The 71,611-nt window shown below is 44.3% G+C and overlaps 4 protein-coding genes across 5 annotated transcripts in view; 2 read left to right on the forward strand and 2 right to left on the reverse strand.

Annotated features, from left to right (window-relative positions):
- Window positions 1–6,789: 6,789 nt before the first annotated feature.
- mrps18a (mitochondrial ribosomal protein S18A) lies at window positions 6,790–13,055 on the forward strand. Its single transcript, XM_056294773.1, has 6 exons — window positions 6,790–6,946; window positions 7,565–7,596; window positions 8,437–8,541; window positions 8,672–8,795; window positions 10,987–11,059; window positions 12,421–13,055. Exons 1-6 carry the CDS (start codon window positions 6,796–6,798, stop codon window positions 12,563–12,565), a joined length of 630 nt encoding a protein of 209 aa, XP_056150748.1. The 5' UTR covers window positions 6,790–6,795; the 3' UTR covers window positions 12,566–13,055.
- Window positions 13,056–13,162: 107 nt separating this feature from the next.
- rsph9 (radial spoke head component 9) lies at window positions 13,163–17,765 on the reverse strand. Of its 2 annotated transcripts, none has more exons than XM_056294772.1 (5): window positions 17,539–17,765; window positions 17,156–17,318; window positions 15,946–16,075; window positions 15,501–15,647; window positions 13,163–13,382 (listed from the first exon to the last, which is right to left on the reverse strand). In XM_056294772.1, the coding sequence occupies exons 1-5, from the start codon at window positions 17,763–17,765 to the stop codon at window positions 13,222–13,224; spliced, it is 828 nt and encodes a 275-aa protein (XP_056150747.1). In that variant the 3' UTR covers window positions 13,163–13,221. The 2 variants fall into 2 exon arrangements, with proteins under 2 accessions (XP_056150747.1, XP_056150746.1); XM_056294771.1 differs by having other exon boundaries at window positions 17,144–17,318.
- A 7,724-nt stretch (window positions 17,766–25,489) lies between these two features.
- On the reverse strand, window positions 25,490–57,999 carry tmem63a (transmembrane protein 63A). Its single transcript, XM_056294289.1, has 23 exons — window positions 57,929–57,999; window positions 52,274–52,446; window positions 51,773–51,855; window positions 51,259–51,337; window positions 50,839–50,876; window positions 50,541–50,683; window positions 49,730–49,781; window positions 49,490–49,598; window positions 48,705–48,775; window positions 48,422–48,502; window positions 48,157–48,280; window positions 46,572–46,705; window positions 46,194–46,361; window positions 45,423–45,576; window positions 36,607–36,713; window positions 36,395–36,481; window positions 35,610–35,675; window positions 35,203–35,365; window positions 32,786–32,891; window positions 32,534–32,701; window positions 30,420–30,535; window positions 30,235–30,285; window positions 25,490–28,723 (listed from the first exon to the last, which is right to left on the reverse strand). Exons 2-23 carry the CDS (start codon window positions 52,442–52,444, stop codon window positions 28,583–28,585), a joined length of 2,412 nt encoding a protein of 803 aa, XP_056150264.1. The 5' UTR covers window positions 52,445–52,446; window positions 57,929–57,999; the 3' UTR covers window positions 25,490–28,582.
- Window positions 58,000–65,777: 7,778 nt separating this feature from the next.
- The window catches only part of LOC130124826 (G-protein coupled receptor family C group 6 member A-like), a 21,741-nt gene continuing 15,907 nt past the window's right edge, over window positions 65,778–71,611 (forward strand). The window contains exons 1-3 of the mRNA XM_056294175.1: window positions 65,778–65,933; window positions 66,064–66,123; window positions 71,551–71,611. The exon at window positions 71,551–71,611 is cut by the window's right edge and continues 81 nt beyond it. Coding sequence (XP_056150150.1) covers window positions 65,778–65,933; window positions 66,064–66,123; window positions 71,551–71,611 — 277 coding nt within the window. The remainder of the gene's footprint in view (window positions 65,934–66,063; window positions 66,124–71,550) is intronic.

The following is a 71,611-nucleotide window of genomic DNA, read 5'->3' on the forward strand; positions in this document are numbered from 1 at the left end:
GTGAATAGGAGATGGAGGGACTTCAGGTTTGCCTCTCTACAACTTCCAAACCTTTTGTTGCATCATGTGTCTTTGTGAGGCTGAATGTCTCCTAATTAAGGCTGATGCTTAAGACTGGAGAAACTCTTGACTGACTGTAGTCTACTGTTTCACTGTACTGCTTATCCTCACCACGGTAAGACGGGCTGGACATGCACGGACACACGCACACACATTTGTAAAATAAGGAGGTTTTACATCCTCATTCAGAGGAGACGACGCCTTGGACATGGTGTTAAAAGACAGGAGGGGGAAAAAAGGTAGGAAAAAAAAGTCAGGTAGAAAAAAAAGGTCTCAAGTTGTTGACGTGAATGACCCCCAAGTGAAGAAGGAACAGAACGGGGAACAAAGGTCACGTAGCCCGTCAGGGAGCCAACATAGTACGTCTCAGTGGAAAAATTGAGGGTTCTCAAGTCTGAAAACACGAAGCCCTCAGAGGCAAAAGGTTATTTATTGCCTCTGGCTCCAGAGGGCTAATACTGTTCATTCTGATAAGAGCAATTATACTCCATCAGCATGTTTATGAACTCGGAAAGGTTTAAAGGTTTGTATATGGAATAATAATAAAAAGGAAATACCTTGTCTACACAATGGCACGTTATGAGCATCTTATGACTAATTTTCAAAGGTATTTGAGTCTAATTGTCAAAGTGTATTTTCATGTCTGGGGATTGGCACTGATTCAGCGCAGCAGGTTAACGCAATATAAAAAATAGCAGTGCCAGTCAAGCGAAGCGACACCTGAGAATCACCACTGCCCCCTGCTGGGCTCACACATGTCTGCAAGCTGTCTGAGCCCATGCATTTAATGTCATCCGTCACATTCAGACGGTATAGAAGAGGACAGACGAGAAGCCAACGACCAAGTTGTAATCACCTCAGTGTGACAGTCTGAGCCATTCCTGTGGCGTTGTCTACACTTGCCTTGACGCATACACCTGTTTCTTTCCCTCTGCATGGGAGCGCTATCTACGCCAAACCAAAACAGTATTTAAAAGTTGCCTCCGATTAGCAAATTTACTGTAAATACTTTGAAGATATTTAATATTTTTCCCTAATCGGTAGGATCTACTGGTAAATTCAACATGTATTTGAACCATTAACAATACCAATTTAGATAAAATGTGTATTTTGACCGAGCAAAATCGAGCAGGTATTAGGTGAACCAGTTCATTTCAGTTTGCATTTTACGTAATCTTAATGAAATTTACCCATGGGCATAATGATTTAAAAAAGGTTTTGAGTCATGCTCTGCGCTGTATTTATGTTTGCCGATAAGCGAGGCGGCATTAAACTGACAGATTTTGCAACGGAGTTCAACGTGACATTCTCTATCATACAAAGACGGAAAGAGCAAAAGGCACGTATGAAGTCTAGATCTAGACAAACAGAAGTATGGTGAAACGAGTTAGAGGCTGCCCTGAGCAGAATCAGATGACGAGGAAATGTCAAAAGCTTATGAACTCATGTTCCATGGAGACGGCTCAAACAAGTTAAATCCAGTAAGAAGCCGCACCTGGTCAGACGTAGCTTGGGTTGCGGTTGAGCCAAAAGTCCTCGCTTTATACATGTGTCTGTATGATAGCTCCAAACAATTTCTTGCAAAGCACACCGGTAACACGTGACAAACAATGAGAATAGTTTTTAGAAGGTTGGAAGGCTCATACAGAATTTAGAGGTATCTTCTGGGCGGACAAGCTAAGATGACAATGAGGAAGTCCACTGTTGTCTTCAATGCCCCACTTACTACCGACAAAACCTGCATTAATACTTGTACTTCAGTGAGAAAACCTGTGCAGACTCACAATATAGATCAATGCCATATTCGTATCCACCTGGCTAAAAGGAAGTAATCTCAGCCATCCCAACAATGCTAATATGAAAATGCCTGCCCCCGTATTTCTAATAGAAATTGTCAGCTCAGGAGTCACATGACCACCTGTAGACAGACTTTCAGCGAAATTGGGATTTGTGGCGTGAGATTCCGCTCGCTGGAAACCATCTGGTCCGCGTGCCGCTCCAAGCGCCATGGCAACGTGGACATGGAGGAAGTGAGGTGTGTGTGGGGGGGGAGGGGGAAGGGGGCAGCCAGCCGTGGTGGGAAACTAATCTGGGCACTGTTTCTTCAATCTACACAGCATGAGAAAGCCTGACATCATGTTAAAACATCGCTCAGAGCGCTTAATTGAATCATCGGTTATGTGTCTTTGTTCCTAAAGGCCTCTTCTTGAAAGAGATGTAGTGACATGGTTTTGCCAAGTCAATGCGAAAGCAGTGTGCTGAACACTGGAATTCTGTTTTTATCACCAGGCTTTGTTCGTACTGAAAACTAATCAAGTCTCAGCAGTGCTGCATTCATCAAAACTGCAGACAGTCACTGCTAGTAGCACACACAAATACGGATTTTCTTTAATCGGTGGTTTTTTTTGCCTCTTCATCTCCTCGATTTATGTCTGTTCCTCTCTTTATGCTCAGTTTTTCTTCATTCCTCTATTTCTTTGCTGGGAGCTCCCAGGAATGACCCCCTAAAAGGTCAGACAAACACCACTCAACCAAAGCCGATTGGACCTCAGGAAGTACTACAGAGGTTGCAGTTCCAAAACAAAACAAAATCTAGCCAACAACTCCAAAGGAAAAGGTGCAAAGGTGAACAAGAGATGTTTTCAAAAATTTAAATGAAAACGTCCGGGAGGCAAGTATTCATTTGTATCACAGGTGATGATGCACCCTGCATAAAACTTACATTCATGGACTCATGAATGTAACCCGTCACACATTGAAGAGTGCACGGGAGAAGGACAGATGCAAGGAGTGTGTGTGTGTGTGTGTGTGTGTCTGAGAGAGAGAGAGAGAGAGAGTGACGGAGCAGTATGCAAGGATAGAAACTGGCACTCTCTGAGGGCCAAGCAGAGGAAAATTGAGGATAAGAGCCTCTTTAAAGAGCATTGATTTTTCAGAGGCGTTAGTGCCATTTAGCACGTACGCCCTGGGTCTCCCCATTCACCCGATAGGAGAGCGGGAGGGGCGGTTGGCTGGGAAGTGAGAAAGAGAGAAAGGAGACTGGGAAAGAGTGGTGGGGGGCCTTGTTAATAATTGGATGGGCAAAGTTTCACATCGCTGGTGCCCTGGTAGCCGAAAGTTTATGGTGCATGCCACATAACCGCAACGTCCCTGGTTCGATTCCAGCCAGTGACCTTTGTTACATGTCATACCCATCTCTCTCTCCCCTTGTTTCCTGTCTGCCACGTCACTATCCTCTGGCCAATAAAAAAAAAGCAAAAATGCCAAAAAATAATCTAAATAAAAAAGTTTCATGTTGCTTGTACTGCAAGGCAGCATCTGATCTTACATCAGAAGGAGAGTGATAAATGCACGTTGTGAATGAAGTGACTGTAATTATTCACATCTGCCTTCAGTCTGGATGTTGAGCTGACCCGACGGAGTCCAAAGGAGCTCTGCTGCCTGGTCTGTGAAACCTGTGTCATTGCATGCCAAGCTTGTTTCTTCTCACCTCATTTTACAAACAGTGGGCCCTTTTAGAAAACCCCTCCCCTTGAAATAGGCTAATTGCGTTCAGTTGACTTCCTTGGATGCAACGGCCCTTACAAGTTAATCATCCAGGAAAGCCTCTTAGTGACAGCTACGCCTTAATTGCATACCAGACTGCGTCCATCAATTCTGAGAGTTGCAAATCCCGGCATTCCATCTGCATGGGAATGAAATATTCCATCTAAAACTTTTGTCCTTATAGAATTCCTAGTCTAAAGAAAAATCACACCATTGTGAAGATAAAAAGAAGCTACGTGCCATTGCACAACGGCGAGATGGTGTGCGAGTATAAATGGAAAACTTATCACGAGGAGCAGAGCATCAACAATACCTAATTTGTTGATCTTGTGTGCTTAACCAGAGGTTCACTCCCAAGTTCAACTATCCATAGGGTTCCCACAGTTTTGCTATTCTAAAACCCTTGCCAGTTCTTTCTTGTTTATAAGTTCCCCATCAGGGACCCTTCGATGCTCACCAAAACATTAAAGGGAAAACAAACTATGCTGACAGGAGTGACAATAAAAGGCATGTGGGGTTTAAGGTGGGGGTGGATCCGCCTGTGTGTGGCGTGACCATACCCACTCATCCTTGTTTCAGTCCGTGCTCATCTAGTCATTCCATGCTGGGTTTAGTGGGAGAGCGGGGTGAAGAAGCTAACCTTTTCCTCACAGCCATAACTTCCCACCATGACATCAAACCAACATTGCCTTATAGTGTCCCTCAACACTCGCTGTGAAAATGTCAGACCAGTTCTTTTCATCTGAGGGAAATCCTATCTGATTTACTTCCCTGACCCCCCCTCCTCCCCCTCCTTCCTCAGCTGAGGCGCCTGTTTGTACAGCGCCATGTTTCATTTGAATATCAAAGCCTGTGAGAAGGTGGCCAGACACTTTAAATGCCATTTTTTTGGGCTTCTCTCAGGGAATGCGACTGCTTAAGTGTCCTCGAAAAAGGGACCTGGTCATTGAGACAATGCCATCTTTGTAGTCGCGGGGCGATGGTAATCTCCATCTTTCAACTCTTCATTCCATTGATGAGATGATTACATGAGGGGCATATTTGCATCTCACTGCACAGCTCTCTTAGGGTGGGCAGTTTGGATTACATTTGAGAAACTGTTCACATTTTTGACAATGGACCCAAGAAGCAACGATGGTTGACATGCCCCTTATAAGTCTCCTTCACCCCTTCCCCCGCCTGCCTCTACTCTGTCAAAGTCAAGCCCTGTGGAGAGAGACCCATTTAAAACATATCAGTACTGACAGATGTCTCTGTGCGTCAAGGCAGCTTAAACTATAAGGGCAGAAAAAAAATACAATTCACTTTTTCCCTTGCAAGTTTTGAGTAGGAATAAGTATTTCACACAATGACCATCTTGCATTGAATTGTAGAAAGCAATACGCTAGACCAGATAGACCCTAATTATCAGGGTGTCAATAAGCTAGGCTGCAGAATCTCCCCAGCAAAATGCATTTCCATAAATATTCATTGTTTTCATGTGGCGTTAACAAGTGGGACGACTTCCTTTCATCAATTTGTGTTTTGTTGTTATTTTGACCTCTCCAAAGGAGGAACCCATAAATTAGTTGAAACTGTAATTCAATAGAAAGAATCTTGTATGTTCAGTGGTGCTCAAGGCTACCGAAATGGTTTATCTTTCTCAACTATCTTTGTCTGAAAACATAAACCTGCCCCGAGGACAAAAATAAAGCTGCTTGTACCAAGGTAATAATTCTGAGATGCCACAACCCCAAATGAAGACCAGAAGATAATAATATTCACTACCGATTTATGTTCTTGTTCTTGTGAAGGATGACCTGTTAGCTAATGCTTCAATAGGCCTGTGAGACACAGCTCTTACTTGCAACATCACCCAAAACTTCTCAAATACCAAGAAATGTTATGTTCCACGATGACAACTACACTTAATTCTATCCTATGTAGTTTTTAACCGGGCAAGGCCACGCACAATAAGCCCACTGAGAAGCTCAGAAGAAAAGGCCCCTGTAAGCAGTTCCATTTTTCTTTACATACCTCTATCAGATTCTTTCGTATCAACTGTTGACTCCATAAACTTAGGATAAAAGATAGAAAACAACAACAATGGATTACACAATTGTATGGCTTTTGTCCTCTCCTAAATACATTCTCTCTTTGTCATACACATTGCGGTTGTCTGCTGATGTAGTCTTAAGTTGCAGACATATGCCATGGTCTTACCACCTGCATGTTCATCTTCTGATAACATTATCAAACATCGAACAGAGTCACTTTGTTGTGGTTGTCTGGGCATGAAGAATCTACCTGTATCCTCTGGCTTCTGTAACACAAGTTGGGCATGTTCCTACACTGTACGTCTTAGTAGCCTAGCTCATGTTTGACCCTGTCTTTACTATGGTTGCTGAACATATAAATTAGAGCAAAACGAGAATCAAAACCTCCCCGTGACCCAGAGATACATATTACATGTTGAACATATCATGATTTAATACCCCCACACACACACACTTGAACATCAGTCCATGTTTGAACGTACACTTGAACACAAATCATCGACATCTGGAAACAGAGAGCTTCCCTAACATGACAAAACATAAATTTCGAGCACTGCAAACTGCAGGAGAACTTCTGGTTTATGCTAGAATCACAATTTGGTGTCAGTAAGCAGAGGACTCTCATTGGCTTTATGGAAAAGGAACCATTGTTTCAGGAGAGGATACTTTGATTTCTTTGCAAGGCGTTTCGACTGCCTGTGGCTTGGTGGCATGATTTCCAACGAATATTTACGACATTTCAAATTTCAATGAAAAAAAAAGACATATTATGCGATAGGTCACAATTTTTTCTTACCCCCCTCCACTCCACACGTTAAGCCCGCACGTATAGTCAAGCCAATAGCCCAATATCACAAATGGTAAAGCAGGGTTACCTATAAAGTCAATAAATATCTCTAAACTTTTCAGCTAAATAATCTTTAATTATAAACGCATGCTATTGTAAAGAAAAATAGTACAAAGCAGATATGTTTCTTTGACTTGCTTACAAAGTCTGAAAGGAATAAATACCGAGAAACGGTTGCTGCAAAGGTGACACTATTTTAGTTGACTTCCGTTTTGTAGCCTCTTCTCTCGTCCACCGGCGTCGCTGTCGGAAACATGCGCACTCGTACGAGCTCAGACCGGAAAAGAAGAAGAACATTAATCCAAGATGGCTGCGCGCTATGCGTTGGGTTCCATCCGGAGCTGCTTGTCCTGTGTGAAATCCTTGACGACCGGCAGCAAAATAAATGCGTCGCAGGGAATACTTGTTCCCCAGCTCTCGATTTTTGGAACCTCTCAGTGCAGAGGGATCCGACAAGGTGGGTTGTCTTAGCAACGGTTGGACGGCGAAACTCGTCGGGTTAGCTCTCAAACATTTTGTTAGCTAGCATGTTACCCCTTACTGCTGCACAATCACTTTAGACTCACTGAAGTGATATGTACCTTGCATTTTGTGAATTATACACAGATTATTTTAGCTGCAGATGATTTCCAGATAAGACGCCTATTTTTGTTCCGATCATGAAACGATATAAAATCATAATGTTAGCCATGATTCGATTAAGCACAGTTTGAAACAATTCCGAAGGCACTTGCAAACTACAAGTAAATGTAAAAACATACTTTGGTGTTAATGTTACCTTTGCTAAAGTTTCATAAATGTTTTTGAAGAAACATTAAACCAAAAGAATAACAAAAAGAAGAACATAGAGAACATATATATGAAACAAACCTGTAAACTAAAATCACAATCCAAACTTTTGAGTTTCACAAGTGAAGAAAGTGGAGAGAAGTACGAAAAATGTCCTGAAATTGATTTGATGGGTCTTATTTGGTACTTATTTCGAAATTGATTATTTCCCATTCCTAAGATTTTGTACATATTGTGCTATTTAATATACCAATTAGTCAGTGATTACAGTTCGTTTATTTTGCAGTTGTGGAGAAGCAAGAGGGCAAAACAACAATCGTAAGTACCGTTCTAATTAACACAAAACGGCTATGATTGTGTTAATTTATGATAATTTCTGGTTTTTACTTTTTTTAAAAGGTCAAATTTCTGTGGCAGCTGCTCTTGACTGCTGTAGTGATCTAAGAATTTATCTGTATAATCACAGAAATTTGAATCCGTTCATCTGGTATCCCACCTTTATAAACCTGCAGTTAGTTGAGACCGAAGAAGTCACTTAGATGAGTGATGAAACGTTTCCCTCAATAAACATTGTGTTCAGATGAATGGATTCAAATTTCTGTGATTTTCTTACCTGTATTAAATAAGCATGCATGAAGACATATTCTCTGTATAGACACTGAAACGTTTCTTGAGAATAATTCAGAAGCTGTACTCAGATTGACTTCTCAGTGAATAAATGGTGTGTTAAAATATGGAACATGGCTGTCAGTGACCGTGTTGTGTGGTTGCAGACATTCCACCCCATTTCATGAAATGCTGCACTTGGTCTCTCCCACTGACAAGACATCATACTTTTAATTATTTGGAATCATTCTTATATAGCCGCTTTAAGAAATGTATGTTTGCATGTTTTTAAGAGGGTAAGAAAAGTAATAAGATATTAAATACATTTATGTAAGGGTCTCTGGAACTCCAGATTTTCAGTTGGGGAAAATCTGTTGGAAAGTGACCATGGAGAATAGAAACACAAAAATCTTTATTAAACGTTAGTTACCACACTATACCTCAGTTTGATTTCTTGCTACTCACAAATTCTTTTGTGCAAAGACAAACAAGATAAAGGACTAAGTCCCACAGCAAAGAAACCTAACCTTAGGCCTATTTATATCTTTCTAGATTGAGGGCAAAATATTGGACATCCCAGAGGGACCTCAACCTCCCAATCCCACAGCAAAGTGCCCTATCTATCAATGGAACTTGCAGCACAAATACAACTACACTGTAAGTACATTTACTGTTATGATGACCAAATTATCCATGAGAGATTATGTAAGGTGGATGAATAAGGCACATTATTACCCTTCTTCTCTCAAAATTTTGACTTTCTTGTTCTCTTTTTTTGCTCTCCAAGGATGTCCTACTACTCAGCCAGTTTATTAGGTCAGATGGAGGGATGTTGCCCAGGAGAATCACAGGCCTTTGTAACGAGGAGCATCGCAAGATCGCCATCTGTGTGCAGATGGCTCACAGAGCAGGTTGGTCTTACAGTCTCTTTCAAGTTTGTGTATTGGTGCTGCAGTTCTCCTCCACTTCAAATTCTGCTCTAAAAAAAAAAAAGAAAAGGAAAAAAAAAAAAGCAAAACTCTTGAGTCATGCCAATATAAAATAAAATGTAGGCTGTTTTTTTTACTTCCATATTTATATCATTGTGTAAGCTTTTTAATCACAATACTGCTACAAAACTATGAACAAAAAACTTTAATGAGAACCAGTTGAACATTCAGCCATTTCCGGAGCGCATGTTTCCCTAAGAATTTGTTGACATTTTCAAAACCTGTGGCTGCCAATTGAGACAGGAGGTTCTGTGGGAGAAGTCTGATATGAAATTTTTTTTTTTTGCCTGTTGTACCAGGTGTGCTAATCAGGGTGTCAGGTTTTCAGGTGGGAAATTAAATTTGTTGTGCAGAAATTCTCTGGTGATGGAATGAAATGTACATATTTGAAAGTACTGTAAATGTTTTGTCAGTTTCACCAATGCTTTTATGTTATTGAGCAGTAGACAAAGGTATATATAGATCAGGGAGTGATGAATCTAAACATTGACAAGATAGCAAGATACACTTACATCATCAGTGACCCAATACCGAGTGGTCTTTTCTTTGTTGTTCATCGTAGATTTATTCACATTGAGTATTACATACATGGCTACTATCTCTTAAAATGAACGACAACTTGGAAATACCAGTAAGTCACTTGTTGTATCTTACAAGTACATGTGGACAGTTTATGCATCTAAATTGTCATATGCAGAAGTGCCAACTATTACGTTTTACCCGTAGTAGCCAAAGAATTTGACCTTCTGCTACAGTGCTATGGAGGAGGTCATAAATCCTAAATTTTTATGGTTTACCAGATCCATTTCTTCTCCCTTCAGTTATCCACCAATCTAATGTATTTAAATTATGCATTAAGGGTGTAAAGTGTGACAGTTTTGCTTAGATTTGCTATTAAAATGACCCCATGAGAAGGTAAATTATTAAAACACTTGCACACATGGGATCCATTATCAGTGAAATTTGTAAGATGGACAAGAGAAAGTCATTACTTAAAAGGGATGGGTAATTGTACTGTTGGCCTATCCAATATCTGGTCTAATTTTAAACACAACTATGATTTATCAACATAGCGAAATAAACTTTAAGTGACAGTATTGATTTTGAAAAATATTCCCTTGTTGATCAGTGTCTGTTGGATGTAATGACATGCAGCCTATATCCTTAGCTTGTGAGTGAATTGAGTGGCCGCAAGCTGTTGACACCGGGATTAGGTTTCTTTTTTCTTTCTTTTTTTTTTAACATACTTTGTTTTTAGGTGAAGTGAAATGACTTTGAAGCCTAAGTAACCCTGTACGTTAAATATGCTAAATATAGTGCCACACACTAAAGGTTGCATAAATTAAATAAAGGCACTGGTTTATGTCTTTTTTTCCCCACTGTTTCTAATGTGATACATTTAAAAGGGCCCAAAATGAGTTTCTTGTCTTATTTTGTGGTGCGTATATGCAACTATTTTTTTGGGGGGGGGGGTTCCCCCTTTTCTTCCAATGGTACTTGGCCAGCCACCCCATTTTCCAAAGCGTCCCAGTCACTGCTCCACCCCCTCTACCGATCTGGGGAGGGCTTGCAGACTACCACATGCCTCCTCCGATACATGTGGTGTTGCCAGCCGTTTCTTTTCACCTGACAGTGAGGAGTTTTGCCAGGGGGACGTAATGTGTGGGAGGATCACGCTATTCCCCCCAGTCCCCCCAAACAGACGCCCTGACCGACCAGAGATGGTGCCAGTGAAGCGACCAGGACACACACCCACATCCGGCCTCCCACCCGCAGACACGGCCAACTGTGTCTGCAGGGACGCCTGGCCAAGCTGGAGACAACACGGGGATTCAAACCTGACGTCCCTGTGTTGGTAGGCAACGGAATAGACTGCCACGCCACCCGGATGCCCCTATGCAACTATTTTTATGCTCATTCTTGTTATTCACCCTCGGTGCTACTGTTTCCAACTTTGCAACGTTGGCACCTCTGCATATGGCACCAATGTAGACTGACAGAAAGGAATCCCTGTGTTTTACTTGGTTGTGAAAGTACTTTACCAATTGACAGCTTAACTTCTGAAATTTTGCATGAGACAGAACACATTTGAAGTTTTTTTTTTTTTTTTAAGGGCTACTCCCTGATCACAGGCCCAAACTCCCAGAGGGCCACGTCCCAAAGAGACCCAAGCCACAGCTCAACAGGTGATGTTTCTGCATATACACTACCGTTCAAAAGTTTGGGATCACCCAAACAATTTCGTGTTTTCCATGAAAAGTCACACTTATTCACCACCATATGTTGTGAAATGAATAGAAAATAGAGTCAAGACATTGACAAGGTTAGAAATAATGATTTTTATTTGAAATAAGATTTTTTTTACATCAAACTTTGCTTTCGTCAAAGAATCCTCCATTTGCAGCAATTACAGCATTGCAGACCTTTGGCATTCTAGCTGTTAATTTGTTGAGGTAATCTGGAGAAATTGCACCCCACGCTTCCAGAAGCAGCTCCCACAAGTTGGATTGGTTGGATGGGCACTTCTTTGAGCAGATTGAGTTTCTGGAGCATCACATTTGTGGGGTCAATTAAATGCTCAAAATGGCCAGAAAAAGAGAACTTTCATCTGAAACTCGACAGTCTATTCTTGTTCTTAGAAATGAAGGCTATTCCATGCGAGAAATTGCTAAGAAATTGAAGATTTCCTACACCGGTGTGTACTACTCCCTTCAGAGGACAGCACAAACAGGCTCTAACAGGTACTATTTAATGAAGATGCCAGTTGGGGACCTGTGAGGCGTCTGTTTCTCAAACTAGAGACTCTAATGTACTTATCTTCTTGCTCAGTTGTGCAACGCGGCCTCCCACTTCTTTTTCTACTCTGGTTAGAGCCTGTTTGTGCTGTCCTCTGAAGGGAGTAGTACACACCGGTGTAGGAAATCTTCAATTTCTTAGCAATTTCTCGCATGGAATAGCCTTCATTTCTAAGAACAAGAATAGACTGTCGAGTTTCAGATGAAAGTTCTCTTTTTCTGGCCATTTTGAGCGTTTAATTGACCCCACAAATGTGATGCTCCAGAAACTCAATCTGCTCAAAGAAGTGCCCATCCAACCAATCCAACTTGTGGGAGCTGCTTCTGGAAGCGTGGGGTGCAATTTCTCCAGATTACCTCAACAAATTAACAGCTAGAATGCCAAAGGTCTGCAATGCTGTAATTGCTGCAAATGGAGGATTCTTTGACGAAAGCAAAGTTTGATGTAAAAAAAATCTTATTTCAAATACAAATCATTATTTCTAACCTTGTCAATGTCTTGACTCTATTTTCTATTCATTTCACAACATATGGTGGTGAATAAGTGTGACTTTTCATGGAAAACACAAAATTGTTTGGGTGATCCCAAACTTTTGAACGGTAGTGTACATGCGTGTATATGCATGAGAAACTATTCTTGAGTATGTCCCACCATTGTAGCTTACCTGTGACCAATTCTCAGTGCAGATGTGAAGTCCTGTGCAGATTGATTTTACAGTTACATAACCAAACACTGCTGTTTGATATTACAGATACCTGACTCGCTGGTCCATTAATTCAGTGAAACCCATCTACAAAAGAGGTCTGAAGTGGTGTAAGAAGCGCATGCCTGTGGGCCACCCAGCATTAAAGAACAATGTGCACTATGGTCATGCACCCCTCAACTTGAATCACTGATGGACAGAAAGCTTGCCTGATCTGTTCAGCCCCTGAAAAGGAAGGGTAGCACCAATGTGCAGAGGCAAATTTTATTGGTTGTTCTTCAGGCACAAAACCCAAGTAAACCTCTTCTGAAACTCCATTCTGCCCTGAATTTTTACATTATAGTGATGGCAAAAGGCTGCAACAGAGAATTGCATCAGTATTTATTCTGAATTTCCTGTTTATTTAGCAGATGCCTTATTTGAATGAGTCATTCTGAGTACCAGCCATATTTTTGGTCTCATTTGGCTTTTGAAAAAGCCATTGAAATGAACGTTGAATTTACTGGCAAGTTTGATGTGAAAAGAAACTGGGTCAGTAAGACATTTTCGAAGTAGGTGGTATGTTGGCTTTGAATACTAAAGCCAACCCAGATGTACAAATAAAATGAGTCTGTTTATCCTGTGTCAACATGTTTAAGAGAATAGGAAATACCTTGCTTGAGAACTAAATTCAACAAGACACTTGTAGAAGTAAATCAGTGTGTAATTCTTTTATTTATTTGTATAAAAACAATGTATCACATAAATCTAGCTGCTGTCAGGGTTGGTTTGGGTGACATCACCTAGCACACAAGAAATTGAGTTTTTTTTTTAAGTTTGGATCAAGAACTAGATTTACTTGTTGCTTTACTATAGCATGAAAGGAAGGTCCACATTCTTGGAGCCATCACCCATGTAGATATATCCATGGCGTGGGGTCACTGGCACATGAAAGAAGGTCAGGCCAAGCCACCAAAGGCTGCGAATCACACACACATTGCTGCCACATTCAAACTGCAGACTCCAACACCCTGTACACAGAGACAAGATGAACTGTTTATCATATATAAATTACCTCTTGCAGCGCTGCTGCTGCTCCCAAGTTATGAGAATTGCAAAGTTCACACAAAGTTGAAGAACCCCTCTAAATCACCATGCTAAAGGACTTTATTGTTTTTATGTCCCTAATTCCAGTTTGTGAAATGCCAATATATTTTCCCTATTTACTACTGTGTTAACTATAAGTAAATAGAGGGCTGATAGTTCATTTTGCTATTGGCCAAGTCTCCCTGAGTGTACATCAGGGTGGCCCTGCTGCGCACAGCTGTATGCTACTGGCTTCCAGCCTGAGACAGAGAACAGAGTTAATGTTGATAGGAGCAGAATGCTGACTTGTCATGTTCACTGACTGCACTGAGCTGGATAGAATTAGAGGCTCTAGTGCTCCCTGTTTAAGGTATTCCCAGATGGAAATTGGTCCATCCAATGCTAGTGGCAGCTCAGGGCTATTCCAGTAAATCAGCCTTTTGGGATAGATGAGGTCTAACCTTTTTCGGTAATTGTAGGTGGGGCCATGAACCCATGACCAAGAGAACCGAGGATAAGACCAGGATCTGTAACTATGAAAACATCAAAGACATTTGATGTATTTCTTTAAACTGGAGGTGGTGATTCCAATAAGTCAGGCAGTTGTGCTTGTATTATAAATCAAAGTTGTTCAACAGCTCATTTTGCATTTGGAGTCATATTTGTTGAACTTCTGTCCTATGAGGCTAAATTAATTTGACCAAGGTTAAGCGCAAACCTTTTTATAAATGCTACACGCCAGATGCATATAGTCAATGTCCAGTTTATAACTGTAGGCCACTGTTACTGATGTAGTTTGGGGAGTGTGGCTCTTCCATACTTCCGTGGCATAGGGAGGAACGCTCAATCATAAATCAGGAGTTGGAAAAAGAAAATAATTTCTGCTAACTCCTTGGGCAAGCCTGCAAGATTTTCACAAGGAAGATGGGGAGCTCAACTTTGGGATCCCATCGGAAAGCACCTGTCTTTGGGTGGATACCGTATTCCACTTTTCCCCAAGGAACCTTCCCAGATGATTTGCAGTCATTCTCCTTTTCAACAAAGTTTTGAGGTGTGTGTGGCAGTGAGACAAGTGAGTGAAGTGGGCTGGATGGAGGAGGTTGCAGTAATTCATATAAACTCGAAGATATGCACACAAACACATGCGTACGTCTAAGCCATCCACAGTTAAAACTGCTGTTGCCCGTTTTAGTCACAGGCATTAAAGATGCACAAACATTTTGCTCTCTTTCATACACATGCATACAAGACCTCAACTCATTAACTACAACCTAGGCCCAGCTGAACAACTAACTCTCTTGTCCTCTCGCTCCCACGTGTCACCCGAGCTTAATATATGTCAAATTTCACAATTGTTTTTATTGTAAAACTCAATGCCAAACTAGGACCTGGAATTCTGGGATGCGTACCAAGCCTGCTTAATCCAATAGAACAAATTCCAAGTTATTAGTCCACTGTAATTCCCCAAAGCTCAATGGTGCAGAGCTGGTATGACACAATCATTGGGAAACTTTTCTGGCCTGTTCTTAGAATACATATTCCATCTGGTGTAGAGTGCACTCAGCAGAGCAAGGAGGCCATGTGGAGCTGACTTGGAGATTTTTAGCGATCTAGCCTTACTTATGTCCACACTTCAACTGCTTTGTATAATATGCGGTTATCTAAAACAGACCATCACACTGGGCACAGAGTAACAATGAGAGAATGTCTCAGCAATTTCCTTTTATAAGAATTCTCTTGTGACTCATCAGAAACTTGAAACATCATGATTTGCGTTAATAATGCAACTCATTTAGGTGTAATGCTACAAGCCTACTGGAATGTAACAAAGAAAAGTAACCTCATGTAATAACACTGCCATTATAAAGGCCTGATTGATACTTGATGTTTAAACATGTTTGAAATGCAACCAAAATGCAACTGCATACACAGTTGTCTCTTAAGATTTTTCCAGACAAGGCAAATAAAAAAAATAAGGTCGGGAAAATAGGCATTTTTGGATCTCTAGCTAAAGTGCAGTCATACGGTTGTTAATGTAATGCAAGCTAACCTGGTAAGTTTACCTTTAGGAATGTCATCACTCAGTGGGTTCAAGAAGTCAATAGATGGGTCCAAGTCAGCCATCTCATGTACAGATTTCTTCTTAAGATTTTTAGGCTCAGTAAAGTGAAAGAAATTGTCAAGCTTTTGTGCCTCAGTGTGAGAGAGACCTGTTGAAAAATATAATGCACACAGATATGATAATGACAGCTATGAAATCACAAACAGTAAATCAAAATGTGAAGAGTTTAGTATCAGGTGGTATATGGGATGCTCATACATGTGCAGTGGTATACTGCACATGTATGAGCAGTGTACCACTGCACATGAGTATGATGATGTCTGAGCTGTACTCAGGCATCATCATACTCATCATCCATACTCAGCTGTGAGTAACACATTAAACATCAGCACCATGATAACACACATCAGTGCACTGCACACCTATGCAAAATCATTTTTTTTTACCTTCAAAGCTACGGTTGGTCTGGACCAGGCCCTGAGGATTCTTAATGAACGCTCCACGTGGCACCACAGACACTTCCTCATCAATCTGATGAACTGTCACTGCAAGTCTAATTTCCTCAGTAACCTGCATCTGCAATCAAGAAAAAAAATGTTTATCATTTATACCTCTCAAATTCATGACTGTAGTTAGCATGAGCATCAGCCTACAGGAAATGAAACATGATTTTAAGGATCAAATCAGTAATTACCCTGAGCACTGATTGTTGTTGACAAAGAAACAGCATTTATGTAACAGAGCAATGTGGCATTGTGACATTGTCACTGAAGAGAGGTAGAATTTTACATAATTCTATGTAAAAGCAAATGCCGCTTAGTATTAGTTTTTAAAGATGATTTTATTGCATTCTTTGCCTTTATAGAACAAAGGATAGTGAAGTGGCAAACATGAAACAAGGGGGGGATGGATACAATATGCAACAAAGGTCACTGGCTGGAATCGAACCAGGGACACTGGTTATGTGGCACACGCTGTAACCATTCAGTTACTGGAGTGCTGGGAGTATTGGTGTTGATTTCACATCATTCCATGTTTTGGTCTCTGGATGCAGCACACGCACTAAAGTGTTTACTTTAGATACTTATAAATAGATCCCAAGGTAATATAATATTTGGAAGCTGTGATGAGGGCAGCACGGTGGATTAGTGGTTAGCACTGCCGTCTCACAGGGAGGTTCCTGAGTTTTATTTCAGCCCATCTGTGTGGAGTTTGCATGTTCTTTCCATATTTGTATGGATTTCTTCTGGGCACTTCAGTTTCCTCCCACAGTCCAAAGACATGCATGTTCAGTGAACTGGACTCTAAATTGTCCGTAGAGACTGTGCGTGTGGGCTGTATGTTGGACAAGAGACCCATCCAGTGTGTCTCCCTATTCAGCCCACTGTCTGCTGGGATGTGCTCCAGCTGTCCATAACTCTGAGTTGGATTAAGCCGGTATAAGTGATGGATGGATGGATGGAAGCGGTAATGACTTTCCTGCTGTGACGCCAGTTTGCTGCTGAATAAATAGACTGAAGAAAATACCACTTTGCTCTTACTGGTGCATACTTGATTGAGCCAAGGAGACTAGGGCTATACAAATAAAACTGACTTGACTTGACACACGTCTGCATGTACCCTTCCTGTACAACAGCACTGAACGGTATTACTTACCGGAACGTCTTCCTCCTTCGTAGCCCCGCCCCCCTCTCCCTGCCGGCGGCATTCATACACGTGGGACGGGTCCCCCATGAAGCGGCCCCTGGCAGCTTTAGACACCGCTTCAATCATCGCATCAGTGGCAGGGCCCAGCAGGTGCCACTCCACGCAGTTGAAGCTGCAAGATTCAGAGATACTGACCAACAAAAAGGTACATAACCAGCACAAAAACCCCAATAATGCAAACTATTCATCTACAAATAACGGCGCGTGCGCGGGTACGTTTTTAGATACTTAAGCTAGGAGGGGGAAAGGCAGCGTATTTAGGAGTGATTCGCATTGTTTGGCTACTCGCCTTTAATTAGAAATGAGACGAAAGCAGAATCCAACTATCTTACCTATAAAAAGTCTTTTTGTTCTTCATCTCATCCCCTTCATTGCCCTGGGCGATAAAATAATCCCCATTCAGTCCTAATAGTTTGCCCCAAAACAGCACACGGTTAAACTTGTAGTTTTTCTTCAGGATCGCAAATGAGGTCTGCAGGGCGGCCCTGTGCTCGACGCTTAAAGTATAACCGCTGCCAGCAACGAGGTCTAAAGAGCAGCACAGAGAATTCGAGTCCATAAGGTTGGAAAAGAAACCACTTTTATACTATAAAAACAAAGTGGCGTTCAATATGGGAAAAGCGCTGCCGTGAGGTGATGTTCTCACTTGCTTGCTAAAAGACCTGCTGGGCCCGTTGCTAAGGAAAACAAACGTAATTGCTCATGTTCCCATAGCAACGGTGCGGGAGGCGTTTTTTTTTAATTGAGCTTTATTCGTCCCATACTTCACGTACAAGTACAATGAGCAGTGAAGTGTTTTTTGGCAAACTCCAGAAACGCCCAACAAAAGAGAAGTGGAAACAATAAAATATGGATAAAATAAAATACAATAAATTAAGAAAAGAAAGTTAAATTTTGAAAAAGTTAAAAGTCCCGGTGGTATACAGAAGGTATTGTCCTGTTAGGCATCTTTTTTAAAATGTGCAAGTTACTATACAAATGCAAGTACGCAAATAGTCTGTATAAGTAAAGTGCCAGAGGCAAAGTGGCAGTAGCAAAACGCTGGATTTGAACTCTACCAGTTTTAATACGAAGGCATTGTTTTTAAGATTGTAGAAATGATTGCGATGACCTCTGCAACCCCCCTACCCAACTACTGTGTGTGTGTGTGTGTGTGTGAGAGAGAGAGAGAGAGAGAGAGAGAGAGAGAGAGAGAGAGAGAGAGAGAGAGAGAGAGAGAGAGAGAGAGAGAGAGAGAGAGAGAGAGAGAGAGAGAGAGAGAGAGAGAGAGAGAGAGAGAGAGAGAGAGAGAGAGAGAGAGAGAGAGAGAGAGAGAGTGTGTGTGTGTGTGTGTGTCTGTCTGGGTGACGTAGCAGTTTGTAGCATTTCCAGTTAGAACCTACCAAAGGATAGATAATCAGATTATCAATCAAAATCCAAACCAATTAATAAACATAAATCAAAACGTACTTCACTTACTAGGATGGAATCACAAGCTCACAATCATCTCACGTTGGCCTATATTTGTCCCCAAATATTGGCGGCCGACTACCTGACCACAGTAAGTCATATATATATATATATATATTTTTTTTTTTTTTTAAACCCAAATAAAAAAAACAGGAAAGATATTCACAGTATCTAAGGCTAAGTGAGCATGCCAGCCCACACAGAAGGGCAGATACAGGTAAACATAGCTGCCTTAAGAGCGCAGGGTTGTCCTCTCACTGTGGTGAGGGAGCAATGGAAATAGAAATTCACTTCCCTCAACATGGTGTACAAAATGTTAATGATGTCAGGGAAACATTCTTTCTAGTTTGAAAAATGTAAAAGAAAAGGGTCTGACAAACAAAAGGGCCATTATTTGGGAAGCTCGTGGAATGGGCAGTTTTGGCAGTTAGATGGCCAACGTAAGCTTTAGTCACAACAAAACTGGCAACCAGTTGGACGCCAAATAAAAACAAAGGGCATATTAACAGAAGCCACATCATAATTATTGTCAGGCATACAATAATATACACATGCAATAACTCAAACACATATTTCAAGAAGAGGGAGGAACACAGGGTGACGTACAAGAGTGGAGGAAAGTGCACACAGGTGGACTATATCTTATGTAGAAGGCACCATCTAAAAGGGATTGGAGACTGCAAGGTGGTGACAGGGGAGAGCGTAGCCAGGCAGCATCGGATGGTGGTCTGTAGGATGACTTTGGAGACCAAGAAGAGGAAGCGAGTGAAGACACAGCCGAAGATTAAATGGTGGAAGTTGAAGAAGGAAGACTGTTGTGTGGAGTTCAGGCAGGAGTTAAGACAGGCACTGGGTGGTAGTGAAGAGTTGCCAGATGGCTGGAAAACCACTGCAGAAATAGTGAGGGAGACAGCTAGGAAGGTACTTGGTATGTCATCAGGACAGAGGAAGGAAGACAAGGAGACTTGGTGGTGGAATGAGGAAGTACAGCAAATTATACAGAGGAAAAGGTTGGCAAAGAAGAAGTGGGATAGTCAGAGAGATGAAGAAAGTAGACAGGAGTACAAGGAGATGCAGCGTAAAGCAAAGAGAGAGGTGGCAAAGGCAAAGGAAAAGGCGTATGGTGAGTTGTATGACAGGTTAGACACTAAGGAAGGAGAAAAGGACTTGTACCGATTGGCTAGACAGAGGGACCAAGCTGCAAAGGATGTGCAGCAAGTTAGGGCGATCAAGGATAGAGATGGAAATGTGCTGACAAGCGAGGAGAGTGTGCTAAGAAGGTGGAAGGAGTACTTTGAGGGGCTGATGAATGAAGAAAATGAGAGAGAGAGAAGGTTGGATGATGTAGGGATAGTGAATCAGGAAGTTCAGCGGATTAGCAAGGAGGAAGTGAGGGCAGCTATGAAGAGGATGAAGAATGGAAAGGCAGTTGGTCCTGATGACATACCTGTGGAGGCATGGAGGTGTTTAGGAGAGATGGCAGTGGAGTTTTTAACTAGATTGTTTAACACAATCCTGGAAAGTGAGAGGATGCCTGAGGAGTGGAGAAGAAGCATACTGGTACCGATTTTCAAGAACAAGGGCGATGTGCAGAACTGTAACAACTACAGAGGTATAAAGTTGATCAGCCACAGCATGAAGATTTGGGAAAGAGTAATAGAAGCTAGGTTAAGAGGAGAGGTGACGATCAGCGAGCAGCAGTATGGTTTCATGCCACGAAAGAGCACCACAGATGCGATGTTTGCTTTGAGAATGTTGATTGAGAAGTATAGAGAAGGCCAGAAAGAGTTGCATTGTGTCTTTGTAGATTTAGAGAAAGCTTATGACAGAGTGCCGAGAGAGGAGGTGTGGTATTGTATGAGGAAGTCAGGAGTTGCAGAGAAGTATGTAGGAGTGGTGCAGGATACGTATGAGGGAAGTGTGACAATGGTGAGGTGTGCGGTTGGAATGACAGATGGGTTCAAGGTGGAGGTGGGATTACATCAAGGATCGGCTCTTAGCCCTTTCTTGTTTGCAATGGTGATGGACAGGTTGACGGACAAGATCAGGCAGGAGTCTCCATGGACGATGATGTTCGCGGATGACATTGTGATCTGTAGCGAGAGTAGGGTGCAGGTTGAGGAGAGCCTGGAGAGGTGGAGGTATGCACTAGAGAGAAGAGGAATGAAAGTCAGTAGGAGCAAGACGGAATACCTATGCGTGAATGAGAGAGAGGACAGTGGAATGGTCAGGATGCAAGGAGTGGAGGTGACAAAAGCATTTGAGTTTAAATACTTGGGGTCAACTGTCCAAAGTAACGGGGAGTGCAGTAGAGAGGTGAAAAAGAGAGTGCAGGCAGGTTGGAGTGGGTGGAGAAGTGTGTCAGGAGTGATTTGCGACAGAAGGGTACCAGCAAGAGTTAAAGGGAAAGTTTACAAGATGGTTGTGAGACCAGCTATGTTATATGGTTTGGAGACAGTGGCACTGACGAAAAGACAGGAGGCGGAGCTGGAGGTGGCAGAGTTGAAGATGCTAAGATTTTCACTGGGAGTAACGAAGAAGGACAGGATTAGGAACGATTATATTAGAGGGACCGCTCAGGTTGGACGGTTTGGAGACAAAGCAAGAGAGGCAAGATTGAGATGGCTTGGACATGTGTGGAGGAGAGATGCTGAGTATATTGGGAGAAGGATGCTGAATATGGAGCTGCCAGGGAAGAGGAGAAGAGGAAGGCCAAAGAGGAGGTTTATGGATGTGGTGAGGGAAGACATGCAGGTGGCTGATGTGACAGAGGAAGACGCAGAAGACAGGAAGAAATGGAAACGGATGATCCGCTGTGGCGACCCCTAACGGGAGCAGCCGAAAGTAGTAGAATAACTCAAACCTTTCTTCTGTCAATGCCAGTGCCTATTGTTTTTGCAATATTAATATGTGTAGTGATCATATTTTCCTACAGCACGTGTAAAATTCCTTCACGTTACCTTGATTTGTACACCTAGCTCACATATGCAGTGTGGATGGTAGTAGAGAGTGCAGAGGAAGTTGCGAGGAATTTCCTCGCTAGCAGACAGAAACTAAATTCTTTGCACTTCTGTAAGGTTCCCCCTGTTGTGGTCTGATTGATGGCTCTTTGTGCTTGCCTCATGTACTCTTGCTCCTTCACCCATGTGGCCCAAAACACAGAGAAGAACCAAAGACTCTTGCAGTTGAAGAGGGAGTCCACTGAGCCCTGTGACAGCTGACAGGATGCACGCTTAGACCTCAGTAACATGAAAGCATGACACAAGGAAATTGGAGGAAACGGCTAGGAATATAACTTATTCTGCATTACTTACCATGAAAAGTAAGTTGATGCATTTGTGTGTGTGTGTGTGTGTGTGTGTGTGTGTGTGTGTGTGTGTGTGTGTGTTTGTAGTTCTATTTTTGTGAGGACCAATTTGAGATTGTAATCATCAGATTGAGGACATTTTTGCAAAGTGAGGACATTTTGTCCAGTCCTCGCTTCTTTAAGGGTGTATTTTACTGTTAGAATTAGAATTGGGTTAAGGATAGGGTAAGGTTTAAGGTTAGGCATGTATTTCTGATGGTTAAGGTTAGGGTTAAGGGCTAGGGAATGGATATAGCCAATGAGGGGCCCTCACAAAGATAGAAATCCAAGAATGCGCGCGTGTGTGTCTGTGTGTGGTGAGAGTATGATAGCTTTGTAATGGCAGAGACATGGCTGGATTTAACACAGTGAATACATTCACGAGGAGGAGACAGCGGAAAAAGAGAGGGATGAGTGTTGAGGGAGGAGGAGGTTAGCACAGAGGAATCAACGTGACTATGAGAAATAAATATCTGATTCAGAAAAAAAACTGTTGTGAATTGTTTTAAAATGAATAGACTTACTGAATACACGTCTGGGGATGCAGCTGTGATCGAGTGCAACAGCAGCACCACCCTCAGGAACGACACAAGAACAGCTAAGCATACACAAAACCAGTGGAAATTTCCTCCTTGCCTCTTTATTTGCACGCAATCTAGCACAGTGGAAAACTACAGTAGGTCTCATTCTGGATGCAACAATTCAAATCTATCACTTGCATTCAACCTCTTAAGAAACCAAGCAACGCGCAAACATCTAAGTGAGCTGTCAACTGGTGTTTTCTACTCTGATCTGATGTTTAATGGCATTTTAGGTCCAAAGGTTTAATCAGTAATTCTAACTTTCCACAGTGTTCTTCAGTGTCACTTGGACTTATTCTAACATTCATGTGTTGGACGCTTTCCACCCTTGGAACACGTTCATAGAATTACTACTGCTACAAATATGCATCAATTCAAAGTCATGACTAAGTACCTTCAAAATATGAAAAAAACAAAAAAACAAAAAAACAAAACAAAAACATTCCCACACGTTTATCCTTCCTGGCCACTCTTTACTCACACTAGGCCTCTTTCTAAACCTGACCAACAATATGAACACAGCCTGGTCTGTCTCAGCCCAAACCATTAGGCCCCTGGCATTAGATCTGTCTCGAGAACAGCAGTAAGAGAATAATAGACCCTGATCTGCATTCAGTCCCATTCCGGTCTGTCTACTTCCATGCTACACAGTGTTTCTAGGTCTGTGTGTGTCGGCAGTAGTTGGTAGCTGTCCAAACAAAGGGGCCTTGGCCTGGAGTCACATGCTACAACGGCGGCTGTGATTTGAAATGTCTGGATCTCTGCCTGTATAGCTAATGTAGTCCGCCAACCAGAGGGAGGAAAAGCGGGGTGACTTTTCTTGCGGTGTGCCACAAACAGAGCAGTCATACATACTCGCACAAAGACACCCTCCCCGTCCCTCATTCAACCCAACTTGACCCCACACATACACAGACTTTTAGGGGTTTTGGCCATGATCACAATTAGTCAAAGTTGGCAGGTAAAGCGGATGTTTTGGGGTGTGAGGAGAGCGCTGTAATAGAGTGCTGCCCTCCCCATTGCCATGAGGATAGGACTTGGAGTGTTTGCAGTCGGAGCTCAGTTTCTGTCCTGGTCCCACCACTCTGGGAAACTCACCTCCCAGGCGACCAGCGTTGCCACGGCACTAATCCCGAGGCACAAAAGCTGGGAGTGCCACAGAGGACGATGGTGTCGCAACTCCTCATTGGCTGGCGTAAGCCCACGCGATGCTGTGATTGGCCGGACCCATGTTTATATACAAATTGGAGGGATCGGAGGTCATATCCATCGATCTTGGTTGGTGACATGAAGGAAAAGTAAGCCCCCACCCCCCAAAACACAGTCCCCGGAACTTTGCTTTGGGTTTCCCATTTGACACACACACACACACACTCTCTCTCTCTCTCTCTCTCTCTCTCTTTCTTAGCAAGGGTAAATTCAGTGCCATGAGGGTGAAGAATAGTCAGTACTGAGAGAGAGGAGGTGATATTAGTGTCTGTGCCAAGAATGTGTTAAGGGCTCTGACCTCAATGGCTTTCACACCTGCAAACATACATGCATATGCTCTTGCATGCACACACACACACGCATGCACGCACGCACGCACACACACACACACACACACACACACACACACACACACACACACACACACACACACACACACACACACACACACACACACACACAGAGCAGCAAAGTAGTCTGGTTTGGATCAACAGAAGATAAATGTTTTGATCCAGGGCAGGGTCTATGGCATAAACAAATAGTCCATAACTATACTTCCATAGGACCTGAGATGTCGCCTCAGTCCGCTGCACTGCACCCCATCAACTGGCAGATACACTACGTTTTATTTCTATAAACTGAAATGACAAAATGTATTATTTTCCCGCTTGTTTACCTGTGTTCTGGATTTAATTAGTTCTTTGTATTGCCTGAACATGTTCAACAGACGCGCTTCAAAACCATTGACGCATATCTGACCGAGGTTTCTCCCTCTGCAATTACATTCCAACCAGATTAGTTATTAAGGCACAAAGAACTGAAAGCAAATAGCGGCCTTTGTTGATATCGCAAGAGAATGGACTTCAACAGACCCCCCCCGCCATACACACACACACACACACACACACACACACACATCCATAATCTACAGTAAAAAAAAGAAAAAAAGACACAAAATAAAAGATGGAGAAGTGAGTGTTCAAGAGACACAAGCTGGACGTAGCACCTTCATGCAATTCTAAACATCGACAGTGGAGGTAAGTGTGAACGAGTCAGCTCTTTAAACTGGATGTATGTCATCAGATCAACCTTTAGACCAGACTTTCACAGACCTCTCCGTTAAAGATTAAGACCCGAGTGGATCTGAGCTGATCTGGAGAGTCTGCGGTCTGAACACCGTTTATGATGGGACCAGGGTTCAGTGTGGTTTTTGGACTGCTGTATATTGCTGTAATGCTGTGTGCATTGCTCTGGCCTCCACTGCAGTTGGCCGTGCCTGGATGAAGCCACTTCCCAGGCTCTTGCAAACCCTGAAATCCAACATAAACTTCTCCACTGAGCTAGCGACATGCAGTCCCCCCGAACAGCAAGCAAGCATTAAACACTCACTACATGCATACAGCTCATTGGCAGTATATAAGGTGTTATATATCAGTCTCTCTCATCTCTTTCCCAGCTCATCCTCAGAGCCCCTATGAGTGGGTCTGCAAGTTATTAGTGCCCCAGCATCCTGACCCTACACAGCTTTCTCATGTGATCCTGGTGAGGTATGTCTTTTCAAATCCCTCTCTTGGTCTCTTATGGGATTCATGTGGCGTGCGTTTATGCAATCGCTGGATTTCCATTACAAACTTGTCAAGATTGTTGGCCGTTACCTCAATTACTGCACAGTGGGATGTCAGTTAGTGTTATGGGAGAACCTTTAATTACCAGGTCACACATCCTCATGCAATTGAGATAACACTTGTGCATGAGCCATGTACAAATGGAGAAATCAAGATAAAAACCTGAAAGAGGCCGTTCTACAACACGACCTCCGATGATCACATCTCATGAAAATCAAAATCTTGCTGAAGACAATGTTAAATGCAAATTGATTCAACTCTCAGACACCACTTTGTAGACAAATGATGAGGTTTACAAGTTGCACCTAAACACCAGATGCATTTGTCAGCAGATATGTAGACATTGTGTATGATGGTCTTGAAAATGCATACAGGCTTGTGTGCATGTGCCCATAAATCAGGGCTGGGTATGTGTTCCAATATTTCTTTGCTGTATTTTTCCAATCGTTGTTTCAGCCTCTGCAGCTTGTTGTTTCATAACCATCAGGCAAAGCACACGGTGAACTGGACTTTAATGTTTTGTCTTTCTCTATGAATGAGACCGTGATTGCCAGGCTGCACTCTTAAGGTGTCCGCTGGGCTTAAGGGGTTTTGCCGATTACATCGTGTTAAATTAAGAGGCTTTCAGGGGTGCTGACGCCTGCGAGTGAATGTGTACACATGTATACATCACAACTAATTAGTGAGGCATAACGAAAAGAAAAGTGGCCAGTTGTTAAATAAAGGAACTGCTCATTTGTTGCTTAAGCCATTAAGAACCATTTCTGTAGCTACTGTTCCCGATTCTCACTATTCATTTCAAGAACTAATGTGAACCTCTATTAGGGAACACTGATCCTAATCCAACGAACAAAACCCCCTCTTATAGCCTAGATATGTATTTAGCTTAGCACTTCATTACCCATATTTAACAACTGTGCTAACTGCTCTAACCCCCTAAAAATACTTTAATGACACCAGTGCTATTTCTCAGCCGGGGTAGGTACCGTGGTGGGAAAGGGGAAAAGGGCAGAACAAAGAAAACAAGGAACAGGAACAGGAAGTTGGACAATAGTGAATGATCAGGTGAGGAGGTGGAGTTTCTGCAGCTGTCACACGAGTGTCAAAATGAGTTGGAAGTGTTCAATGCAACAGGGCACGTCTTTCCATTTTCCACATCTTTGTGACTATTTTTATTAGGCGCTTTAGGTAACGAAGCTCAACAGCACCTCCCGCTGATGAGGAACACACACAACCCATGAAGCTGTACTACCTATACAGGGGAAAATAGGTAGCATATGAAAAAAAAAGAAAAAAAAGCATTATCGAAAAGCATCTTCAACTTTGTGCCAATGATCCTTAACACGGAGTCATGCCGTCGTATGATAACACTGAGCTCATAACAGATGTGACATGGTTTTTGTTCGATTGTGTCCCCATCGACAGGTCCAAGAACTTCTGAAAGGCAAGGCATTTTCAAGGCATTTTCAATTTGCTTTAGTTTCTTAAGAAACAAATCATTTTAAAAACCAGTACATTAGATAAAACATTTTTGTGTGAATAAAATTTGACTTTTGATTCCTTCTGTACAGTTTCTTTCTAAATAGTGGTCCCCCTGATGCTGATTTGAGCAAAGCGGTTCTCTATCGGTTTTCTAGAGAGAAGATAAAAATAATGGACAGCTTGTTCATAAAAGTGTTCCTACACACTCCAACATAAATGCTTCCAAATGTTAAAAGAAAAAAGGCACTTGTCAATAAACACAAAACGGACCTCTGTAGATGGACGAGACCCCAAACAGATATATTAATATTTGCCAAGAGGTTGTTCCTTATCAGGAGCTGTCCACTGGCTTCAACAAGGCACAATAGAGGTCAAAGGTCACTAAGACCTAGATAAACAATATTACAGAACCAGAGGAAGGTCTGTTTCCCACCTCATCTCTGACTGGCTGACTGACATTTTTTGATCATATCATTTTTATAATAAGTGCACATGCAGCAAGTATTTTGGAGTCACTGGAAGAAGAAAGGTCTTTGGCATGACTCTCATACCTTGTTTGACAGGGAAACTTTTGGCTTAACATTCTTTGGTGGACTGACTGGTCATTGTTAGCAGTTTTTTTTTATAGGCAACTACAATATTCTAAATCTACAATCTTGTGAATACACGTACAAATAAAAGTCCTTTTTGTTACTTTGTATCACTGGCACGTTCAAGATGATAGCTAATCCATGAATATCCAAATCATGAATGCTTTTGTAATTGCTCATTTTTATGGCTGCTGCCAGGTGGGACTTCCCAAGAAAAAATGATATGGTACATTGCAGCTAGAGAAGCACTATATAAAATGCAACTTGATTGATTGAAATTTATCTCTTCACCACAGCATGCAAATATAAGTAAGAATAAGGCACGTAGCATCAAAGTTGAGGAGGCCAAATTGTTTTAGCTAACAAGCAAATACGGCAGAGCAAGGTTAGCCTATAAAGTAACTTTACCGACATCAATACCTAAAACTCTGATTGATCGTGTTTTTTGATCAGAATTGGAGCAGGTGCTTACACAAAAACACCAGTAACTTATTTCGAACAACTCTATGGGATATGGACTGACCAGACACCACTGCCATTACCAGTATCACTGCATTGTAATGTCAGTGAGGACAGTAAGTGGGTGTCAGAAACATCAATCTTCAGGACTGTAGCATTAACTGTGCTTAACGGGGGGAAATATTTATATAAGACTGTCAAGGCTTGTTATTTGGTGAAGCTGGCTGCTTATGGCTGTTCATCTGGTCCTACTAACTCCTTCCGTTTGTCATCTTCCCTGAAGAGTGGAGTATATCCTTGACCCAATGTCTTCAATGATTCTTTCGCCTCTCATACCTTTCCCAAAAGAGGTTTAGAGAAGGTTTGAGATGGTTAAGATGTCTATAATTGCCATGTTTTCTTTGTTGGTTAGTGCAGCTCCAGGCATTGAAACCTATGTAAATCCCCTCTGCAGCATCACCTGGGACTCCCTCCTAGGAGACAGTCAGTGTTGTCTGTTTACAGAGTTGGGTAGATTTTGCTTCAAGTGGGGATCTCACCTCAAGCACTGATATCATGGTCTACGTTAGAGGATTCCTATTCAGCACTCAAAGGTAATCACCAGAGCTGTGACTTGGCGCTCTAGTCTAGCAGGTTCAGGGTTCCAGGAGGTCATCGTTCACAGGGCTGGAGCAGTGGGTTGGGCTGGCTTCTGTAGAGCCATAGCACTGCGGAGAGCTTGGCATCCCTGGAGAGGTGGAGGGGGAGTCAGGACTGAGCACTCTTGGAAGGTAGACCTGTGGACATACAGTACAGAAGTACTAAAGCTATATGAAGTAGAAGTGAAGTGTGACATTATCATGGTCCAATATCCTGATTTGTTAAGCTTCAGCAATAGACTGAGCTCCATCCTTCATCACATTGGTTTTATGGCTGAAGTGAAAGTAGTGCATAACACTTTATGAGCAAAAGACAGGCCAACAGGACTTCCAGCTAAGCTTTAGGGCCCTAACTTACACCCGGTGCAAGCGCAACGCAAGTGTCATTGCTAGTTTTCGACTGATGCAATAGTAATTTTCCCACCCAGTACCCACATTGTTTAAATCGCAAATGTACTTGTGCCTATCTGATTGCCCATGGCCATGTTGGTCTTAAAATGTGGTGTGGTCAGTGGTGTGGTCAGGTGCATTTTTGGCACATTGCTATCTCAAGGCAGTGAAAAGCGATTGCGCCATTGACCAACAAAAACCTGGTCTAAAGTCCATGGCGCAGTATTTTCCTGCTACTTAAAGGGTGCATTATTCAGATAGTAAGATGTGCCTACATAGGTGGGTGCACAACATGCGTACATTCTGCTCACACACACAGGGATGTGCAGTAACGCACAAACATGCAGAGGGTTGCAACTAAAAACATTACAATGTGAAAGATTATTATTGTGTACATCACGACATTTGAAAAATAAATGTCACAATGGAATCCGAGCTTTGGTAGATTCCTGGTGCTCCCATAGATGGTCTGCTCAGGCGCTTTCACTTTGTGCAAGAGCAGATCCGTTTCCTCAGCAGAAAACCATTCACTTCTCCAACTTGCTGAATCTGCCATTCAAATAGCAATGCGCCAAGGTGCAAGCACATCTAGCTTTTAAGAGAATGGTGGGTAGATCCATCCATTATCCAAGCTGCTTATCCCTACTCAGGGTCGCGGGGATGCTGGAGCTTATCCCAGCAGTCATTAGGCAGCAAGCGGGGAGACACCCTGGACAGGCTGCCAGGCCATCACAGGGCCGACCCACACACATACACACCTAGGGACAATTTAGTATGGCCAATTCACCTGACCTACATGTCTTTGGACTGTGGGAGGAAACTTGAGCACCCAGAGGAAACCCACGCAGACACGGGGAGAACATGCAAACTCCACACCGAGGACAACCCGGGACGACCCCTAAGGTTGGACCACCTCGGGCTTGAACCCAGGACCTTCTTGCTTTGAGGCGACTGCGCTAACCACTGTGCCACCATGCCACGAGAATGGGAGATGACATTCTGATTGGTTTAATTCATGTTACGCCCAAATATACCTGTGATTAATTAAGAAACTAAGTACAACTTCTTTGCACCCTGTACCTTATTTTACACCCAGATTATGTGCTGTTTAACTGGCAAACGTGAATTTGGACATGCCATAATTGCACTTGCACCATGTGCTTTAGGCCATGTGCTATAGATAGTTTAAACAGGGCCCTTAGTCTTAGAAGAGCTGTAAAAAATGGATATAAAAGTTGCGATAGAACATGTACACTTACCAGGGTATTCTCTGCTACTTCATCTATTGTCTCGTCATCATCCTCCTTCACCTGAAAAGTTACATACAGAGGTAAGGGTTGAGGATGCAAACACACGCATGGAAGAATAAATGCATGCATGCGCACGCACACACACACGCACGTGCGCACACACACACACACACACACACATTGAAGAAACTCACTGCATAGTTGTTTGGACTGAGGTACTTGAAGTGACCAAAGCAGGTGTAGCTGATGCAGATGAAGACAGTAACACACAGGACCACCAGGGTGAACAGCGATATGTCAGTGCTAAAGCCTGAGATCATCAAAACATTTCAGTTAACACCACCCCTCAGAAGATTATATTGACTCAATTGATAAAGCATGCATAGCATATCACCCCACAGATACATCCAATGGTGTTTTTGCTGTGTGTTTGCTCATCTCTGTGTGTGAGCACCTAGCAGGTACATTTTAGTGGGTCAAATCGTTGCACAAATCTCTTAGCTCTGTATAGACCTGAGTGATTTATGTAACAGTTTAGTATCATTTTAAAAATGGATGAACACCATTGCCAACATAAAATATGTATTCTTTAAACTGACTTATAAAAGAGAGGTTTGTTATTCCTGTTGAAGCAACAGGAAAGGGAAGTGGAAAAACTAGGACCCCTGCTGGCTGCATTTATTCCTGATCAAGAAACAACCCCCCCCCCCAAAAAAAACAAAAACAAAACACATTTCCAACCACGGCCAATAGAAATACTCCACCTAATTACGCCACCTAATAGTTTTACCAACAGACTATAATCTATAATAGTTTATTAAAATAAAACCCTGTACAATGACAATTTATTCCAGAAATTCCTACCAATAAAAGGAATACCTTTCTTTTGCTGAAATTGAACTGATGTCACATACACCGATCAGCCAAAACATTAAAACCACTGGCAGGTAAGTGAACAACATTGATTATGTCGTTACAATGGCACCTGTCAAGGGGTGGGATATATTAGGCAGCAAGTGAACAGTCAGTTCTTGAAGTTGATGTGTTGGAAGCAGGAAAAATGGGTAAGTGTAAGGATCTGAGCAACTTTGACAAGGGCCAAATTGTGATGGCTAGATGACTGGGTCAGAGCATCTCCAAAATGGCAGGTCTTGTGGGGGGTTCCCCATATGCAGTGGTCAGTACCTACCAAAAGTGGTCCAAGGAAGGACAATCAGTGAACCAGCGACAGGGTCATGGGCGCCCCAGGCTCATCGATGCAAATGGGGAGCAAAGGCTAGCTTGTCTGGTCTGATCCCACAGAAGAGCTACTGTAGCTCAAATTGCTGAAAAAGTTAATGCTGGCTATGATAGACAGGTGTCAGAGCACACAGTGCATCACAGCTTGCTGCGTATGGGGCTGCATAGCCACAGACCGGTCAGAGTGCCCATGATGACCCCTGTCCACCGCCGAAAGCACGTACAATGGGCACATGAGTGTCAGAACTGGACCATGGAGCAATGGAAGCAGGTGGGCTGGTCTGATGAATCACATTTTCTTTTACATCATGGGGACGGCTGGGTGCATGTGTGTCATTTACCTGGGGAAGAGATGTTACCAGGACGCACTATGGAAAGAAGGCAAGCTGGTGGAGGCAGTGTGATGCTCTGGGCAATGTTCTGCTGGGAAACCTTGGTCCTGGCATTCATGTGGATGTTACTTTGACACGTACCACCTACCTAAACATTGTTGTAGACCAGGTACACCCCTTCACGGCAACAGTATTCCCTGATGGCTGTGGCCTCAGGTGGTTTTAATGTTTTGGCTGATTGGTGTATCATACAGTGTACTTACTGTGTGGTAACATTCATTTCCTATTATAAACCTTCAGATTGATCTGATTGCAGTAATCACCAAATTACTTTTGCAGATATACATTATTTATGCAGAATTACGCCTCCTCGGCTGTAAAAAGAATGTATTTTCATAGAACAAGCTAGTAATTAAATTGCATCAGTGTTTACATCTGTTCACTGAGGGGCAGTTTGGGTATTTCTAAATTGTCAAGCTCGTGGTAAAGGTTAATACAAGTTGGCTTGGCTTGTGGTTGCATGTGGTCTAAAGATGTAGGTATTGTAAAATTATCTCCCCTGGTTCGTGGGAAAGCTCATTTTATGTTGCAATCTGGAAAAGCCATTGTTTTGTCACACTGAGCAATAAACTAAGCACTGTTCATTAATTTGCAAGTCCCAAAGTGAGCTTTGTGTACTGAATGAACAGATTTGTTGACATACAATGTTCTGGGTTTGCTATGTATGTGTCACTCACCTGTCCTAAGGACGGAGAAGAAGTAGAGCCAGATGAGACAGATGATGGGTGCAGCTAAAGCTTGATTGACAGCACCTAGATGGACCTGGCGGTCGAGGCGAGCAGGCAGGTAAGCAAAGTACAGGTTGTGTTTGTCCACAAGATACTTCAGCAACAGATAGAGCAGACCTGTTGGAATTATACATACTGCTGATTAGGAACCCAAGTAAGCAATTACATGGACTGAGATACTTTAGGTAACTAACAACTCACCAAAGGGGACAATGACAGGACAGGTGATGCTGTAAGCCATGATAACAGTGAACACACACAGAGTCCAGCCATACATGGCTCCATATTCACACTCATAGGCCTGGTTCTGTAAAGAAAAGAACAAAACTGCTGATTATTTGAAGAATCCTGGATTTTTTTTTTAATGACAGCGAAAAGATCGGTTTACCTCAGTTTTTCATTGAGAGTAGGGTAAATGATGGCAGCAGTAAACAGCAGTGAATAAGTTCAACACTCGAAGTATATCGACCGTTTCCTTGATCAAAATAATCCAGCCCACCACCAGGCAAAACCAAATATAAAAGGGAAAGTTGTTGTTTTCAGTTCTGATCAACTTAATCAGCTTCAGTTATGTTATAAAATAGCTCAGACATGGACACCTGTGATTGCATTTGTCATAATTGAAATGTTAATGCTAAAAAAACAAAAACGTTTCGAGTAAAATAATTAAGTTTTGATTCTCAAATGGAGATAAAAAATCATCATGATTATTCAAATATGACTGATTAGAAATCAGAGTAATTATTTTTTTCCATTATCAAGTGATTCATTTTCATTCATAATATCACTTTTTTGGTACTCTACTGTGTATTATGCTTAGCAATGCTTTTTAACTGTTCTGAGAACATCAAAGAAGGTTGAATCAGTTCATCTGGATACAACATGTATTGACACATACATTTCATCACTCATCAAAGTTTCCCCACCCTTATAAACAATACAGTTGCATAAGGGTGGTGATGCCTGCAGTCAGTTTAGACTGAAGAGGTCACTTAGATGAGTGATCAAACGTATCTGTCAATAAATGTATCCAGAGGAACTGATTCAACTTTCTTTGATTTTCTTACCTGGATTATTGAGAATGAATAAAGACATGTTCTGAGAACACTGAAAAGTACAGCCTTTTTGTGGCTTAATGCCTAATTGGAGGACTTGTATTAAAATCGGCAATGCCAAGACTAAACTACTATTACTACTACTACTTTCAGCTGCTCCCATTAGGGGTCGCCACAGCAGATCATCTGTTTCCATCTCTTCCTGTCCTCTGCATCTTCCTCTGTCACATCAGCCACCTGCATGTCCTCTCTCACCACATCCATAAACCTCCTCTTTGGTCTTCCTCTTTTCCTCTTCCCTAGCAGCTCCATATTCAGCATCCTTCTCCCAATATACTCAGCATCTCTCCTCCACACATGTCCAAACCATCTCAATCTTGCCTCTCTTGCTTTGTCTCCAAACCGTCCAACCTGAGCTGTCCCTCTAATATACTCATTCCTAATCCTGTCCTTCATCACTCTCAATGAAAATCTTAGCATCTTTGACTCTGCCACCTCCAGCTCCAACTCCTGTCTTTTCATCACTGCCACTGTCTCAAAACTACAGAACATATACGTACCTTGTCTCACTACCATTTTGTAAACCTTTCCTTTAACTCTTGCTGGTACCCCTCTATTGCAAATCACTCCTGACACTTTTCTCCACCTACTCCACCCTGCCTGCACCCTCTTCACCTCTCTTCCGCACTGCACTCCCTGTTACTTTGGACAGTTGACCCCAAGTATTTAAACTCATACGCTTTTGTCACCTCTTCTCCTTGCATCCTGACCATTCCACTGTCCTCCCTCTTATTCACGCATAGGTATTCCGTCTTGCTCCTACCGACTTTCATTCCTCTTCTCTCCAATTCATACCTCAACCTCTCAAGGCTCTCCTCAACGTGCACCCTACCCTCACTACAGATCACAATGTCATCCACAAACATCATAGTCCACGGAGACTCCTGCCTGATCTCGTCCATCAACCTGTCCATCACCACTGCAAACAAGGGCTCAGAGCTGTTCCTTGGTGTAATCCCACCTCCACCTTGACTCCACCTGTCATTCCTACTGCACATCTCACCACTGTCACACTTCTCTCATACATATCCTGCACCACTCCTACATACTTCTCTGCAACTCCCGACTTCCTCATACAACACCACACCTCCTCTCTCGGCACCCTGTCATATACTTTGTCTAAATCCACAAAGACACAATGCAACTCTTTCTGGCCTTCTCTATACTTCTCAATCAACATTCTCAAAGCAAACATTGCATCTGTAGTGCTCTTTCATGTCATGAAACCATACTGCCGCTTGCTGATCTTCACAGCTCCTCTTAACCTAGCTTCTATTACTCTTTCCCATATCTTCATGCTGTGGCTGATCAACTTTATACCTCTGTAGTTGCTACAGTTCTACACATTGCCCTTACTCTTAAAAATTAGTACCAGTATATTTCTTCTCCACTCCTCAGGCATCCTCTCACTTTCCAAGGTTGTGTTAAACAGTCTATAGTTAAAAACTCCACTGCCATCTCTCCTAAACATCTCCATGCCTCCACAGGTATGTCAAGACTAACCTGTTTGACATATTTCCTCTCCGCAGCAGAGCGAGCACACACCATTCGTATGGTGTATAGCAGTAACCCTGGCAATCTCAACAGCTCCATCCCAGAACCAACCAGGGCTGCCGTAATCACGTAGTTGACAAAAAATGCACCTTGGTCAGGTAAGAACACACACCTGGAAAATAAACAGGTGGTGGGGGATTAGTATAGAAGACAACAGAGGTCGGCCCAGCTCAAGTCAAGTCAATTTTATTTGTATAGCCCAAGGTAAACAAGTTTGCATAAGACAGGCAGCGATTCTGCTAATAATAACAAGGGAAAAAAATACAGACTGAACAGGATATTGCTCTAGAATGTTTTGTTACACAGTGCCTTCTTAATAAATGAGAAACATTTTAAAAGAGGTGTGCATTACTTACTCAAACCTCAACTTGCCACCAGAGAGAAACTCTTTATCAAACAGCCAGCGGAAGAAAACTGCAAGACTGATTGGGAAAAACAGATAAGGTCAACATATTACAAAGAAGATTTACTGTCCTGCCTGAATGCTGGTAAACAGACAGTAAATACAACGCTTGGAGAGAAATGTGACTTGTACTGATCCAGTTTTGTATTCAATCTCTTACTGTGCATCAAGCATCAAGGATTTAATCAGATTGTTTGTGGAAGTTCAAAACTTGGCCAGTATGATGACACTAAAGCATATTATTGCGACAGAAAAATCAACTGGAGCCGACACCAGCTGTCGAGTTTTACGTTTGTGGTCCCATGTTTTTTCTCTACACATGTACAACAGTTCTGTAATGGCAAAAATATATGGTGGCCAATGATAAAAATGAACAAGGAAAAACAGATCCTGTAGTGAAAACAAGGACATATAAAATCAGCTAATTTTTTGATATGTATATATATTTTTTTAATCCTTAACCCAAACCTTTATTTGATACTCTATAATGCCACACTAATGAAATCAACACAATATTTAGGTGCATTGTTTCAATATATTTATGTAGCTTAAGTCCTATAACTGCATGGGAACGAATGAAAATTAAAATCAGGACCGCCCGGAGACCAAAACTCTGGCAGTGTGTACGCGCAAACACTCCTGCATTTTTAGCAATGGTATGGACAATTACATCAATTAACTAAATCAATAGTTCAGTTATCGAGGAAGCTGTCTTACAGTGACAATGTTATGGATTACCTGGTGAGGCCCAGCGAGGGGAGGATCAGGACCATAAATAACAGAAAGATGTACAGCTTGTGCAACATACTAAGCTGCTCAGCGGACCTGAGGACAACACAGACGGCATTGGCTCAAGACCTGTTCTACTGTTAAACAAAACCATCCCCGCCACTGATTTATGTGTTCATTTGTGTGCGTGTGTGTGTGCGTGTGTGTGTGTGTGTGTGTACCTGCTCCAGTGGGCCTCTCCCAGTGTAGAGTAGTAGACTATGGTAGGCAGCAGGGCGGAGAAGGACCAAAGTAAGAGAGTAGGGAAGAATTGACTGACTACAGCACTCTGAGAGATTAAAAAAAAAAAAAAAAAAAGAAGGCGTATTTATTTACATTGTATACATTTAGAAACTTCTGATGAGTTAAGTGGCATGTTTTCAGGAATGTGTGAAAGAATGATTGGTACGTTATTTGTCTGAAGTGTATGTTTGTATGCCCGAGTCCCAATACTCCCCCTTAACCCTACCCCTACATTTTGCATGCTCCAGCGTAGTGTAGGATGTCCCAGTTTTATTTGGGATGGAGGGGTAGTGTTCATCTAGAACTCCTGATGTAATGGTGTGCTTGATTGGGACAGTGTGAGTGATGTAAAGCAGAGCGGGATAGCCGTAAAGGGGGTTGGACCATCGCCGTGTATAGAGTCCACTTGTTTGTTAAGAAGCCAATGGGTGCTGACATGACAGATGACTACTTCCGCTTACTGGTTTTCTCTTTCTGGTTGAGGGCCTCCGCCGATGATGAGGCATTATAACACTTTTCAAGGAAAGTGTTCTTCAGGACAAAAAGTGGTTGGATAGGGGTTTTGTCCACACTGAAGTCTTTGTGTGACAGATGATGTGGGGTATTTGGGAGTGCTTGAGTCACTACAGCCTTACAGTTGACGTTGTATTGCGGTTCTGCCTTGTGGTGCCTGAAGTTAATTTGACTCAAGACGTTTAGGCTCAAAGTTCTTTGATGTCCCTGCATTCCAACTGCGCTGTTCATCTGTACATGCAAGTCCTGTCTTTCCACTGACCACTGCATTCTGCACCGAAAATAATGACATCAATAGTAATTTCTTCACATACTATTGACATTACTATTAGGCATGAACATAAGTATATTAGATTACATTCAACTTTATTGTCATTGCATATAATACAAGTACTGAGACAACGAAATGCAGTTTAGCATCTAGCCAGACGTGCAAAAGAAGCAGTAAAGTGCCGTGTAATGTACATACTGTATGTATGATATATTTTAGAATTAATAGTAGAGGTAGGTATGAATGTGCTAAGATATGTACAGTCAGTGATGGAGAGTAACCAAGTATATTTACTCAAGTACTGTATTTAAATACAATTTTATTTTCTTGACGTGACGGGCCCGTCAAGCATGTGACAGGCTCTCAGCCAATCACAGCGCGTGTTACAAAGCTCAAAGTTGGCCTGACTCTCTATACATGGCGCGGGATTGGACGTGGGCAGAACCACCACTGTGATAGGTGAATTTAGTGCTCGAGTTACGCTAAGTAAACGTTAACAAAACGAACATCCTAAGACTGGACATTGGATTATTTTAACAATAAACACCAAAAGGGTTTATTACATGGTGTCAGAAGTGGTGGAAAGAAGATGGCAAAGTTTAATCCACCGGAGAATTTCTGCTTCGAAAAACCAGCGGAGTGGGCGGACTGGAAGAAATGCTTCACGCGCTATCGGACAGCTACAAAGCTAGATAAAGAGGATGGAAGCGTGCAAGTAAGCACTCTTATCTATGCATTAGGTAGCAAGGCAGAAAATATATTTAGTTCGTTCACTTTCGAGGAAGGTGAGGGCACGGACTATGGGGTGGTTATGGAGAAGTTTGATGCCTGCTTCATACCGAAGTGTAACGTCATTCATGAGAGGGCCTGTTTTTACCAGCAGGTGCAGCGTGCAGAGGAGAGAGTGGAGGCATTTATGAGCTTTCGGAGCACTGTGATTTTGGAGCTAAACGTGAGGAACATATTAGGGACGTGGTAGGAATCCAGGATAAGGAACTGTCTCACAAGCTACAACTCATCCCGAACCTCACCCTGGAGATGACGTTGCATAGAGGAGGTGAAAGCCCAGGTTAGCCAGCAAGTCGAGGGGGCATGCGCCATACAGGAGGTAGCACAGGCGCATGCAAAGCACACAAAATGGCAGGAAAAAAAAAGACAGGGAGAGGGGCTTCAAAGACAACGACTGCGGCAAAACGTGTGGTAGATGTGGTAAAGCAATGCATAAGAAGCAAGATAAATGCCCCAGGTGCAAGAAAACAGGACATTGGGAAAGGATTTGCAAAAGCAAACTGATGAGTGAAGTCACAGAGGGTGAAGGGGATGCATCTTACTTTCTGGGCTCAGTTAATAGCACACTCTCAAGCAACAAACAGTGGACTGTACAACTGGACATAGGTAGCACACCTGTCATGTTCAAAATAGACACTGGGGCCGACGTGTGTGTCATGAGCGAGGGGCCCTTCAAAACGTTAAAACCAGAGAGAACGTTACACCAGGCTAAGACTGTACTGTGTGGCCAATTCACAGCACACATGGTGCACAAGGACAACAACTATACGTTTGAGGTCTATGTTAGAGGAGAGTGTGAGCAATTTACTCAGCCAACCAGTAACACAGGAAATTGGCCTAGTGAACAGAGTTAATGTGGTTCACAGCACCGGAGAGTTTGGCTTGCTCAAGACACAGCAAGTAAAAATAATGCGAAGGGAAGATGCACAACCCTATGCAGTCCACACCGCACACGGGTTCCCCATCCCTCCCATGAAGCCAGTCAAGGAGGAGCTGGAAAGGTTGAAGGCCAATGGCATCATTGAGAAGGTGAGCGAGCCCACGGAGTGGTGCGCCCCCCATGGTGCCAGCCCCAAAGAAGATAGGCAAGGTGCGTATCTGCGTAGACCTTAAAAGACTAAACAAAGCCATTAAGAGGGAGAGATTCATCCTGCCAATGACAGGAGATCACAGCTGAACTGAGGGGGTCAACTGTATTCTCGTCATTGGACGCAGCAGCAGGGTTCTGGCAAATACCGCTCGACAAAGACAGTCAGATACTAACAATGTTTATCACCCCTTTTGCCAGATATTGCTTTAAAGGGCTCCCTTTTGATATTAGCAGTGCCCTGGAAATATTCCAGAGGAAAACGGTAGAAACACTGGAAGGCCTGCAGGGGATGGCTGTGTACATGGATGATGACATCATTGTTCACGGGATGGACATGGCAGAGCACAACCAGCGCCTACAGAGGGCCATGGAGCAGCTGGAGTTTGCTGGGCTGAAACTGAATGCTGAAAAGTGTGCACTGAGACAGAGAAAGCTACACTTTCTGGGCCATGAGATTGACGCAGATGGTGTGCGGCCTGACCCAGCCCAAGTGTCAGCCATCAATGAGCTCTCCCCACCCAAGAATGTTCAGGAGCTCAAGAGGGTCCTAGGTATGGTGCACTACTTGGGGAAATACATCCCCAACCTGGTCACTGTGGGCCAACCGCTGTATGAACTGCTGAAGTCCAAGTCAGCGTAGACGTGGGGTCCAGCACAACAGTCAGCATTCCAGCAGATCAAAGTACTCCTCACAACCTCACCTACCCGGACATATTGCGATGTCCACAAGCCCACGGCAGTCTCTGCAGATGCGAGCAGCTACGGGTTGGTGGTGTGCTGATGCAGCTCTACAGCGAGGACTGGAAGCCCATGGCATACTGCTCCCAATGTCTGAGCGACGCAGAAACCAGGTATGCTCAGATTGAGAAAGGGTGTCTGGCGAGCATCTGGGCCTGTGAAATGTTTGGAAAATATCTGAATTGCCTAGAGGGATTCAAGTTGATCACGGCTCACAAACCCCTAGTCCTGCTGATGAACTCCAATGATCTGGACAACGTACCCATCCACTGCCAGAGGTTGCTAATGCGGCTGATGAGGTTTAACCCCACAGCAGAGTACACACCCGGCAAAACCCTGGTTGTGGCGGACACCCTGTCCAGTCACGCCTCAAGAGACAACAGCAAGCGTCGGCTTGGTGTCGATGCAGTTGCCCACTGGGGACTGGGGTTCGCGCCCCGGTCTCGTCAGATCCGACTATGGCCGGACTCGATGAAGCAGCAATCATTGGCAACGCTGTCTTCGGGAGGGGGGCGGAGTCGGCTTGTGTTCGTCATGTGAATGCGTCTCTGTGTGTGTCGGAAAAACAGTGGTTCGGCTTGGATTCGCCTTGTCACGAAAGTGGGGAGGCGCTTTCCCTCGAGACTGCCGGCCGGAGAGATGCAGTTGGCGAACGCATGCAATACGAGGGTGGGTGTTTGAATTAAAATAGGGATCAATTGGCCACTAAATTGGGAGAAAAAAGGGGAAAATCAGAAATAAATTTAAAAAAAAAAAAGAGACAACAGCTAAGACACACACACACGAATGTAGAGTGCTATGTCGCATCCATCATCGATGGCATGCCAGCTACAGAGCAGAAGATGGACAGCATCAGAGCAGCCACAGCAGCAGATGACAAGCTACAAGCCCTAATCAGGTACACAAAGTCTGGATGGCCAGAACACATATGTAAAAACACACCCGACTGTTAGAGAGTTTTTCCCCATGAGAAATGAACTGTCAGTACACAACGGGTTGTTGACGAGGAGTAACAGAATAGTCATTCTGGAAACCTTGAGAGCAGATATATTAGGCTGAATACATGATGGCCATCAGGGCTTGACTAAATGCAGGGATTGAGCAAACACCTCGGTATGGTGGCCTGGGATATCATCTCAAATCAAAAACAAGGTCTCGTCTTGCCCATCATGCCAGGAACTGAGAAGAGGGCAGTCCAGAGAACCACTAATCTCCACACCCCTTCCAGACAGACCTTGGAAAAGAATAGGAGTAGGCTTGTGTGAACACAATAATAGCCCACTGAGGCAAATTTGTGATTTGTGATATTGGGCTATAGAAATAAAATTGACTTGACTTGACAATAAGCAGAGTTACCTGGTCATCTCAGATTACTATTCACGGTATATAGAAATATCGCACATGCCCACGACCACCAGTGCTCTAGTGGCCACAAAGTTAAAGGGTACGTTTGCCCAGTATGGAATAGCAGAGGAGGTAGTTAGTGACAATGGGCCACAGTTCGCTAGTGCGGAATTCAAAGAATTAGCACGCGAGCTTGACTTCCAACACATAACCTCCAGCCCACACCATCCCCAGGGAAACAGGCACGCTGAAAGGGCAGTGCAAACAGCGAAAAGGATCTTAAAACAAAAAGACCCTCTTTGATAGATCCACTCCATGCAACAGCACAGATGCTAGCCCTGCAGAACTCTTAATGGGCCGGAAGATCTGAACAACCCTGCCTACCCTCGACAGCAACGTGCTACCCAAGTGGCCGAATAGGCAGCACATCAAGGCCAAGGATGTTGCGGAAAAAGGAAAACAAGCATACTGCTACAACCAGCTAGGAGACCATGTCCTCACCAAGCTGGACAACCAAAAGTCCTGGCTTACACCCGCAGTAGTGACCAACGAGAGTGTCACACCAAGGTCCTACCTCGCTGAGATGGAGCAGGAAGCTACACTGCGCCATAACAGGCGCTACCTCCAGGCGGTGCCCACTGCAGGATCACTGGTGCCAGACACCACACCCATACTTACCCCAGACCAGCCGCCGGACACCCCAGTAAGGCCAAAGAATGGTCCTCCTGTCCTGAGCAGGAGTAAACCCAAAGACACTGATGGACTGATACGGACCAGGTCCGGCAAAGTCAGTAAACCAGTCAAGAGACTGGACTTGTGGGAAAAAAAAAAGCTAATGAGAAGGGGGGGGGGTATGGGGCAAGAAATTGACCGTTGAAATACTTTAAGTTCCTGGTTATGTAGTGTGAAGGAAAAAAAAAAAGAGTTCCAGAGAAAACTGGAAACTAATGAGTGGTTACTTATTGTTCCTGTAAAGTGAAAAGAGTTCCAAAAAGAGTTCTAGAAAAGTAAGAAAAGTAAAAGTAGCCTGTTGGAACAGTAAAACTCAATAACAGAAATGTAATGTTCTAGTTCAGGTTACTTAATGTTTTGTAGTGAGCCAGAATATGATTCACCGTTACTTAAATGTCGAGCAGTTGCACTATGGTGAGAGGGGAAGAGTTTCAAGGGGGAGATGTACTGGTATGCTTGCCTGCGACAGTGTGAGTGATGTAAAGCGGAGCAGGATAGTCGTAAAGGCGGTTGGACGTCGGCAGAACGACGACTGTGATACGTGAATGTAGTGCTTGAGTTACGCTTAGTAAAGGTTAACAAAATGAACATCCTAAGACTGGACATTGGATTATTTTAACAATAAACACCAAAAGGGTTTATTATGCCTGACAGCCCTCCAAACACAGCATTTCCAGATGCAGACTCGAAAACGAGTGTTCGAAAACGAGTGTTTGAATAAATGCATTGCAAACTGTGGCTGAGGCAGTCTGAAAATGGCTGCCAGCGCCAGTTAAAACATGTACAAGTGTGAGTACTTCTTCGTAAATAATTAGGCAAAAAATGTGTCAACTCATTTGGAATAGTGTGCTATAGATTATCTAACTGATTCTTCAAGACAGACATCTTATGAAAATAGCTATGTATGATGTCGATAGAAACTTCTTTTTTTTCTGTTTTTCAGAAATTACATTTACTTGGGGTGTCCGGGTGGCGTAGCGCCCCATGTTACTTCCGGCTTGGTCGGGAGTCCCTACAGACACAGTTGGCCGTGTCTGTGGGTGGGAAACCGGATGTGGGTATGTGTCCTGGTCGCTGCACTAACACCTCCTCTGGTCAGTCAGGGTGTCTGTTCGGGGGGAAGGGGAAACTGGGGGAAATAGTGTTATCCTCCCATGTGCAACGTCCCCCTGGTGAAACTGCTCACTGTCAGGTGAAAAGAAGCGGCTGGTGATCCACATGTATCGGAGGAGGCGTGTGGTAGTCTGCAGCCCTCCCCGGATTGGCAGAGGGGTGGAGCAGTGACCAGGATGACTCGAAGAGTGGGGTAATAGGCCGGATACAATTGGGGAGAAAATGGGGGGAAGACAAAAAAAAGAAAAATGTAAAAAAAAATGTTAGGAACAAATGTTCCCAACATTGTACACATCAAAAACTACAAAAAAAAAAAAGGTTAAAGGCATGTCACAAAAAATAATTAAAAGGACACCAAAGACGTCATTCAAGAAAAAGAGAAACAAATCAGATCAAAGGAACAAGAAAATGAATTAGAGTAAAAGGCTTTGAGACATTCACCCACATATTTTCTTGTTTTTTTTGTTCATATTCTTAACACTTTTCATGGACATGAAAAAAGATAATTATTTAAACTAGTACATTTAGGTTTGATCCCTTTCCATTTGCAAATGTGAATATTATTTATGCAATAAGATGATCAAGAAAAATAAATCAGAATTGATTCTTCGCAAGCCATCCATGTAAAGGAGAATACCAATGAGTGGCACAGACGGTATATCTGATATTTCACATCAACAGAAATTACTGGCGGCATGTAGCTACTAGGGGTGTAACAATCCATCGATCTGGATCAATCCAGTGATCGATGAGCCAATGTCATCGATGAAAATATCGATCCACATCATCATCTTTAAGCTACACCTAGAATGTCCATCCATCCATTATCCAAACCATTTATCCTGCTCTCAGGGTCGCGGGGACGCTGGAGCCTATCCCAGCAGTCATTGGGCGGCAAGCGGGGAGACACCCTGGACAAGCTGCCAGGCCATCACAGGGCCGACACACACACATACACACATTAACACCGAGTGTCAATTTAGTATGGCCAATTCACCTGACCTATATGTCTTTGGACTGTGAGAGGAAACTGCAGCACCTGGAGGAAACCCACGCAAACACGGGGAGAACATGCAAACTCCACACAGAGGATGACACCCAAGGTTGGACTACCACAGGGCTCAAACCCAGGACCTTCTTGCTGTGAGGCGGCTGCACTAACCACGTGCCACCCATGATAAAATATATCAAATATTAATAGTCAAATAATTTATTTAATGTCAAGGTATTTGTCTGCTCTTACACTTGATATGTGATTTGTGAGAATAATGAAATGGTAGTTGAAATTCCATACAGAGGTGTGAGAAATTTGCTACTCATTCTCACTCACTCACACTCACACACACACACACACACACACACACACACACACACACACACACACACACACAGGATGTGAACATTTTAAAGTTAAATATCTCTAAACCACAGATGGAACCTTGTAAAGCCAAGGTGATGAAGCATAGATGTGCATAGTTTATGTTCATAATTGAGAGGTCATCAAGGGCTCTTTAAGTTAACAGATGAAAAACATCTGCTCTGCTCTGAAACATGAGAAATTTGGGACTTTAGAGAACAACACAAGGTCTCATTTTTATTCTTTTTATTAAAAAGTATAGATTGTTTCTCATTGAAATGGTTGGATAAAATTGTCAAATCATATTTTAGTTGGTTTTTGTGAGTTGATATAAATATAACTGATTGTGTTAAGTGGGCATATGATATCATCTCACATCAATCGCAGGGCCATGAATGCAATCGAATCGAAATTGTATCGCGACAGACTGTGATATGAGCAAATATCATATCGTGTTTCAAAGAATCGATATAATATCGTGTCGTGATGAAACTTGTGATTTACACCCCTAGTAGCTACAGTGATTCGGTTATCAGATAACGCTGGTGATCACATGTTCTTCTTGTGACATTTCGCTGGTTACTCGGCTAGTGATGACATGTACAAGTGGTGTCCCATTTCATAGTTAAATAGTTTTCCCTTGTTCTGAAGGGCCACTAGCCAATCAAGAGTGCTCTGAAACAAGGGGTCAGGTTAAAGGTAACGTAATGGGATAGGGCCTGTGTGTCCATGTCCGGGTTGAGTGTGTGTGTGTGTGTGTGTGTGTGTGTGTGTGTGTGTGTGTGTGGAGGGGGAGGGGTTGTCTCACGTTGAGATAGTAAATGGGTTTGGTGACGTTGAACTTGTCCATGGTGCTGATGATGATGGAAGGGGTGGTGAGGAATGTGAGCATGAAGAAGAGGAAGAAGTTGAGCAGCAGGCAGCGTAGCCACCAATGAACCCCCTGCACTGAGAGATTATCCCTGGGACAGAGAAAATCAGGCAAGTGTGTAGATCGTAGGTTATTGGGAAAACTCAGAAAGGTGGTGACCAAGTCACAAAAGCGGGAGTACATCTTCATTCACCAACAAGCATTTTCCAACACCTAATGTTCTTGACCATATTATATTATCCACCTCATAATACTTGATTATTGATGGACCAAATCAGAACAAGTCTTTACTTTAGACTTAGATTTTTTTTTTTTTTAGTATTCAAAACATTTTGCTGGAGCTCTTATCCAGATAAACTTTCAGTCAATGAGCAGATAAGGATAAGAGTTTTGCTCAAGGACACACAAGAAGCAGAAAAGGCAAGCATGTATTTAAAACCTGTTAAGTGCTGGTTGTGGGCAGTTTCACTGTAAGACCAGTTTGTGTTTTTGGTTGGTTTTGATGTTGGCTATGTGTACTTTGCTGAATAAATCTTTCATTAGACTGTGAAATCAAAACCAAGTGATCATTTTCTAATACTCAAAGTGAGATGGATAATAAAACCAGCGAGTAGGTTGGAGTTCGCCTAAAGCCTACATCGACTTAACCAGTGCGGTTGTTTATGAAATGGGCATATATATATAATTAATCAGCGTTTGGACCCTTACCAGTACAAATTCTTTGGGTGAGGTGCATAGCTGACCCTCCACCTCCTCACTTTTAGGAAGTTGCTGAAAGACGAAGGCTGGGGCTCTCGGCAACAACAGCAACCCGGTGCTCTTCCGCTGCTGTCGTTTCCAGCCCCGCACTCCAGGGCATAGAAGTCTTTAAGAATACTGACAGGAAAGAAGGACAGCTGTCAATAACACACATTCACAGATGAAAACAGATTATCTTCAAAAGTAATTCATGAGAAACATTACAGAGTGAGCGACCAGTGGCTTACATCAAGTGTATTGGAGACATGGGATTGTTTCATTCAAAATCAGTGGGCAGCGACATAACACATCCAGATATAAAAAGACACCTTGGATAGGAGCACTCACTATTTGGCCATTGCCTCGGACTGCAGGGTGACGAAGGCCATCCCCAGGGGGCGCTGCGGCACCAACACTCTCTGCCTGCTTACCTCTTCTAAAAGACGTTCCTCTTGACTTTTGTAATGCTCTATAGCATCCACCTGGAGGAACACATGAGGGCACACAAACAAGCACACACACTATATAATAGTTACCTTGGAGTCCTGCGCTTGACAGTTACAGAGACGTTTTAATTGGTGTTGGTTTTGGAAGTCTGTATTTTCAATGCTACAAGACACAAAAGTTCCACACATAGTTGTAGAAAAGAGCAGTGTGCTACTGTGGTAACAGTGTGCGAAAAAATTGTCATGTTTGTGAAATTCTTCCCATGCCTTGCCTTGCTCGCTGACTGCCCCCAACAACACTTAACAACACTGTCTCACTCTCTCACATTTTGAGCCCTACACAAGCAACTTGCGTGCAGCTCAAGCTTGCTTCAGTGTTTTTGAGCGTTTGTAGAACCTTAGATAAAAATTTGAAAAAAACAAAAAACTTAAACTAGTTAAACCGGGATTTTACTCCTACCTAAAATGACCATGGGCGGTCAAAATGACCACCGATTTTTAAATTATATATTCTGTCAAGATAAATACTCAATCGAGATATTAATGCATTTCATATTTTAGCATGTCTGTTAGGAAATGACTGACACCAAAATTAATATTTTAAAAACTGTAATACTATTTTTAAACAATTTAAACTTCAGAGAGACATGGTCGAACTTGAATATAGCAAAATTGAAAAAGTGAAAATATTACCTGAAAAACAAAATGGAAAACATATTGCTAATCTAACAAACATAACAAGGCTTATAAAACGTGAAATGTTAAAAAAAAACTGAAAATAAATATTGAAAGTCCCAAACAACGACCGGAACTTAAAAACTATCGGAACGGCCTTGGGCGGTCATTTTGACTGCCACGGTTTTTAAACTCTATATTCTGTCAAGGAAATACCCAATTGAGATATTATTGCATTACATGTGTTAGTATGTCCGTTAAGAAACTAACTGACACCAAAATTAACATTTTAACAACTTTTAATACTGTTTTCTAAACAATTTAAAATGGCCGCTGTCCAATGCCTGTAAATACTGCAACGCCGCGGTGGTAGTCATGGTGCATCTGAAACGGCATCTGTAATCAGACATGTTGGCAATAATCAAAAATCAAGTTTAGACTATTTCTCTCCACTGGAAAACACTAGTTTTTTTTTTTTCTAGGACAGAGCGATGAACTTCGTGAAGGAAATGATGCAACCAAATGCGTCATAAATAGTGACATGACGTGCATGATCACATGCAAATTATGAGCAGTCATGATGACAGCTCATGGTCGTTTTAGGTAGAGCTTATCATAACTTTTTTTGTGCAATTGATCTAAAACTCATTTTAAATGCAAATATGTACAATTTTAGGAGAATTCAGGGAGTGCCAGGTCTGTATCTTTTTTTCCCGCAGTTATTAAACTTTGAAAATCCAAAACGGCCATAATGACCATCTTGGTCGTTCTAGTATTAAACTCTCCGAATATTTTAGCTCATCCTACAGTACCTCCTCACATCCACAGGTGGGGCAACAACAGAGATGGCTGCACAATCGAGGGTTAATGAGCTCGCGCTGTCCCGTCTTCTCCAGGATACGCTCGTAGTAGTACAGGTTTTTCTTAGCTCGCATCCTGTGGGATACAAAAAATGAACACACACGTTGCTTTAGTCTAACAGGAGGGAATCAAAGAGGTTATCATCCACAAGATCCCTTAATCCCCCCCCAACAAAGACCTTCAGAAATGCACAAGGTAATGTCTCCACTTCCTCACCTCTCCTTGTCAAGGTGCATGAGCTTGGCCACATTATAACCCAAAGTCACAGCAGACACTTGGCAGGTAGGGTACGCCTCACTATGAGAAACCAGTAATGATGTTAATGAATGGAGACATTGGCAATCCTTTCAGTAACATGTGTCTCTGTTAGGCGTACTAGGATCAGACCACAACTCAATTCAAACAACAATCCAAACTACACTTGAGTCAGCGCGAATACTGATATCTCTTTTAAAAGAGTTATGGTAAAAATAAGACTGATGTGCCCTGGTCTACTCACATGAAATGGGTCTTCATGGTCTCCTCTGTGGCTTCTTTAGGGACTGAACACACAAAGAGCGTGTTTCTGGTCTACAGAGGGGGAGGCATGATGACATATAATCAGTGTTTGGAATAGCTAAGCAACGTCTAATGATCATACGTGTATTACCCGGCCAATTACCCCACTCTTCCAAGCCGTTGTGGTCACTGCTCCACCCCCTCTGCCGAGCCGGGGAGGGCTGCAGACTACCACATGCCTCCTCCGATACATGTCGAGCTACCAGCCGCTTCTTTTCACCTGACAGTGAGGAGTTTCGCCAGAGGGACATAGTGCGTGGGAGGATCACGCTATTCCCCCCAGTTTCCCCTTCCCCCCCGAACAGGCACCCTGACTGACCAGAGGAGGTGTTAGTGCAGCGACCAGGACACATACCCACATCCGGCTTCCCACCCGCAGACATGGCCAATTGTGTCTGTAGGGACGCCCGACCAAGCCGAAGGTAACACGGGGATTTGAACTGGCGACCCCCGTGTTGGTATGCAATGGAATAGACCGCCATGCCATGCGGATGCCCCTGAAATAACTTAAGTTTTGGAGTGCTCAAACACCACTGCAGTTACCACATATCACCATAGGCATCGGTAAGTTTAACATAAACGCCGATCCTCAGGGTTGTGATTTATGTATTGAAGAAGTAAAACTACAGAAGGCATAGAAGAGACATTTTCAGGCCAAGTTTTTATGCCCAGAGATTTTTTTTTTGTAAGATTGCATTGAAAGCTCAACTGTATTTAGGGACTCACGGTCTCTCTGCGCATGCCCTTCATCTGCGATGTGTGACGCCTTAGCAGCCCCACCGTCAGGATCAAGTATAAAAATGCAAACACTGTGTGCAGCCACAACAGCTTATTGCTAGAAGTAAAAGAGGGTAACCAGAGCTTGTATTCTTTGCGATATGTCAACCAGAAAAACGGTGTATTTCAAAACAGTAAAAAGTTCAAATGTATGTGCTATGTGTCTACTTGTGATCTTCTTGTAATTACTCTTTGTGAAGATTTCCAATGGTCGTTCTTCCAAAACTGTATGGGTCATTGCCTGAAAGAGGAGGAAATTGACAGATTTAAAATTTTGCCGTTTTTTTTAACGACGATTGTAAAGGTTAATTTTCAAGCGCTCATATCATAATGAGAAAGTAAATGAGAAGACACAGACGAGAGGATGTGCAGAGAAAGAAAAGAACCAAAGGTCATAACGGGATGTCATCATACATGCGGTATAAACTACCTCTTAAAATCCACCTACTATACAGACAAGGCATTTCTAATAAAACTGTTGTCATGGTCATTTGTTCTCACTCACTGAGTCTAATTTAAAGCTTGCATAAAAATTAATTTGAACATTAAATGGTACTCATATAGCTCAGTGCACAAATGTGGTAGAGCCCTGACACTAAGGTTCACAGCTTGAGCCCCAGCATTATCTGTGGCCTGGCCAGGTGTCCCAAATAAGTCTTTGTAAGACGCTGTGCATAAAAGTGCTTATTGAATGAGAAAATGTAAATATTAATATTCTCACTGCTCTAAAGCTATAAATCTCAGCAGAAGAAAAACAGCACATTGTCATTATTCATTTGTATATTGTTACGTATTTGCATATATTGAACATGTTCATGTTACCATTGTGTACTTTGTATAGTCTTGAAGCACAGATTTTAGCTGGTATATTTGTCAAAATGAGGCAAATTGAAAAATAAAAATCACCGAGAAGCAAAACTAGAATGGATAAGATAGAAATTAGTATCAAAACTGTTAACCTGTAATCATTATCTGAATAGAGGGAAAATGTCCGACCCACCGAGCAGGTCTCCTGACAGGTTGATGGGCAGGATGATGGAGATAGAGGTGATGGTGATGAGCATCAGAAGGATGATGAGGTGACGTTGGAAGGACAGGTAGTGGACAGCATCGATGCCACATCTCGCCTTTATCTTCTCCTCACTTTGGCACCACACATGAACACAAATAAATGCACACAAATTGTAAGGAAGCAAACCCATACCTTGCACACATATACTACAAAAGCCCGTTTGTTTAATGTACAACCTAAGGACAGAGAAACACGACAGAAAAAAAAACTTTTATGAATCACTCACTCCATTCTGATAACATAAGGGAGCCAGCAGCAGAAACTCTGTAAAGAGATGGAGACGTGTTTATTAGCAAGACATGGAGTCATGAAGAGGGAGTAAAATGAGGATGATAGCTCTCACTAACAAGCAAATCTGATTTGTGGTGACAGAACAGTTTTTAGTTCATACTTCAGGATGTAAAATAAACAAAGGATGGTCTTGGCTATTAAGCTCATCTGTGTTTTTGGGACCAGTGTCAGTTCAAAATACTGATAGATTTTTAGGGCTCTATTCTTTAGGAAGCAGTAGTACTGATTATCAGTGAGTTTGTCACAGTGTTGTACTGTGTGACTAGTCATCCAAGTAGTGCCAATATTTACAGGTACTACGTGTTCAGACCCTTATGATAAAAATGCCAAGACAAAGATAAACTTCAGTCAGTACATCTTCATACTCCGGGTCCTCTGCATTGGACGCAAAGGATGACATGCGCCCATAGCGACGATGTGATGACTGGTTGAACCTGAAACAGACAGACAGACAGACTTAATTAATTCCCAAAGTGGGAATTCCTTTGCCACCAGACAAAGAGCATAAATGCATCAACAACAGACAAAGACAGTAATCACGCATAGGAAAAAAACGACACATAGCAAAAAGCAATCATAGACTTGACATAATTATAAGCAGGAACAGGCACCACATCTAATTGATGCATATATATAAACAGCAACAATGCAAAAGACTAAGTGCAAGTTACAATCCAGAGCAAGGTGAATGTCAAAGACCTAATAATATTGTCAATATTTATATATAAAAAAAGAAACCTGTTTCTGCAAAAAAAGTAATTATCAGTATTGTTTAATTAACTATATCAACTTCAATTATTCTGGTTACATCATTACTCAGGGTTAAAAAAAAGAGACAAAATTCTACTGTGTGACGTTACGAAACTGACTCTTCTTCATTTTCGGAAACCAGTGCAAGGCGCCCATAGTCCCACAGTTTCCTCCTGATGATCGAAAAGAGGATCAGCAACACCTGTAATTGCCATGAAATGGAGAACCAACAAGCTTTAACCTCACTGGCCACAGTCACAAATCGTTATGCCTCTTACTTGATATCTTGTGATTACTTTGAATGTGTTTTAATGTGCGAGTAATCTGATGGAAAACAGCATTACACGTACATGACCAGGATCTGAGTTTAATAAGAACATGCATTTTTCTAGTTTTAAAAGCTTCTAAATAGTTTTAAAAAGTAAAATAAAACAGCATCCTTAAAACATACAAGTCTTACGTGGATAAGTCTGGCCTACAGCGTGCAGGTGTCCATGCAAGAATGCAAGAGACAGACAGCTACTGACATAAATATGGTTGCACAACTTCCACCGTGACTGTCAACTTGATCTGCATAGCAACATGTGTGACATCAAAATATCTAACCAAGGCTCACGCACCATGAAAACGCTGAAGTCGAGCAGCAGTACGACGGGCACCCCTCCGAAGCGAACTCCTTTGAGAACGGTGCTCTGCGTGGAGCTGAAGCAGCTGCTGTTGTCCAGCTGAGGAGGGGGAGCAGTGCTGCTGTTGTCCAGGAGGGGCTGTGGTTCCCACCACAGCGAAGACATTACTACAGCGGAATGAAAAGATTCATATTTTGTCATGACAAAAGTGGTGTTCTGGTTCATTTCAACACCCTTTTTTTTACTGGTCAGGTATGGGGCACCCAGGCTGCTGATAATGAAATGCAGCCATTTAACAGTTTATGTATGTAATAAAGACAGGTGGTCTCTCTGTCATCACTACGCGAGTTTATTTGAGTATGAATTAGACCAACAGTGTCATCTAACAAAGGAAAATGGTGCAATAAATATACGATTTAACGACCTGTGATCCCACTCCTTCAAGTCTTACTTGTTGTGTGCTAGGACTGAGCAACATATCAATATTCATGTCATGATATATGATATATATGATATAATATGATTTCCAAATTGTCTATTAATCTATTGCGAAAGGGGCAGCATGGTGGTGCAGTGGTTAGCATGGTTGCCTCTAAGCAAGAAGGTCCTGGGTTCTTGCCCCGGGGTAGTCCAACCTTGGGGGTCATCCCAAGTTGTCCACTGTGTGGAGTATGCATGTTCTCCCTGTGTCTGCATAGGTTTCCTCCGGGTACTCCGGTTTCCTCCCACAGTCCAAAGTCATGTAGGTCAGGTGAATCGGCCGTGCTATATTGTCGCTAGGTGTGTGTGTGTGTGTGTGTGTGTGTGTGTGTGTGTGTGTGTGTGTGTGTGTGTGTGTGTGTGTGTGTGTGTATGTGTGTGTGTGTGTGTATATGTGTGTGTATATGTGTGTGTGTGTGTGTGTGTGGGCCCTGTGATGGCCTGGTGGCCTGTCCCGGGTGTCTCCCCGCCTGCCGCCCAATGATTGCTGGGTTAGGCTCCAGCATCCCCGTGACCCTGAGAGCAGGATAAGTGATTTGGATAATGGATGGATATCGTCTAGGATTTTGGGTAATATCGGGATATAACAAATGTTGTCATTCCCTGGTCTTAAAAGCTGCATTACATGCAGCCATAAAGGCAAGCAAATGTCTGAACTTATCAGACTGTTACAACTGCGTGAAAGGAACAATGAATGCCTCTACTTGCTTGATCATCATATCCAAGGTCAAGTTTGTAATGTGTTGGATACAATGAAATTCTTGTGCTCTGGCTCTCTCTGCCTTATCACAATAGGTCACAACTGTCACTGTCAAATGACGTGCCAAAAATGCCAAAAAACACATACACATACACACACACACACACACACACACACACACACACACACACACACACACACACACACACACACACACACACACACACACACACACACACACATATACGTATACATGAAAAGGAAAAAAAACTTAAATGGTAGCACCCATGAAATGGTCAATTGTGCTTAAAATCTGACTTTCAGATGGGTATATCTTAAATGTATGAAACCTTTGTGCTTAAAATCGGACTTTCAGAGGCACGTACCTTGGTTGTATGAGAGCTATATTTTCAATCATTAGCATGAATCATTCATTCATACCAGAATCTATCTTCCTAACTAATTTTTTTTCAACGGTTTACCTTTCATATAAAGGAGAAGTTTTGACAAAGTGCTTGTCAAGCTTAAACCTCTTCTCCAACACCATCCTTCACTACACATTGTGGCAAAGTTAAATCAATTACCCCTGGAATCTGTCCTCCTTTTTGATGAGGTTGTAGGGTTGCTATTCTTATTCGGGGGAGTTAATTTTTTTTCCTGATCACTCATCATTTGCTGGAGAGCATAACTGTTCAGGAAGGTAAATTGTTAACTGATGCACTACAGCCGGTCTTTAGTAGTCATAAGAAGAAACTGAGTCACCTGATTGTGTGAAGCCACAGCACCAAGGCTGAGCCTTCTGAGACATGTAATTTACTTATCCTACTTTCGATCATTATAGGGTCGATACAGACCATGGTATTGACCAGACTGAACCCAGTGAAATGGGAACAGACCATCAGTCAGTTGAGGTGCCAGAGATTTCAAGGCAGTTTACCAAGGAGAAGCTTGCCCTAATCCTTCAGCAAGACAATGCTAAGTATGATGGCAGAGGGACCGCTGATATTTTCAAACCTTTGAAAATACTGTAAAATTTCTAAAATACAAGGCCTGAAAATAGTGTCAAATGAGCAAATTCAACAGACTTCTCGATGAAATTATTTTGACGAAGTGAAACTGCTTTTGATAAAGTGATACTGGTGTGCGAAAGCAGGGAGTTGCATAATACTCTATTTCTGCTTACTTGGACTTGTACTTTTGCCATATTCTACATTCTTTTCTTTTTTCTTGTGGATTCCCCCCCCCCTTTTTTTTTTCTCTCCAATTGTATCTAGCCAATTACCCCATCCCTTCCGAGCCATCCCGGTCACTACTCCACCCCCTCTGCCGATCCGGGGGAGGGCTGCAGACTACCACATGCCTCCTCCGATAAATGTGGAGTCACCAGCCGCTTCTTTTCATCTGACAGTGAGGAGTTTTGCCAGGGGGACATAGCGCGTGGGAGGATCACGCTATTCCCCCCAGTTCCCCCTCCCCCGTGAACAGGCGCCCCAACCGACCAGAGGAGGCGCTAGCGTAGTGACCAGGACACACCCACATCTGGCTTCCAACCCGCAGAGACGGCCAATTATGTCTGTAGGGACACCCGACCAAGCCGGAGGTAACACGGGGATTCGAACCGGCATCCCCATGTTGGTAGACAACAGAATAGACTGCTGCGCCATCCAGATGCCCCTAGAGCATCTATTTTTCATGAGCTCAACACAGAATGTCTCTTGGTCACACAGGATCTAAGAACGTGTGATCCAGTGAAAAAAAAGAGGTCAATAAGTTCCTCTTATTATGATCAGATTGGTCAACATTTTTATGCATGCCATGGCTGTCATGTGAGCTTTCATGTGAAACTGTACACAGCCAGGACTCTGCCCTGTAACTGTTTTGTCCATTGACAACACGTTACTGCACTTTGTATTGCTCACTTTCCTCTACTTATGACTGACAGAAACATGATATATCGTCATGATTAACTGAATTAAAGGTGCTATATACGACATTCAGCACCAGCATTTCAGATTAAAACAAAACCAATCTCCCTTCTCCCCCCCCCTCGCATACCTGGCTATTTCGTTGGTTGCAAAATTGATTTTTACAGTATAGAGTTATTCTATTAATACCAAACTGGCTTGACCATTTTTAAACCAGCCCAACCCTACTCAGGATGCCACTATTCCACTATCTCTTTACACAGCAAATAGTTGTTTGCTGCTATATTAATGTTCCAAATCTCATATATAGCACCTTTAAAGTCAGCATGTAAACAGTAGCCAGAACAAGAATAACTAACATTCATAGACTAAGAAGTAAAAACTTTAATAAAACCATGTCTTTATTCTAGATATCAAAATATTTACTAGTTGAGCTGCAGCTGATCTAAACTTTTAAAGCACAAGAGACTAAGTAGTCAAGTAAACCCACTCAAGTAAACCTCGAGCAAACGTATCCAGACACCAACATTAAATGATATAACTTTCAAAAACTACTGTATCCCCACACAACTGCAACATCTGGCTGATGTTAACTGAAAGACGCACACCCAGAAAAAAAGTTTCTGTTCACATATATGAAGCCAACATTTTCACCTTGAATAACTTTCTGAGCAGCAGCAGGAGCCTCGCTAAACCAAATTTGATGAAAGCGTGTGAACAAAGCCATGGCTGGCTCCAGATGGGACTCTTACGATCTATTTCCATTGCAGCCTCATGCCAAACAATCCTGTGTCGATGACACTGCACCCACAGGGTTCACAAAACGTCCCTGGAGAGGCCCCTCAGGAGCTGCTGCCAAATGCAAGCTCCTGGACCCACCAACAGGAGCTAGAAGAAGTGAACATCACTGATTGGTTGAATGCAACACGTCAACGAAAACGTCACATATCAACCGCCATCTTTAAATGGACTGTTGCCATTTTTTTTTGGACTGTTACCAATGCCAGTGTATGGCGTTGTCCCTAATGACATCAGTGGCTTATCCATCACTTTTGAAAAGTTGAAGTGTAGTGAGCGTGTAGTGTATCGTAACAAACTGAAAATAGAAAGTAATAATAGTAGTAATCAACAGGTGTCAAATGCCAAGTGGGACAAAAAAATGTAAAAAGTAAATTGTCTTTTTTCTATATCACATTTTATTTGGATTTCACTGAATTTTGGTTTTAGCTTTACCATTAGAAACTTCCATCTTTAATTTTTGTGTCTTTAAATTCTTTTTGCATTTTTCTTTTCCACTTGTCTTTTTACCTATGATTTAACCAAGCATTTACACTGCTTTACAACATGATTATTCCAAGTGCAACAGCCAGCAATATACAATTCACCATCTAATAATTCCATTTTAATATTCACTACTTTTGTCCGCCAGCGCTGGTTGACAAAAACACCCTGTTACTGTCAAGGTGGTGCATCAGAAAAGGATTAATTAACCATTCTGGGTCCACACAACTTACAACCAAACTTCATGACTGGAGCTCAAGATGACGCGTGAGCGCATGCGTGCATAACACCGACCATAACAACAAGTCACCCGCTTGTACTGATGTCAGTGTAAAAGTATTAAAACGTTCTAAGGGAATGCTTGGACCAATATTCCGAAACAGTCTACAGCATCAACGTATTTCACTGTATGATTTCTGGATATTGTACATGTGCAAATGTGCAAAACAAAGAAATGAGTGGGGGGGGGGACAAGGCGTTGGTCCACGAAATTTAGCCCTCATGATTTTCAGTCATACCTTGGGAGGTATTTGGCACTTCTCCGGAAACTAATTTGGATGTGGACTTGCAGTTTACAAGCGAGTGGAGACAACTACCCCACTGTGGGCCCATGAAGCCCTGACAACGACCGAATCCCATCAAACTGGGCCTTCTCTCCTCACTTAAGGTCTAAAGAAAAGACGATCCGTGGTTATTTATGAAGTCATGTCACTAACGTCCATGTCCAGATAGATGGTGGGTTACTATTATGATATGTGGGCGCCCCACCTCGTCGGAAATAGGACGGGCCATGCTGTGCCGTTAATACGTCGTTGAGACAACAAGGCGACTTTCTGATGGTGAACCTCGTTGAAACAAACACAAATAGACGACAGCCTGTTGATAGCTGTTAGTTGCCGAATACCGCAAACAGTTCGGTCCTAAACAGAAAGTGAAACCCGTGTTTGTTTGTTTTTCTCCCTGACAGCTGTTCACTTTTTTCTTTTTAGCAACGACAGTGCGTCTCATTTCAGAGAGTACGTCACCGTTTTAACGAAGCGGGAAGCTGTTTAATGTTGCCTATCCCTCCGGTACAGTTCACCGAGGATGAAACGCACATTAGCTAAACTACCTCAGCTGACACGCGCATCTATATCGATATAAATGCACGAAATCGTTACGGGATTTACTCCCGTGACATCTCCTAAAAACCCGGAGTTTAGTCATGTAACGACACGTCGACAGTGCGTGGATTATAAGAGACTCGAATGTGCACGTACCCACCTGTTTCTGATGAGTAGAAAGGGAAGGGTCTTGCATCCGGAATAAAGGGAACTCCGCTTAAAGATTTTTCAATTCTGTGTCCATGTTGCACATCCGCGTATGCGCAGACACACTTCTGCGGCTGCGCGCGGCGCACGGACGCGCTCAATTCGACAAACCAGTACCCCAGCAAACGACTCTTTAAGGACCGTTATCTATCGACATATTATAAAGGGAGACGGTATTGGAAATGAATAGACTAGAACTTTATTAGCCAACTAAGGCTGGAAACTGTCCTTGATCTCATCAATCTCAGGCAAACAACAACAATAAAAGCCCTGCAACCATAGTTATAAACCTCATTACAGATAGGCTACACAATAAAACGCATGATCAAAAACATACATTAAACATACAGGCGTCACTCGTGTATGATGTCCTAGGTAGGACCTACGGTAACGTTAATGTCAGGCGTCATGAAAAGTGACTAGATTATTATTTCCTGCAAACCAACGAAGGTAGCGAGGAGAGTAAATGAAGTGGGGAGCGAAAGTAGGTCTGCATATGGTCTGCATATGCATATATGGTCCCTTCAGATTTCCAGTGCGGTTACTACTACTACTGTTATGTCTGCACACATCGACAGTGCTGCATTTGATTTGGTGCTGTTCTATTGTGCTGGGATCGATTGGTGATGCCTGCGGGCTCTGGGTTGTTTGATCGGGTCTGCCTTTGATGCTGTGTCAGTCTAAATAAAGAATGCCACGGAGAGGTTGTGTCGAGCGACAGCGCTGTGTCCTGACGTGATTTAAAAATATAATATTGGCGACGAGGATGGCTGATATCTCTCTCCCACCACCTGCCCCCTTCCTGGCATTACCTGGCGAGCCTCCGGTACCATGGACTCGCTGGCTACATAGTTTTGAAAATTACATCATCGCCTCAGGGCTCGACGACGTGAGCCAGGCTAGGAAGACGGCTCTGTTGCTACACTGCTTGGGAGCAGAGGGTCATCGTGTGCTCGGGACTCTGGGGAACGTCACAAGCTTTGCCGAAGCTGTGGGACTTATGAGCACCCATTTCGCTGCTCCACAGAGTGCCCTCCTTCGGCGATTTATATTCCGTCAGCAACACCAACTGCCTGGTGAGTCTGTGCGGCAGTACGTAGCTAATTTGCGAGGGCTAGCTAGCTAATGCAAGTTTGGCGCGCTTCAGGACGAGATGGTTCGCGACCAGCTAATCGAACACACCAACAACGCAAAGGTGCGTGAGACTCTCCTGCTGGAAAAAGACGATCTGCTGCTGTCCAGAGCAATTACCATCGCACTACAGGTTGAGGGAGCAGCTGAGTGTGCTGCTATGCTAAATACACAGCAAGTGGCCACCTCCAGTCAAGCTGCCAACGACTCCTCCCTCTACTCACGGCTGCCCCCCGGGACGCAACCCACCCAGAGCGAGGCGGGCGCCGACTCCACTGGGGACGTCTTGCAACTGCAACGACGGCGTTCTCGGCCCCGCCCTCAACAGTCCTGTGGTAACTGTGGGTCTCGGTCTCATGTTTCAAGGGCTCAGAACTGCCCTGCCCGTGGCCAGACATGCCGTAGCTGCGGTAAGCAAAATCACTTTGCCAACGTCTGTCGATCTTCCCCGGCTGGGTCAGAGGGCCACACCCCCCAGTCTTCAACCGCCGTCATTCACAAGGTGAGCTCTGGGCCAGTGTCATTCAAATCATGCACAGTCAACATTAATGATGTGTGCATCCCCCTGCTGTTGGACACCGGTGCAAGTGTGTCTCTCCTGAATGTTGATACCTACAGTCAATTTTTCGGTTCACTGCCACTGTCCGCACCCTCAGCTGTCCTCTGTGGGTATGGTGACTCCAAAATCGATCTGGTTGGCTCTCTCCAAGTGACTGTCCGCTATGGAACCAAGCTGGTGCCCAATGCAGTTTTTCATGTGGCACGCCGTGGGGCCAACCTGATGGGCCTGGACCTGTTCTCCGCTCTGGGGTTCTCCCTCTTAGACACAAGGGGGGCAGCAATCCTGACTGTCGCCACACCTTGGCAGCAGAAGTGGCCATCGCTGTTTATGGGGCTGGGCTGCCTCTCCGCCTTCACCCATCAACCTCTCCTCAACCCTGCTGTGAAATCTGTCATCCAACCACTGCGCCGCATCCCGTTGGCTCTCCGTGATGGGGTCTCCGCCGAGCTGCAACAACTGCTGGAAGCTGGCATCATTGAACCGGTGGACGCGTCACCTTGGGTCTCAAACCTCGTGGTGGCTAAGAAGAAGTCGGGGGGCCTGCGTGTCTGCGTCGATCTACGTGCAGTAAATAAGGCAGTGGTCCCTGATAAGTATCCACTGCCCACCTCAGAAGAACTCACTGCTCAGTTCTATGGCTCTGAGGTGTTCTCCAAGCTCGACCTCAGACAGGGGTACTTACAGGTGCCCCTCCACCCCAGCAGCCGAAACCTCACAGCCTTTGTGACACATGCAGGAGTGTTTCGCTACACCAGGATGCCTTTCGGTCTCAGCTCCGCCCCTAGCTGCTTCCAGAAAATCATGGTCTCCGTGCTGGCTGGCATACTGGGCGTGGCCATTTATCTGGACGATATAGTGGTACACGGGCCCACCAGTGAAATCCACGACAAGCGCCTTAACATGGTCTTCGCAGCCCTGTCCAAGCACAAGCTAACTCTCAATCCTGAGAAATGTGTCCTCTCTGTGCCAGCCATCGACTTCGTGGGGTTCTGGCTGTCAGCGAGCGGTGTAACTCCACTACAATCCAACGTGGACGCCATTCAGGCCATCCCCGAGCCCAGCTCGGCCGCCCAGGTCGCCTCCTTCCTGGGTATGACAAGTTACTACCTGAGGTTTCTTCCCCAGTACTCTGCGACCACAGCCCCCCTGCGCCAGCTGCTGCGTAAGGACGAGCCATGGGTGTGGTCAAAGGCATGCAGTGACGCTGTGCGTGATCTCAAGACTCAACTGACTTCACCACCAGTGTTGGCTCACTTCGACATCTCCAGCTCCACCTTTGTGACCTGTGACGCATCAGCCACAGCGATAGGGGCTGTGCTGTCTCAAACCCAGAACGGTGTGGAGAAGCCCATTGCCTTCGCCTCCCGTGCCCTCAACCTGACCGAGCAGCGGTACTCCGTGGGTGAGCGTGAGGCGTTAGCCTGTATCTGGGCTTGTGAAAGGTGGCACCTCTACCTCTATGGCCGCTCCTTCACCCTCAGGACAGATCACCAGGCCCTGACAGCGCTGCTGTCCACATCTGGGACAGGCCACAAACCCCTGAGGCTGCACCGCTGGTCTGACCGCCTCCGCCAGTACAACTTCAGCCTGCAGTTCACCCCAGGCAGAGACAATGTTGTCGCCGACCTGCTCTCTCGCTCTGTCTCCACCCCAGCTCCACAGACGGACACTGACTGTGTGGAAAAGGACATTGTCCAAATGCTACACACACCCCTCCAGGCCACTGTCTCTCTGCAGGAGCTGAGGGCAGCCTCCGAACAGGACCCTGTCCTCTCCCAGCTCCGCACCTACATCCAGAACGGCTGGCCTCACAAGGTCCCAGAGGAGCTGGCTGCGTTCGCCCGAGTCAGACAGGAGCTCTCCTGCTGGAACGACACCTGCGTGGCACGTGGGTTTTGCACAGTGGTCCCAGCTGCTCTCCGTGCACGTGTTTTGAATACGGCACATGAAGGCCACCTGGGCATTGTGAAACTGAAACAGTGCTGCCGAGACCTGGTGTGGTGGCCGGGGATAGACAGAGATATTGAGGCTCTGGTGAAGGACTGTTCTGCCTGCCTTTTGAGTGGCAAGACTGGCCACCAGGCTCCCCCACCCCTGCAACCTCTCGCCTGGCCCTCTCAGCCCTGGGAACACCTGCAGTTGGACATTTGTGGTGAGATCCATGGAGTTCCCCACCACCAACGCTTCATGGTGGTCGCCTACGATCTACACTCAAAATGGCCTGAACTCACCACTTCTGGCACTGTGACCTCACAGATCATCATCGACTTCCTGGACTCTCTTTTCTCTCGCTGGGGCCTCCCAAAGGCCATCACCACTGACAACGGCCCTCAGCTGGTCTCTGCTGAGTTCACTGCTTATCTCGAAAGCAAGGGCATCCGTCATATACGCACTGCGTACTACCACCCCCAGGCCAATGGCGGCGTTGAACGTTTTCACCAGTCACTGAAGAACGGCCTCAGAGCACACATGGCCCAAGGGTGCTCTTTCACGCAGGCCATCCGTCACACTCTGCTGCACTATCGGGCCACACAGCACTCGACCACAGGCGTCTCCCCAGCCTCTCTCATGCTAGGCCGGGAACTGTGCATGCCCCTTGACAGGCTCCGCCCCTCCACACCTCAGGCACCTCCCTCTGGGGTCAGAGCCTCAGTCACTCGTCAGCAGACGCGGATGAAGCAACGGTTTGACCAGTCAAAACGAACCAGGGTGCCAGACATCAATGTGTCAGACTGGGTCAGGGTCCGCAGGCCCCACAGGGACAATAAAATGGCTTCATACTGGTCCTCTCCTCTCCAAGTCACCCGTCAGCTGGGCCCAGCCACTTACCTCCTCAGCGATGGCACTCGGTGGCACTCCAGTCGTCTACGGAAGGTGTCAGCTCCGCCACACACAGCTGGTGACACAACCATAGCCATTCCCTCAGCATGGCGAGACGCCCCGGGGCTTCATGCAGCTCCTACACGGGCCCCAGACATTTCTGGGCCTCAGCTTCCCCTGCCATCTCCCTCCCCACCTCGGCCTGCCCAGCCTCAGGCCGCCCCGCGACCTGTTCGCACACGTTTACGCCCTGGCCACCTAGAGGACGTTGTGTCAACCTTTCATGTTTGAAATCCTGCCGGGGGGGGGGGGGGAATGTTATGTCTGCACACATCGACAGTGCTGCATTTGATTTGGTGCTGTTCTATTGTGCTGGGATCGATTGGTGATGCCTGCCGTCTCTGGGTTGTTTGATCGGGTCTGCCTTTGATGCTGTGTCAGTCTAAATAAAGAATGCCACGGAGAGGTTGTGTCGAGCGACAGCGCTGTGTCCTGACGTGATTTAAAAATACAATAACTACTACTACTACTACTACTACTACTACTACTTGCTCCCGTTAGGGGTCGCCACAGCGGATCATCCGTTTCCATTTCTTCCTGTCCTCTGCGTCTTCCTCTGTCACACCAGCCAGCTGCATGTCTTCCCTCACCACATCCATAAACCTCCTCTTTGGCCTTCCTCTTTTCCTCTTCCCTGGCAGCTCCATATTCAGCATCCTTCTCCCAATATACCCAGCATCTCTCCTCCACACATGCCCAAGCCATCTCAATCTTGCCTCTCTTGCTTTGTAAAGTGCGGTTTCCATTGCGGTTACACCGGACAATTTTTTTAAACGTTTTGCTTCCTGAAAAAAAAAAAAAAAAAACTAGAGTTTATGATAGACGATGTCAAGCTGAATACAAAAATAATTTCAGATTTGCTGTATCACGTAGGAATTTGGAGAAACTGTAGCGGACGCTATGGGCACAATTCACCATAATTGGTAGACACGGGCCCTTTAAGAAAGGGTTTGTCTGCTGGGCGTTTCCAGAGACAAATCTTTATGAACATGACGACTAATGCGGTTTCTCTCAAGCTGCCGGAGTTCTGGGAGTCGTCATCCTCGGCTTGGTTCGCCCAGACAGGAGCGCATTCCGCATTGCAGGAAATCACCGCGGATGCCACAAAATACTGTAACGTGCATGGATAGGTAGACACGTTGGCCGCTGGCCGACGAGTCTGACCCTTTAGTCGAGCGGTTAGCGATGTCTCCCGCGGTTCGGGCGATACGGGTTCGCGTCCCGGCCGCGGCAGTTCCTGTGGTTGCCTCCCGAATTCGTTACATTGGTGTCAGATGTGGGATGGTGAGACAGTGAGGTCATCGGAAGTGAGTGCGCCCAGAGGCGTGAGGAGGTTGATGCGCTTCCCGAAGGAGAGCGGTAGTGTAACGTGCATGGATAAGTAGACACGCTGACTGACGGGTTTGACCCTTTAGTCGAGCGGGTAGCGATGTCTCCCGCGGTTCGGGCGATACGTGTTCGCGTCCCGGCCGCGGCAGTTCCTGTGGTTGCCCCTCTAATTCGCTTTAATACTTTTATGTGGTGTCGGATCTCGGCAGTTCAAGTGCAGCCAGAGTGGTGAGCCTCCTCAAAAATCTTTCGCAGCAGGATACATACGAGACACTCAAGACTCACCTCTTGAAAACGTTTAACTTTCTGACGCTGAGTGGGCCAGCCGGCTTTTCTCTCTACAAGGCCTCGGTGACAGTAAGCTGTCTGAACTTATGGACAACATGCTGGATCTCATGGGAGAGCACAAGCCCGACTTCCTCTTCATCCAACTGTTTCTGCGACAGCAGCCTTCTCAGGTACGGGCTGCTTTAGCCAACACCGCCATCACTGACTGTCGTGCTCTGGCCGAGGAGGCTGGTAACTTTTTCCCGGCTGGTCAACAGCACTGCACGGCCGCGTTTTCTCCTGCTCAGACATTTTCACCACTGCCTGGCCAAGCGCGGCGAGAAACGCCGGGGCCGGCGCTCAGTAGTGGCTATGTGCGTCGGCCGAACTGGCAGGCTGCTTTTTATCAAAGACTCAATTTCTGGACGGCGGTTCCTGTGCGACACGGGCGCGCAGAGGAGCGTCCTGCCCGCATCGAGAGTAGACATCCTGTCCTGCGGATATGCCCCCCCCCCCCATTGAAGCAGCTAACGGCAACCCCATCCGCACTTGTGGCACTAGGTACGTGGAACTGAGTTTCGGAGGACAGCGGTTCGGTTGGGACTTTGTCACGGCGAAAGTGGCCGTCCCCCTTCTCGGCGCGGATTTCATATGCGCCTATGGGCTGCTGGTGGATGTCAAAAACCGCCGCTTGATCGACGCTGTCACTTTCTGCTCGTATGCGTGTACTCTCAGCGAAGCGGATTCCATCAGACTGTCTATCTAGCATGCGCTCCGCCGCAGACGATTTTCTCCTGCTTCTCGCTGAGTTCCCGGTCTTCATGCAGCGCACCTTCTCGTCTTCCAACGCCAAGCACGGATTGGAGCACCACATCGCCACCACTGGCCCACCAGTCTACGCTCGGGCTCGGCATCATCGACCCGGGCAAGCTCACCGCCGCCAAGGAGGAGTTCGAGAATATGGAGCGTCTCGGCATCATTCGCCGCTCCAACAGCCCGTGGGCTTCACCCCTCCACATTGTCCCGAAGCCTGGCGGCGGGTGGCGCCAGTGTGGTGATTACGGCCGACTCAGCAATGCAGCGACACCGGACCACTACCCAGTCCCACACATCCAGGGTTTTCCCGCCCAAAGTGGAACTCGTCCGTGGATACCATCAGGTGCCCGTCCACCCACTGGATGTCCCCAAAACAGCGGTGATCACCCCATTTGGATTGTTCGAGTTCCTGCGCATGCCGTTCGGCCTCAAGAACGCCGTGCAGACATTCCAGCGCCTCATGGATTCGGTGCTACGGAACCTGCCTTTTATTTTCTTCTATCTAGACGACATCCTCGTCGTCAGCACCTCCAAAGCGGAACACCTGTCCCACCTCTGGACTCTTTTTGAGCGGCTCAGCCAGCACGGGCTGATCGTCAATGCAGCCAAGTACCAGTTTGGGCTGACAACCATCGACTTCCTCGGACACCGAGTCACCAAAGACAGGACGGTACCCCTCCTGTCAAAGATGGATGCCATCGTGAAGTTACCACGACTGCTCACAGTCAAGTCCCTACAGGAGTTCCTCGGCATGGTGAACTTTTACCACTGCTTTATCCCCCGAGCTGCTCAACTCATGTGACTCCTGTGTAAGGCCATGAAAGGCAAGTCCACGAAACACACTGTGGACAAGGTGTTTGTGGACACTAACGCTGCTCTGGTTGACACAACAATGCTGGCACACCCATCACCCAAGGCTCCGATCGCCATTACTACACTCTTCAGACTACGCAGTCGGGGTGGTGCACGAGCAGTGGGTGAACAGTGCCTGGCAGCCGCTCGCTTTCTTCAAATGACAGTTATGCCCCAGCGAACAGAAGTATAGCACCTTCAGTCGGGAGCTCCTCACTCTCTACCTTGCCGTTTGACACTTCTGTTCCCAGCTGGAGGCCCGCCAGTTCATGGTGTTTGTGGACCAGAAACCACTGATGTTCACCACGGACGTACAGCATGTTGCTGGCAAAACCAGCCTCGTCGCTGACAGCCTCTCAAGAGTCATTGTGGGGGCCATCCACTTGGGTCTTGACTATGCCAGCATGGCAGCTGACCAGGCCGCCGACCCGGGCGTACAGGCTTTCAGGACGGCTGTCACAGGGCTACAGTTAGAGAACGTGGCTTTCGACGACGCTGACACCATGCTCCTGTGCGACGTCTCCACAGGTCGGCCCCGGCCCATCATTCCCACTGGCTGGAGGTGGTGTGTTTTCGACACTGTCCATGGCCTCTCCCACCCTGGCAAAAAGCCATCTCAAAGACTATTGCAGCCAAGTTTGTCTGGCATGGGCTAAAAAAGAAGTGAGACTGGGCTGACACCTGCGTGGAGTGTCAGCGCTCTAAAGTGCACTGCCACACCAGAGCCTCCCTGCCACAGTTCCCAGTGCCTGAAAGGAGGTTCGACCATGTAAACGTGGATCTAGTGGGCCCCCTGCCCCCCTCCCACAGTTTTACTCACCTCCTCACCATGGTGGACAGGACCACTCGATGGCCAGAAGCCGTCCCACTTTCATCAACGACATCCACCGACGTAGCCCGGACATTCATTGGGACCTGGATCGCCCGGTTCGGCACCCCATCTGACCTCCTCGGACCGGGTCTTACAGTTTGCGTCTGAGCTCTGGAACGCAGTCACAGAGAGCGTAGGGGTGAAGCTCCACCGCACAACCGCGTACCACCTGCAGGCCAATTGGTTGTGTGAGCGGTTTCATCGCTCTATGAAGGCCGCTCTTCGGGCCAGCCTCAAGGATAGCAGCTGGGTCGACAGGCTCCTGTGGGTCATGCTGGGCATCAGGACCGCCTCTAAGGAGGACCTCCAATTGTCGTCCACTGAACTGGTTTATGGACAGCCGCTGCGGGTCCCAGGGGATTTCGTCTCCAACACCACAGCTCCCTGGTCTGCAGCCCATCAACAGACCACACTCCTGGTAACGCCAGAGCTTTCACACTGGTCCTCACGTCGCAACATGGCTTCCCACAGTCTCACATCCCCACAAGTCTGCAGATGGCAGAATATGTTTTAATCCGCCACGATGCCCACCGCAGCCTTCCTACAACAGGCCGTTCTGTGTCCTGAAGACTGGAAACAAGCACTTTGTTGTGGAAGTCGGCAACAAGCCAGAGTGCATTTCAGTAGATCGCCTCAAACCGGCTCATCTGGACTTGGACCAACCTGTTGGACTTGCCTAGCCCCTGACCCCACCCCCCAACAAGGCACCTAAGGTTCCTCCACTACCCACCCTACACCCATGCCGCCACAGGGTCCTTAAGGCTCCTCCTGTAGGCACCCTGGCCTCTGCACCTGTTCGGCGAAGCCGTTGTGGCCGGGCCATCTGTCACCCTCCATGTTGACTTTTTTTTTATTATGATGAATTCTGGGGGGGGGTATGTAGCAGACTATATGGGCACAATTCACCATAATTGCTAGACACGGGCCCTTTAAGAAAGGGTTTCCGGGTTGAGAGGGCGGAGTGAAGACGAGGTTGGTTGGAGCAGCGCGATGTTGTTGATGATGGTGTTTTTGTACGGGAGAATAAATGATATACGTGTTCGTGTAGTCAATGAGAGAAATTGTCTCTACTTTCCTGCAATTTCTACAAAACATTAAAATAACTTTTATGGAATTCAACACGTTTAATTGTGTAATGATGCTGGCACACTGTGTTAGTTCAACTGCGCTTAAAATGTTTTGTAGCTGATTTTCGTTTGTACTCATCATCTGGTGCCTCTTGTGTCAGTGTCCAACAATAGTTGGCCAGCACTGATGGATTCCAGTTGCCCTGATACATCCTTTCCATGGTGACAATGTCCTGGTGAAACCTTTCACCATGTTCGTCACTGACTGCGCCAAGATCAGCAGGGAAGAAGTCAAAGTGTGAATGCAGAAAATGAATTTTCAATGACATGTTGCACTTCATGGTTTTGTATGCTTTAAGCATGTTGTCAATCAGCTCAATGTAGTTTGGTGCTCTGTAGTTGCCAAGACAATTCTCAACAACATCCTCAAATGCCTTCCATGCTATTTTCTCTGGCCCCTCTAGCAGATCTCCTGACTCCCTTTCATTGATGACCTGTCTGATTTGTGGCCCAACAAAAATGCCTTCCTTAATTTTGGCATTAGTTATTCTTGGAAACATCTGTCTCATATAGCGAAACCCATTACCTTCTTTGTTCATTGCTTCCACAATTTTTTTCATCAATGTGTGTTTTATATGAAGAGGAGGCAGAAATATGTTTGTTGGGTTGACAAGTGGTTATTTTCTGCCCTGGAATGAAATGCTTACAGAGCGGCCAGTTCTTTTTAATATAATGTGACTCGTTAGCACAGCTATCCCATTCACAAAGGAAACAACAGTACTTTGTATATCCGAGCTGCATTTCTAGTAGCAGTGCCAGTACTTTTAGATCACCACAGATGTTCCAGTCGTAACTGTTGTGCTTTATGTGTTTCAACAACAGTCCCATGTTATTGTAGGTTTCTTTCATGTGTACTGCATAGCCAATGGGTACTGAAGGGTCGACATTGCCATTGTGTAACAGGACAGCTTTCAGGCTTAACTTTGACGAATCTATAAAAAGACAAACATGCACATGGGTCATGCACACAAGCCAAAGCCAAAGCCATCAATCATCAATGTCAGTGCAGAAACAGAGGTTTTTGTCCTGTGTCAAGAGGTTTCTCAAATGTTCATGACGGTTCCGAAAGATAAAAATGTACCTGGTGACAGCAAACCCAATCCCTCCAATCTTGAACCAAGTCGTTCTGCTTTAGCTTTTGGCCAATCTAAGTTCCTGAAGAGGTCATTTAATTCTGGCTGTGTTCCAGATGAGGATAACCAGGCATAAAGCATTCGACATCATTTTCCACATCTGGTTCATGCATTGTGGCATCTTCATCTGCCTCATCTAGGCTCCATGTCTCTGGTGGCTTCGGTACTGGCAAACTGTCATCATGTGGCACTGGTCTCATGGCTGAAGGCAGATTTGGGTATTCAACGGATTTCTTATTTTTAGAAAAGAAGCCAGATACATTGGTCAGACAGAAGTAACAGTCCGTCACATGATCCTTCTGTTCTCATATCATTGGGACTGCAAACGGCATTGACTTCCGAGTACCTCTGAGCCAGGCTCTCAGGTTGACTGCACATGCTGCACAACAAATGTGAGGAGCCCAGGGTTTCTCTTGGTCACCAATTTTACATCCTAAGTAGAGCTCATAAACTTTTTTTTTTGTGAAGCATTTTGTAACATTGTTTTAGAAAAGTGCTATATAAATAAAATTATTATCATTATTATTAATAATAATAAGTGTGGTCATGGTGCATCTTTGAGCCTTAAATGTATACTCACCACAGATGTGACAGAATGTATCGCAACTGTTGCAACATTGACGAGACATTTCTGCTGTATTAAATCTCCCTGAAGACAATAAATCCTATTGTTACGTATATTCACTAGGCTACTGCCTGAAGAACATGTTCATCAACATGTGTCCAAACAGCATCTGTAAATGTGAGCAGCTTTTATTGCCTGTCAGCCAGCATCTAACCTGTCTAAGCATGCAGGCATGCAAATGTTGTCTTATAACACTTGCATAGCACCTCCACTGAGTGCATGCCCAGGCATGCTTGGACTGACCAAAACAGCTTGCATTTGGGCAATATATTAGTAGACAATATATTAGTAGACCAGGATGAGAGATCACATTACCCCAGTTTTAGCATATTTACACTGGCTTCCTGTAGCATTGAGGATTAATTTTAAAATTGTACTTGCGTTTAAAGCTCTACATGGTTTAGCACCCTCATACCTGTTTGACTGCTTATCTGATTATGTTCCGAGCTGCTCTCTGAGGTCCTCTGGTGCTGGCCTGCTCAGTGTCCCGAGAATGAACTACAAAAAGTATGGCGAAGCAGCATTTTGTTTTTATGCACCGACGGCTTGGAATGGACTCCCCCAACAAATAAGAGAAGCAACCTCCATAGATAGTTTTAAGAATCGGCTCAAGACCCATGTTTATGCTCTTGCTTTTAATTAATTCCGTTTTATTTCTTTGACTCTTATTTTTTATCTTGTACTGTGGTTTTATATCTTGCCTTGTTTTAGGTTTTTTGCCTAGGTCTGTGTTTTATTACTTTTAACTGATTTTATCTGTATTGTTGTTGAGTTTTATTGTTTCCCTTGTTTTAATGTAAAGCACTTTGAGCTGCATTTTATGTATGAAGGGTGCTATACAAATAAAGTTTATTATTATTATTATTATAATAATTATTATTATTATTAAAATAGGACGGGAAATCACAAAAATATGTTGTATCTACAAAACGGTATGTGATAGGAAAAATTTAAAGCGATTTTCGTGGCCAGCAGCCCCAAATCCATAAAGTACACCATTAAGTGTTCAAAAACAAAATTTTCGTTGTCCGGTGTTATGAAAAGTGGCTAAATGATCACTTCCTGCAAACCAACAGGCTTAGTGAGGAGAGTAAATGGAGTGGAGCGCAAAAGTAGGTCTGCATATGGTCTGCATATGGTCTGCATATGCATATGCAGACCATATGCATATGCAGGTACCTTCAGATTTCCAGTGCGGTTATTTTTCACCCGCCAAAAACAACTTTTCTCATTTTCTTTTGATGTTAATGAGGTAGAATAGAGCTTGTGCTCACTTGGGTTATCTTTCCGAGGGTGGCAGGGGCAAAATGGGAATCATTCTTATAGTCCAATAATCATCAAGGAAATGAAACAGTATTCCTCCATTCCAGATGGTGGATTTCAGGTGACATCATGCAAATGATGCAGGAAATGGGAGCATATAAAGATAAAGTTCGCAGGGCTCTGTCATTTGCAAGCGTTCGATCCTAGATAGAGAGTAAGAGAAAGAGCAGGCTTGTTTCCTTTGGGGAAGGCGTTAAAACAAATGCGTTGTTTTGAAGTAGATACATGACAAGAACATCTACCGACTCAAATAGACTACGAAAACAAGAAGAAACAATGAAAGAGATGAGATGCTTTCTCAGTTTAAATGTCTACGTCTTTGCCTTGGTTTCATTCAGACAGCTTTATGATGTCAGCGGTATTAGGGAAGCTGCAACGGCCTCTGGTGACATTATTATTGGGGGACTGTTCCCAATTCATGGGGGTGTTGATATCAATGAACAAGTCAGAGGGGAAAGGCCATGTAACAGGTAATGTTTTACTCCAAACACATGTATGCTATTATGTTTTATGAATGAGTGATTTGTGATTGATGACAGACACCCTGGTGTGTGTGTGTGTGTGTGTGTGTGTGTGTATGTGTGTGGGGGGGTGGTGGTGGGGGGGTCTCTGATAGGTTCAACCCCGCTTGGGTTGTTCAGTCTCTGGTTTTGGTGCAGGCTGTGGAGGACATAAACAGGAGGTCCGAGTTGGGGAACCTCACACTGAGGTATCACATCC

This window comes from Lampris incognitus, chromosome 15, assembly GCF_029633865.1.
Source record: "Lampris incognitus isolate fLamInc1 chromosome 15, fLamInc1.hap2, whole genome shotgun sequence".
Lineage (NCBI taxonomy): Eukaryota > Metazoa > Chordata > Actinopteri > Lampriformes > Lampridae > Lampris > Lampris incognitus.

Excerpts from the sequence above, each read along its gene's own strand:
- tmem63a (XM_056294289.1), bottom strand. The coding sequence starts at position 52,444 with ATGTCTTCGCTGTGGTGGGAACCACAGCCCCTCCTGGACAACAGCAGC. Across the intron at positions 49,782-50,540 it reads CCTGTCAGGAGACCTGCTCG|GCAATGACCCATACAGTTTT; the intron begins GTGGGTCGGACA and ends CTCCTCTTTCAG. Across the intron at positions 36,482-36,606 it reads GGAGAGGCCCACTGGAGCAG|GTCCGCTGAGCAGCTTAGTA; the intron begins GTACACACACAC and ends TGTTGTCCTCAG.
- mrps18a (XM_056294773.1), top strand. The coding sequence starts at position 6,796 with ATGGCTGCGCGCTATGCGTTGGGTTCCATCCGGAGCTGCTTGTCCTGT. Across the intron at positions 7,597-8,436 it reads AAGAGGGCAAAACAACAATC|ATTGAGGGCAAAATATTGGA; the intron begins GTAAGTACCGTT and ends ATATCTTTCTAG. Across the intron at positions 8,796-10,986 it reads GCAGATGGCTCACAGAGCAG|GGCTACTCCCTGATCACAGG; the intron begins GTTGGTCTTACA and ends TTTTTTTTTAAG.
- rsph9 (XM_056294771.1), bottom strand. The coding sequence starts at position 17,765 with ATGGACTCGAATTCTCTGTGCTGCTCTTTAGACCTCGTTGCTGGCAGC. Across the intron at positions 17,319-17,538 it reads AACAAAAAGACTTTTTATAG|CTTCAACTGCGTGGAGTGGC; the intron begins GTAAGATAGTTG and ends TGAATCTTGCAG. Across the intron at positions 13,383-15,500 it reads GAGTGATGACATTCCTAAAG|GGTGTTGGAGTCTGCAGTTT; the intron begins GTAAACTTACCA and ends CTCTGTGTACAG.